General features: G+C 37.3%; 8 protein-coding genes across 9 annotated transcripts; 4 read left to right on the plus strand and 4 right to left on the minus strand.

Moving 5' to 3' along the window:
- Nucleotides 1-2147: 2147 nt before the first annotated feature.
- Nucleotides 2148-4581, plus strand: rgs1 (regulator of G protein signaling 1). Its single transcript, XM_058393817.1, has 4 exons — nucleotides 2148-2223; nucleotides 2446-2530; nucleotides 2997-3163; nucleotides 3332-4581. Exons 3-4 carry the CDS (start codon nucleotides 3002-3004, stop codon nucleotides 3494-3496), a joined length of 327 nt encoding a protein of 108 aa, XP_058249800.1. The 5' UTR covers nucleotides 2148-2223; nucleotides 2446-2530; nucleotides 2997-3001; the 3' UTR covers nucleotides 3497-4581.
- Nucleotides 4582-12734: 8153 nt separating this feature from the next.
- On the plus strand, nucleotides 12735-15170 carry rgs13 (regulator of G protein signaling 13). Its single transcript, XM_058393816.1, has 5 exons — nucleotides 12735-12892; nucleotides 12985-13044; nucleotides 13145-13206; nucleotides 13383-13549; nucleotides 13688-15170. Exons 1-5 carry the CDS (start codon nucleotides 12822-12824, stop codon nucleotides 13856-13858), a joined length of 531 nt encoding a protein of 176 aa, XP_058249799.1. The 5' UTR covers nucleotides 12735-12821; the 3' UTR covers nucleotides 13859-15170.
- A 5759-nt stretch (nucleotides 15171-20929) lies between these two features.
- Nucleotides 20930-26811, minus strand: LOC131355555 (cytochrome c oxidase assembly factor 1 homolog). Its single transcript, XM_058393904.1, has 5 exons — nucleotides 26586-26811; nucleotides 26093-26209; nucleotides 25549-25700; nucleotides 24037-24113; nucleotides 20930-22418 (listed from the first exon to the last, which is right to left on the minus strand). Exons 2-5 carry the CDS (start codon nucleotides 26184-26186, stop codon nucleotides 22340-22342), a joined length of 402 nt encoding a protein of 133 aa, XP_058249887.1. The 5' UTR covers nucleotides 26187-26209; nucleotides 26586-26811; the 3' UTR covers nucleotides 20930-22339.
- A 715-nt stretch (nucleotides 26812-27526) lies between these two features.
- On the plus strand, nucleotides 27527-32110 carry blvra (biliverdin reductase A). Its single transcript, XM_058395281.1, has 7 exons — nucleotides 27527-27656; nucleotides 29028-29151; nucleotides 29401-29520; nucleotides 29594-29691; nucleotides 29780-29887; nucleotides 29961-30129; nucleotides 31674-32110. The coding sequence occupies exons 2-7, from the start codon at nucleotides 29033-29035 to the stop codon at nucleotides 31936-31938; spliced, it is 879 nt and encodes a 292-aa protein (XP_058251264.1). The 5' UTR covers nucleotides 27527-27656; nucleotides 29028-29032; the 3' UTR covers nucleotides 31939-32110.
- A 239-nt stretch (nucleotides 32111-32349) lies between these two features.
- On the minus strand, nucleotides 32350-43068 carry wdr48b (WD repeat domain 48b). 2 transcript variants are annotated; one of them, XM_058395280.1, is made up of 19 exons: nucleotides 42986-43068; nucleotides 42128-42268; nucleotides 40209-40284; nucleotides 37792-37874; nucleotides 37512-37641; nucleotides 37331-37419; nucleotides 36996-37097; nucleotides 36684-36908; nucleotides 36287-36361; nucleotides 36093-36195; nucleotides 35846-35943; nucleotides 35654-35761; nucleotides 35481-35577; nucleotides 35296-35391; nucleotides 35109-35214; nucleotides 34715-34802; nucleotides 34426-34502; nucleotides 33551-33743; nucleotides 32350-33469 (listed from the first exon to the last, which is right to left on the minus strand). In XM_058395280.1, exons 1-19 carry the CDS (start codon nucleotides 43031-43033, stop codon nucleotides 33374-33376), a joined length of 2031 nt encoding a protein of 676 aa, XP_058251263.1. In that variant the 5' UTR covers nucleotides 43034-43068; the 3' UTR covers nucleotides 32350-33373. The 2 variants fall into 2 exon arrangements, with proteins under 2 accessions (XP_058251263.1, XP_058251261.1); XM_058395278.1 differs by having other exon boundaries at nucleotides 40209-40287.
- A 341-nt stretch (nucleotides 43069-43409) lies between these two features.
- LOC131356489 (uncharacterized) lies at nucleotides 43410-48879 on the minus strand. The gene is made up of 3 exons (XM_058395549.1): nucleotides 48739-48879; nucleotides 46285-46429; nucleotides 43410-45356 (listed from the first exon to the last, which is right to left on the minus strand). Exons 1-3 carry the CDS (start codon nucleotides 48805-48807, stop codon nucleotides 44086-44088), a joined length of 1485 nt encoding a protein of 494 aa, XP_058251532.1. The 5' UTR covers nucleotides 48808-48879; the 3' UTR covers nucleotides 43410-44085.
- Nucleotides 48880-51097: 2218 nt separating this feature from the next.
- Nucleotides 51098-53797, plus strand: ebi3 (Epstein-Barr virus induced 3). Its single transcript, XM_058394011.1, has 6 exons — nucleotides 51098-51258; nucleotides 51542-51733; nucleotides 52214-52331; nucleotides 52421-52587; nucleotides 52889-53046; nucleotides 53621-53797. Exons 1-6 carry the CDS (start codon nucleotides 51168-51170, stop codon nucleotides 53768-53770), a joined length of 876 nt encoding a protein of 291 aa, XP_058249994.1. The 5' UTR covers nucleotides 51098-51167; the 3' UTR covers nucleotides 53771-53797.
- odf3l2a (outer dense fiber of sperm tails 3-like 2a) lies at nucleotides 53661-59340 on the minus strand. Its single transcript, XM_058394012.1, has 4 exons — nucleotides 58668-59340; nucleotides 56428-56538; nucleotides 55117-55230; nucleotides 53661-54942 (listed from the first exon to the last, which is right to left on the minus strand). The coding sequence occupies exons 1-4, from the start codon at nucleotides 58717-58719 to the stop codon at nucleotides 54455-54457; spliced, it is 765 nt and encodes a 254-aa protein (XP_058249995.1). The 5' UTR covers nucleotides 58720-59340; the 3' UTR covers nucleotides 53661-54454.
- Between the last annotated feature and the right edge of the window lie 4688 nt (nucleotides 59341-64028).

Below are 64028 nucleotides of genomic sequence, written 5' to 3' on the forward strand. Positions count from 1 at the left end.
GCCAAAGAGAATCGTGTGAATCGTGACAGTTCGGTATTGTAAGGTTTTACCTAAAACGGATTTAACTGCAAAAGTCAGCATTAATCTGAATCTTGTGAATCATATGAATCATTATAAGAATCATGAAATAAAATGCATGACATACTGTCACTTTATTAACCAACAAACGTGCATATTTCTTCCCATACATGCATATCATGACCTTACTATTACACAGTCCTGAGCCAAACAAACTTGACCTAACACTAATGTGAATCATGAATCATTAATATGACTCATGTGAATCGTGTCATGGAAATCCTTGCATCATTTAATACAGTTTAATTCGAGCACATTGCAAGAAATATATACGAGAATCATATGAATCACTTGTCTGAATCATGAGTATCATTTGAGCAAAATTCATGCATCTTTTTGAAACAAACCAAATGTATTTATGCATATTGAAAGAAATACACAACAAATCATGACCAGAGTATTTCCAGTAAGGATATTTGCACTGTTTAAATTTATGTTAAGAAGCAGGTGAATGACAGAAAGTGGAAAATGTGACATCGGCGTCGGCTGCAGGTTTTACAACGAGCTGAGGCCCGTGTTGTACAATAGGCAAATCGGAGGAGACACGATGATTTCAACCACACTCCATTTGCCTACGACCAGATTTCCATTCAGCGATTTTAATGTCATGCTTTTTTTGATTCGATTGTTTGATCGATGACTTTCAATGGTACACTGACCAGCCAAATCTGACCAACACATTAGTTCGGTCAAAAATGCTTGTAGTTGTGCTTAAAAGAATCAAACCGTATGAACCTCAATGAGGAAGGGTTCATCTGAGGCCTTCTGAGACTTGAATTTAAAGCATACATGCGAAAGGACTATTGCTGAGATTTCCAAATCCATCATGGCTGACTGTATTACAACAAATCTTTATTTCCCAAATCAGTATAGATGAATGGATCCAAAAAAAAGTAAATAAATAAAAACTTTATGGTAAAATCTTTCGAGCAAGTAAAATAGTTGAGGAAAACAGTTAAATTCTTTGATTTGACAGATGATCGGGAACTGATTAATCCCCACAGACATCCCCATGCTCGAGGATCCACCTAACGGCAGGTGTGTGTACAGGTAGGAGTGTGTATCCGAGCTGTAGGGAGAGCTACAAGGATTCACATATATTAACTCACAATAATCTGAAACATTCTACTTCATTTACTATAAAATTATTAAAGTAAAAAAAGTTATATTTTCGTGTATTGTACACTGATTTGACAAAATTCGGTGCCCAAAACTGAGAATTGTAAAATAAAACAATTTTATTTTAAAATTTTAAAAGTTTCTCAAAGAATAAAGGTTTTTTATCATTCTTGTAGTTTATATACATATGTATATTAGTTAATAAAGTGTGTTTTTAGATCTGGAATAAAATAAGCAGACATAAAATACACATTTTTTAAAAAATAAATAAATAAACAATATAAAACATTTTATTCATCTTCCACCCCTTCAAGTATTTAACTTGAAGTTTGTTATTATTGATGCTTGATGTTTAATACAATTAATTCAAGAATTTGAATTATATTTCTTTTTATAAACAATATAAACATATCACATTTTTATTATTTTATATGTTATTATAAACAGATCCACAAATGTTGGATGTTACTGTAACTACAAATGTGTGTGTGTGTGTGTTTACGTCAGAAGGTTTGCATATTAGTGGCTTGCGTTCTTGCAGGTTGAAAAAATAATTCTTGAAATAAAATGAAGATGTAGAAAAGTCATAAAAAACTATATGTAAAAAAGAATCATGAAATTATGGAAAATCCAGAGCGGATGTTTTGTTTCAAACATGTAGGAAAATTTTTTTCAGACTTAATCTATCAAGTTGCTGCTTCCCCACATCACCCGCATTACCAAACACCAGTCATCATCCACCTACCCCCCCCCCAAACGCCCCCACCACCACCACCACCCTACTCGTGGTCTACATGGAAGTTCTCATGTTGGGCATGTCGTCATCTGGGCCTTAACTTAGATCGGAAGAGGCTTCCCCACAGGTCCTGCGGTGAGGTGACCCTCCCAAACGGAGCTTTGCATCTTCATTTCCATGCGTTCTATTCATGGAGGTAGTCCTGTTCAGACCCCCTCGACAGTCCCACACACTGGCAGAGTGCACACCAAGCAGATCCTGAGCACCGGAGTGGCAAAGATGGCCATAAAGTGAGTTCGTTTAGGATTCAATTTATACAAAATTTTTTATTTCTTTAATTTTTTTGTAGTACATTTCTTGCTAGTTCATTATAAAGTGTGTTGTTTGTATTCTTTTCTTAATCTGTTTATTATTTCAAGTAATGAATTTCATGCCAAATGTTTCGGGGTTGTAAGTTAATCCTGGTTTTGTAGCCTATGTGACTAGTGAAAGATCTAATTGTAATTTTGAAGGGTAGATTTTGTTGCTTTGCCAAGGAACCTGTTGAGGATGTTACAGTTTGGAGCGAGTCGATCGAAAAGCTGCTGGAGTCTCCAGGTAAGAAGCTTTGTTTCTGTGTGTTTTTGTTGCTGTTTTTTGGGGCGAATTAAAAAAATTTAAGAGCCAAAAAAAATTAAAAAATTTTTAAAAAAAAAACAGTGATAGCCATACAGTCGGGATGCAGCTTACTTTTTCAATGTTCTTTCAGTGTACTGATAAACAACCTGTGTCTATCAAACTCAGGGTTAGGTACATTCAAAAAATTGATAGAGATCAAGAGAATGCTTTTATTTAAAAAAAAATAATAATAAAAAAAGAAGAAAAAGTAAAAGTAAGAGTGAAGTACTTGAAGGGCTTTGTCTTTTAAGGTGCTTTGGATAATTCAAATCCGTGCGTCAGCATTCAAATTGGAGCTTTGCGTCTTCTCGACGACAAGCCAACACCCAAAATGAAGCTTTTTTTTATTCCATACGTCATGAATTCTTGTTGTTCTGGATATTTTTTTTTCCCCCACCCGTTGTAGCCGGCATGCATGCCTTTACCGAGTTCCTGAAGTCCGAGTACAGTGAGGAAAACATCCTGTTCTGGCTAGCTTGTCAGGAATATAAGAAGATCACGTGCAGGACAGAAATGACGTGTGAGGCCAATAGGATCTACTCGGAGTTTGTACAAACAGAGGCTCCTAGGCAGGTATGTTGGATCTTGGGTTGTTTGAGGTGATGAGGAAAAAAAAATAAAAAATACTTCATGCTTTTGTATGGAGGAATCCTTGTAGAATAATTCCATCACAGCTACGTCATTATTAAATGCCAGTTCAAACAATAATGTTCAAATAATAGCAATAGCGTTTGTTTCCAGATCAACATCGACTGTAAGACCCGAGCGACAATATCAAAAAACATCACCGACCCCGAACTGGTCATCTTCGACATGGCCCAAGCTCAGATCTACCGGCTCATGACGAGGGACTCTTACCCGCGGTTTTTAAAATCCGACATCTACCAAGCGTTGCTGCAGAAATGAAGCCACACCTGACTTTCTCTAGGATTAAAATGTCTTTCTTTAAGAGTGTGTGTTTGGTTCCCAGGTAAATGCACGTACATGTTCGTTCAGGCTTAAAACCGCTGAGTTCCCATGGAGTTCTACCATAAAAAAAGCCGCTCTCAATAGGCCATTTGGAACTGAGGAACTAAAAGGCTCTTCGTTAATAGATTCTAGCCATTTAACTTCAATATGACAGTATAATATATCTTCACCATAAGAAAACTTTCAGCATGCATATTAGAGACCAAGATAAGCAACTATTCATGTGATTCTTAAAGGTTTAAGATATTTTCATTCTCTGCTGGGGGAAAATGTTTCGGTTTTCCTTAATACATTATACTGTTTGGGAAAAGAAATATATAAAATAATAAAACTTTTCACCTGAGACTGTAATATACTGTGATTTGTACTTTCTTACAGCAAACTTTAACTCAACAAAAATTCAGAAAAACCAAGCAAAAGTAGCTAGCCTGTATAGAAAAGAGTAAGTAGCTGGCTTACTTATGATGATTTATTTGTCTAGAAAATTTGTCTAAAAGAAAGAAAAAAAAACGAGCTAGATCGAGTGAAGTTGTGGTAAAAATAGTTGAATCTAGCTAGGGGAAAAAAGGCTAGCTAGTTATCTTAACTAGCTGATTCACTTTCAGTGTCTTACTGATATTTTTTTTGGAATTACAAACCTACGTCACGCCATCTAGGTCTCTAATATGTGAGTCCGTGAATCCAACCTAAATTGATCCTATCAATAACAAGGTGCCAATGTTATTAACTCACCATCGATCTTAAACGATTACCTGGTAACTAGCGCACTTTAAGTAAATCTAATTGAGAGTGAACATATCAAGGCTGACAAACATCGTTCTATGGACCATGTTCTATTGTACAGAAAACTTGCAGGTTGCTGCACATTGTATTAGTTTGCAAAGTAAATTAAGGTTGTAGTCAGGTTTGTGGTGTGGTTATATTTTAAATGCAAGGGGATTTTTTTTTTAAGTGCTTTTCAACCTTTTTTTTCTAAGAAATATGTACATATGTGTGGCAGCCTGAGAAATATTATTTAAAAAATATATATATATATATATATATATATATATATTGGAAATTTAAAAAAAATTTTTGTAATTTTTAAAAAATTTGACTTATTTACCAGACTTGCATAAAAACTTTAAATGTCTAGCATTTTTGCCTTCAAATTTATGATATGAACTTTTTACGTTTTTGAATAAAACAAAATAGTTTGTAAATTTTTTTTGTGATTTTTATTTTTTTTTCACATAGTGAAACTTTCTTTAAATTTGTTTACAGGATTTGCCAAACTAAACTTTAATACAATCAGAAGAAACTTTCTAGCATTCAGCAATGCTGTTTAGGTAAAAATTAATTTATTGCGCCTTTAATTTGAGGTATCAAGTGATGGTACAAGTTTGGCTAAGACGATTTGTTTTCCCAGGCCGCCACACATATGGGCAATTTGCTTATTTTCATGGATACGGTACTCATATAAACGGTTATCTACATATCACATGTAAAATTATATAATTTCTTTTTTTAATGAAATAGCTGTAAAACATAAGGTTCTGTGTAAATTTATGCAATCAAATGTTGTCATGCCAGCAGTAGTAGTGCCGAATAATTTCGTCTCTGCAAAAGTTAAAAAATTTTAAAAATGAATTATTAAAATTAAAAATGCCCAAGGAAAGCTGGTACTTGTGTGATATGAGTTACTGGTAATATGATGTTTATAATTTTCTTTAACCTTGGGATAATTTTTTGGTGTTTTCTCAGAAGAGAATGAAAAGCTTTAATTTCTTGGAATTGCCTGTGCAAATAAAAGTACCGTGTATCTACAGTAAACCACATCCGGTTCGAGTGCAATGTTTTTCAGGTGTGTTGCTTTGGTGAAACTGTGTTTTCATTTACGCAGTTGGACGGACGGTAGGTGGCAACACCGTGCTGCAAAACGGCCTGGAAAGTTATTACCTCATCGCATTTGCATTTATTGCATTGGTTGACTTTTCACTCGGAGTGAATTGCGAGTCCAGAGTTAGGACACATCCATTTGAGGGTTATGGAGCTTGATCAGAAACCAAACTGTGGCTTCCTGTCAGGCCTCACATTCAAACTCGAGCTGTGTTTTCTAGCTTCTTCAAATATATTATATTCCTACAGTCCACATATAGAAGCATCACTTTACTCCATTTACAAACTGACAAAATACGTTTTACTAGATTTTATTTGAGTCAAAAATAAATTCTTACCAAATTCTTAACAAATTTAATTGAACATGCAGTTTGAAATTTAAAATTTGAATTTGATTTCAATTAAAACAACCTAGACACATGGGAAATTGTTAATTACTTAAATCATAAGTTGTTTGAACACCAATTAGATTTTTTTTTTTTTTTAAGGTGCATTTTATGTACTTTTTAAACATTACATCAAATCCATAATCTACCGAATTAAAAAGAAAATAATTTTTTCATTTAAATTTTTCAGCTAATTTTTCATTTATTTTTCTCAACTTTAAAATTTTTAACGAATTTTAATTCAAATTTACTTGTACTTTTTTTTTTTCCAACTTTGGAAAATTGAAGATTAGACACAAAATTTGTCCCATGACAAACTGTCCCAAGTTTGAAAGTTTTCAACAGGTTCAAGTTCAAGCACAGGTCAGGTAAAAAAAAAAAAAAAAGTTCAAGGTGAGTTAAACAAAAGAAATTCTAGATTTGATCCATCTTGAAATCGTACTGTGCACCAAAGTGTAACCTTATTTACTTCCCTGAATTTGATTTGGACACAATTTGTCAATCACAATTGGTCAATTAAGTTTCAATACTGTCTTCCCCACTCCTGTGTGTTTATTATGGTAAAATGCAGATCAGTAAAAGTAAAAAAGTGAATTCTGTGAAATGGGGATAAAAAGCCAAGCCTGTCAACCTTTCTGTTGAAGAGCAGAAATCATGGGTATCGCTAGGACATTTTTAGGGGGGCTTTAGCCTCCCTAACATTTCTACTCAGCCCACCTAAAAATTCTGCAATTCGCCATAAACTGTACACAAATTCGTGATCTCCTCAGTCCCCTTGTAATTTCATATGAAGACTTCGGCTCCTCCCCGTCGTTAGCGTTCTTCAATCTGCAGACTGCTGAGTGAGGATCAGAGGACAGGTGTGTGTGTGTGTGTGTGTGTGTGTGTGTGTGTGATCAGAAAGACTCGTATTTGGCTTGTTCAGTACTCAAATGTTATACACATCTATGCAATACAGTGAAATGCTGCAATAAGTTTACCATCATACCCTGTTAGTCAAACCTTTATTTTATTTTATCTATTTATTTTTATTTTTTACTATTATGTATTTTGTTTGTAACCCTAACCCCACCCCTGAATGAAAATCCTAGAATCGCCCCTGGCAGAAACATAACAAATGTTCTACACTATACCTGGAATGTTCTACATAGCAGGCTCTAAATTTCAGCTAAAACGTGATATTTCTGTTTCAACTCTGTCTTTTAATTCATTTTCTTACGTTTGATTATGACGATAAAGAATAAAACGCCAGCTTTAATTGAACTTTAAGTCAATTTTTACTTTCCTTTCTTTGTTTTAGACAGAATTCCCTCTATTCCATTCAACCCAATTTAAAATAAGATGAAAACAAGAGTTTGAGGTTTGTTGATTCACAAGTCTGCATTTTTTGTTTGCGAAGGAATCTAAAAATTAAAGCCTGTGAATACGTCTATATTTTTACTATCATAAAAAAAAGCTAGTTAGCAAAACTGGCAGCAAACTAGCATGAGCTAGTTTGCTGCCAGTTTTGCTAACTAGCTAGTTTTTCCACAAGTTACAAGTAGGAAATACAAGTAGGATTTCTGTACATGAGCTGAATGTTTTGAACAATGTTTTGTTCTTGGCTGACAGAAATTAAGAAAGATTTTGTGGTTTTTAAAAATAACTTAAAAACCCCAATCATGCACTTTAGACGTACCTCAAAGCTTTTCAGTTAAGTTTATACTTTATTTGTCACATATACATTACTGCACAGTGTATTCGCATATCCCATCCTTGGAGGTTTTGGGATCAGAACGCAGGGTCAGCCATGATACGGCGCCCCTGGAGCAGGGTGGGTTAAGGGCCGGGCTCAAGGTCCCAACAGTGGCAGCTTGGCGGTGCTGGGGCTTGAATCCTGATCTTCCGGTCAACTACCCAGAGCCTTATTCACTTGAGCTACCACTGATATCGATCACTGATAGCTATCACAGATTCAACATGGAATCTAAGAAAACAATTGTGCTTAACATTGTTTCTGCGCTCAAAACAAACATGGTTATTCATCTGAGAGCGAGAACATCATATTTTCACGAGAATATGTCATTTTTACAAGGTTTGAATGTAGTTGAGTAGAATCCATGCTAATAAATTACTAAAAAAAAAAAAAATCGTAATTACTCATGAAATTTAGAATTTAGTTTCAATATATAATTCATGTAACTTTCAAAAAGACCCTGTCACTCAAGATCACAATAGCAAAAGAAGAAGAATTTATTTATTTATTTATTTATTTATTTATTTAATAAATTCTTACAGTTGAAGGTAAATTTATTTAATGTTATCTTTTCATGTTGGTCAGGAAATTTGAATGATGCAGCTGCTGTGTGGAGTCAAATATGGAAAAGGACGGGCATTAGACATTGGATTAAGTGTGTTCCAGTAGGTGTTTATATTTCGAGGTACAGTGTCGGTAAAAACTGGTACAAATGATAATCAGTACGTATGAAAATAAAAAAACTTTCGTGAGGATCACAGCCTATTAAAAATAACACCTGAATGTTTCTTCCCATGTTTACTTGCACCAGCTTTTGAGATCATAAAAGTTCTTTTGTTATGTTCTAAGGATGCAAAGTTCTGTACCTGAATAAGCTTAATGGGAAAAACTAGTTTGCATGCACGTCTCACTACTCGGTAATCTGACTGATCAGAATTTCAATTACACGTTGCAGCGGAGGCTTAATATAGTTCTCACGTGGACGCATTAGATTTATATTATACTATATTAAAGGTCTATGCTGTTCATGCATTATTAAGAAAAATCCTCATTGCATTGCTTTGTGCTGATTAATTAAATCCCGTCCATGCAAATATGCAAATATTTAGAATACATCGTTGATTATGCACCAAAGTCAGTGGTATTTCGGTGTGAAGTTCTACAATAAGCAATGAACATACTGAAAGAAACTCAAAAGCAATCTTGTTGACACATCTGAATGGCATCGATGATAAACCAATGTTCTCTAATAAGCAACGAAAATACTGAAAGAAATTCAAAAGCAATCTTGTTGACATGCTTGAATGGTTTTTTTTTTTTCTTTTCTCACACTGTTCCCTATTTCTCGTCTGCACACGTTGTTCTCAACAGTCAGACACTGGTATGCCACGATATCAACAAGGGCGGCTTCCTCTTCCTCTTGAGGTGCTTTCATTTCTGCACATTCATATCCAAAGAGCGTAAGTCACATGTCCCCTCGGTCTGTTTTGTTTAATATTAGGGACTTCTCTGCGTGCTTTTATTTGACTGGGCTATGAATTTATGAGAAATGCTGTCATCATTGCAACAACATGCCAAATAGACAGAAAAGCAAAAAAAAAAAAAAGGGGGGGGAAAAACACAGGAAGTTGCAAATATAACGGAAGCCTTTGCATGCAAACATGACTTAACGTCTCAGAGAATAAGAGTTCCTCAGGGGTTCTGATGGATTAGATAGAAGATACTTGGGACTGAAGATACTTGGGAATCTGTTTGAAAGGAAAGAAAAATGGGGAACCAACATTGTTATGAACGTTATATGTAACTATAGATCTTCATCACTGGCAAACATCGGGTTCCATCACACCAACCCACCATGGATTATTTTCCAATAACATGACCCCCGAGTGTTTTTTTTGGTTGTTGTTGTTTTTGTTTTTATCCTTACTTATACTGCAGTGCTGTTACGTATATTCCCGACGGATCGTTTCCATAGTTACAATTCATTCGTTTGGCAGCCTAATAATCTCAGAATAATAATACACTAAAAAACGATTACAAGAAAATGAGTAAATGTCGATATAGTGAGGAGATTAAAGGAGTCACCAGTGTTAGCATGTTTCGCATCACAAAAAGAAGCGAGGGAAAAAAGAGGATGGTGAGAGAGTGGGCTGTGACAACAGGAAGTCATGTTTGTTGGACAGTTGGTAAATGGCTAAATGGTGTAAAAGTTATAATACTTCAGGACTTGCTTTTATTGAAAGACAGTCAACTTCAGGTCACTAGCACTGACTTCATGTCAGGCAACATCAACACCATCTTGCTCATTAGTTCCCTACAAACATGATTTGTTCCATCATTACACAACATGTCTAATGCAAGATGTCAAATATTACATGTGTAATCCGCTGGATCTCTGTTAATGCAACCATCCTGTCATACACCCCAGACGTCAGTGTGAAACCAAACAAGTGGGCTGAGGGTTTCCTGTCTGACACACATGTATCCTCATTCTTGACACATCCGTTTCATCATTCTTAAACATTTACTTGCAAACCACAGGCCCTTCGACCGACTTTACCTTTACATACATAACCCAACGGTTACTAAGCTGACAAGTCATTTGGTTATCTACATGGAGAAAATGTTTACTCAAGGGTTCTGGTATTGATCAATAAATCAAGATTTCTAAAGTTCTTTATCTCCAAAGTGCAAGAGTTCAAGAATTCTACTTGGAAGCAAGCTTTTATGAATGAAAGGCTTTCCCCAAAGGGGTTGACCAAGTGTGCTAATAGTTCTAGATAATCTTTAAAAGTCTGGAAAAAGTTCCTTGGATGTGCTGACACAGTCAATTTGCATAACACATTCTTTAACACACAAAATAGTTCTCTTTTGGAGGGTTGTATTGAAAACTATAGAAATTTTTTTAAGTAAACGACGACTTCATAAGTTTTAATTTAATGACCAAAGGGTATACCAAGAGAAAAACCTCATAGTTACTTAACTGGCAAAACCACAGAGGATAATGATTATGAACCTAGATAAAAACGACTCCTCAGCGGTTCTTTAGATGGTCAACAGTTCAAGATTTCGAACCGGTTACAGGCTTTTCTGAAACTCTCTATTTTTGGGGTCCTGCATGAAATCTAAGTGGGGGTCCAAAAAAGGTAGGGTACAGTATGCTGACGCTGCAACCTAATAATTGTTGTTTAATGTTTCTCTGAGCAAGAATGTTCCTAGAAACGGCTCTTTACCAGTGTATTTACCTGTATGAAAAAACTGACAGAATGTGCAACAGGAATCATACCTTATCATTTTAAATTAGCATTGAAAGGCCAATAGGTTCCCTTTTTTGGGATCAGAATAGAAAGTGAACTATTCCTGTCTTGCCTTTTTCAACCTCACATGCCCCAAAGAATGCTGACATCACATGCTTTCTACCACAGGTGTGTCTTGGTTCCCTAAATGCCAACACTGTCTGACTTCATATGACCTTTTCAGTACAAAAGCGTTTTAGATACCTGTTGTCATGTGCTGCGCTCAGTAGTATTCCACATGGACATAAAAGGTATGGTGGCATAGTAAGTAAAGATGCCAATTCTAAGGTCCTGGTTTTGATCCCGAACTTAGGTTACTGCCTTTTTGTCTGGAATATTTGATGTTCTCCAAGTTCCCACCCACCTCTCAAAAACAAACCAGTAGGTGGATTTCATCCTTATGTCCATCATGATGGATTGTAATCCTGTCTATGTTGTATGTCCTGACTCGCACCCAGTGACCCTGGATCCACTGCAACCAGGATAAAGTCGAAGGGTACAGGGCAGCGTAAAAGCTTATCCCCAGATATGAATATGAAAATATTTAGTTATTTTACATTTTGTAGAGGATAGATCATCTTTATATGCACAACTACATATTGATTACAGTGAAATACCTTACTTAGCAAGTCCTAGTTTGTTGAAAGCTTGTTGGGTCAAATCTCGGGATAGTTTGGCGGTTCTGTGGCTTGAAATGAGCCATATACGGATCAGTAGCCCAGAGCCCTAAAAACTGAGCCACCACTACCCCATCCAAGCCAACCAATCAAGCCAGGACTGCACTGGACTCAGGTACAAGGATAACAGGTTATCTTGTTTGTTTTCCAACAAACAGGCTTAAAATATAGACTTTACATAGTGTACATATAGGAGAAGTGAAACTTTCAACAAGAATGGGGCTTTCATAAAGCTGTCTGCTGACCTCTGACAGGACACAGTAGAAATCCTGTTTCCTCATACAGCGAAAGTCCTTGATCTTCTTGACTGTACCCAAACACAATGCTTGTGAAAACCCCCTTAGACTCCAGCGAATTTCTACTAATTCAGCTGTGGTTTAGTACCTCGCATGATTTCCCTCAAAGAACTGCTAAGCTTAGCATTTACCCTCCGGTGCAACAAGCTAGTTTTTTAGCCTTTCCTAAGTCAAATCATTTATGTAAAAAGCAAGGACACACTGTACAGTGTTGTGACCTTTCGGTACCTACATTCTAGGAGTTTTAACAAGTAAGACAGAGGAAAATGTATGAGCTGTGGGAATTGTTAGAAGTTTGCAAGCATCACAGCAAAACAAAACCAAAGGCTTTCTCTATTATACAGATACCATTCTTTACTCAAGTACTATTTTTTTTAAATGCATGCATTGGTTTATACATAAAATACAGTAGACCATTTGAGTACTATCATTCTTGTACTATGTGTCGGTTTACAATGGCAGGTATAAATACACGATGAGATGGAACAGAACATTCCAGAGTAAGCAAGCAGACAATTTCTGAATGTAGGTTTTATTTCAAAACCGATGCTTACATGTTGACAAACATTGTCTAGTCAAATAACTACTAAAAATACACAATTATAATTAGGTTTATGCTTGTGGCAGCACTTCTTTTTGTGCTCTGCTAGCACAGACAAAGAGCCCACTGAAAAGCTGTGAGGTAAAAGTCAGCATTTGCTTATCGGATGCTGAAGTTTCCACCGGCAAATTTGCATCTGTACATGTCAAAGAGAGAAACAAAGTGTGCAGCAAAATTCAGCAGGTCCTAAGCAGCCAACGAGCGTCAGTTCAAACTTCCTCTTGCTTTCTGTGGTTAGATGCATCTCACTTGATGACGTGCTACAGCAGTGTAATACTCAACCCTCTATAAAAACTGTTGTTTCAAATTCTGCTTTCAGATCCCGCGCTAACCAACTAACGGTAGAACCGCACACAACCACTCCTATATGCTAACAAAACATCAGAGCAAATAATGCCAAGCTTGCCACCAACTACAAACAAACTGGACAATATGACCAAAGAAGAAAGGCCACCACAATCTCAGTGAGTTTTTAGTCTATTTTTTTTAGTTAGAATTTTATATACTTTTAATGAAATCTATGAACGTGTACGTGAAACTCGTTTTTCCGTTACAGGAGGAAAGACTTCAAGATGCGGCTTCAGGATAAACTCATGAGAAGCCCAATGTCAGAGAAGTAAGTGTGATTTTTATTTTTATTTTTTTTATTCTATGGGATTTTTACCTGTGTACATCTGAGTGTATCATGTGGTATTAATATTCTTTCCTTCAACCAGACTTTTTCCTGGAGAGAGCCTGCTCTGGTCCCAATCTCTAGAGACTCTTCTTAGATCAAAAAGTAAGTAGCATAACTGCATAACACTACATTTATAAAATAGAATTATTCCACGTCCAGTATCTGCATCGTTGAAAGATAGTCATCTGCTAGTGTTTATGAGCAGACCTACATGGCACAAATTTGCATGATGGTACAAAAATCATACAAATGTTAAATGTCTCTTTTGTATCCTGCAGCTGGTAAAACAACTTTCCAAGCCTTTCTCAAGTCTGAGTTCAGTGATGAGAATATCGAATTCTGGATGATCTGCGAGGACTTCAAGAAAATCAAGCGCAACTCTACGCTGACCTCCAGAGCCAAGAAGATCTTTGAACGCTACATCCAGGCTGAAGCTCCAAGAGAGGTAACAAATTTCATTGATTGGCTGTAGATCATTGAAAAACCACTGAACCACTGATTAAAACTACAAATCCATGTAGGGTTTGAAAAAGCAGTATGCCATGCAAGATATTAAGATGATTTTTTTTGTAATGTCCAACAGATCAACATTGACCACAAAACCAGGGACCTCATCAAAGAGAACGTACAGACTCCAACGAGGTACTGCTTTGACGAGGCCCAGAGGATCGTTTTTAGCCTCATGGAAAAGGACTCGTACCCCAGGTTCCTCCGTTCTGACCTCTACAGAGCTCTTTTGGAATCAGTCTCATAAGGATGAAGGAACTACCGGAATCTCCTGGTGGCTCATGTTTAAGGACTATAGCAGAAGTGGCAGATAAGGACAATGGCAAGGGCTGACCCTGGGCTTGGACAGTTGGACTTATATGGATTAGCACAGATTTCTGCTAACTGACTGGCTATCATCTACCTACATCGTTTTGCCCTGCTGCCTTGCTGTTGATGCAACACTACATCAGTGGATGCCCATGAAGCTAAACGAGCTGTCATTGGTACTACAATTCCAAGTTCACGAGCTGGTACTTTTTCAAAAGATGAAGAAAATTCCCTCGGTTATCTTTTGTATACCACTTCCACCGATACCGATATCACAAAGTAGTTTAGATTATTATGTTGCACAGTATACAATGATCTAAGCAAATTGCATGCCGACATTCTCTAACAGACAGCATGATGACACGAACAGACGAGATCATACGATAAAGATACCTCTATGATGTTCTGCTTACATCATCAGTCAGCAGGTCATGGAGAAAGTGACCCTGTTTTGCTAATCTCTTGATACCAGCATCATCATAGCTGCACTCACACTCAATCAGAGATCAAGCAAAACTTTCAGACACTGCTTAGAATTTGTGATCGACCATCTTACAGGACTAAATCTTCCACATCGATTTATGCGGAGCAGAAGATCCAACAGTGTAAACTTGACTTAAGTTGCAGAACAAGCAGAGAAGGTTTTAAATTTGTTGACTTGTGATGTTATTACGGTTTCCTTTTTCAAATAGAAGCATGATCAGAACTCTAGACACAAGAATCAAAGTTAAGTTTTTGGAATCTCTGGACAATTGAAAGGACTGATCTCCACATGGACATGCTAAACAAGACATTCAATAGCTCCCTTATAGAGTTGAAGAAATATTTTGTATGGTGTAAATGGTGCCAAAGTATGACTTGTAAAGATTGTATATACGTATATGTTTTGAAAGGTTACGTCTTTTATGGATATGTTCGCTGTCTTTTATATTTTTGTTCACTGTTTTAAATTATGACTCCTTTCTGGACACTTTTTTACTGGTTAATGTAAGATCTCCAGAGAAAAGATCAAATAAACGGTCTTATCTCAGGAAAAAATGGACTAATTACATTCAAGAACCCATTTAGAAAGCTTAAAGAGTAAAAGATTTGACTTTTATACACACGTACTTATGTCTTTGTTCGTTGTTTTAAATTATGATTCCATTATAGACATTTATTAGGATTTTCACTAGTGAAATCCCCCAATATATGTTTAACTTCTCTAACTCATACTAAGACATATTTAATAAATATAAAACTTAAACCAAGGCTCGGGTTTCTTGTGCTCAATCAAAGATGACAAATGCTGTTGTGCACATTTAGTGTCTTTTCTGCCTCCTGTTTGATTTTGCACTGATAAAACATGACCTAAAATGCTACTGTAGGTCTTGGACATCCCCTAAAATTTCTCGACTGAGTAACTGAAAGTTTGACACCACATCACAGGATGAAAAGTGCGTTTATGTCACAACTTCCCTGTTAGCTTGGTTGTCATGCGCTTCAGTCAGGTGATGGCAGCTTGAGGTTGAATTAAACCTGTGAAAAAAAAAAAAAAAAAAAAAAACGCCTACACGGGTCATGTTCCTTATGTCGGATTCAAGGTAGAAAGCACAGATACGTCAATGCAGCATTGAAATACATCGACTAATACGTCTTCTATTGAAGAATCAGAAATAATCAGATTTATATCTATTTCTTTGATTATCGTTGGCATATATGAACCCAGGATTATTGTTAATACCACTTCTTATTCCAAATCTATAAAAACTTCATTAATTATCTTATCATTTCTAGTGCTCGATAATCATGTCGCTTCTCTGTCGGGCTACAAAGACTTGGCTTTTCCGGGAAATACCTGTATTACGACTTAAAATGGGCCATGTTTGGGTGATAAAGGTTTCTGTTATGATCTCGTGTGGTTTGTTTTGTCTTTTATGCATGTTAGAGATGCAGCACGAGGAACATCAACCTTAAAGTTCACGCTCGTGCACCTCGTCCTAATAACAGATTCACTTTCGTAACGGGGGGGTAAAAAAAACCCAAACCAATGGATGATGCCGCAGATAGAGTTGAAGAGAAAGAGTAAATCGGAGTTATTAGATATACATTTTGTCAAATGATCCTTCATTGCTGCATTCGAAATAAACTGCATAGAAGCATAGGGAAAGGCAAAGAGGTCAGAGGTCAAGTGTCAAATTTCCATCAGAATTTGGAAATGTCTCTGAATGATTCCATCATTCGGGTGTCTCTGAACCTGATTTACAGAGCAAACAGAAAGACAGCAGAACATTTTTACTGGTTTTACATGTTGAATTCTGCTAAACTTTCTTTAACTGCACCTCCACATACCCAACAATGTGTTTTTTGTTACATACATACCATTTATTTGTTGATATTGTGAACCTCCCTGAGGAGATCGGGGACATCAGTATCATTTGAGACATCGATATCAAGAACTAAATCATTTCACATAGCCAAAAATGGATAAAATATACCAACTGGCATTCAAAAGAAAAAAATATGCTAATCATTATGGATTTGGTTCTTTGGTTGATTATTTTCCTATAACGGCATGCATTGTCGTGCTTAGTTCCTTAAATACGTTAGTAACACGTTAACACAACAATTATTAATGCTGCACAACCTAGACAACCCTTATACATAATCAGTTATGACTGTATAATTACACAACTCGTTCCAGACCTTGAGCCTTGACACCAAGACCAAATTTGGATGTATTGAAAATCTAGTCATGTTTTTGGTCTGCAAAGATCAGAGCTCCAAATCAGCTCATGAATCCCTGAGGTTTGACAGTTGAAAGAACTTGTTGATGAAGAGACAGCAAACGGAAGTTACCGGGAAGCGATGACACCTCAGGTTTACGTGAGAACTTTCATTCCTGTGTCATTCTTCTGACTGTGTGAGTCATACCATCATTATACTTTCAGGATGAATACAGCGGTTGTCAGCGGACGACCTCAAGTATCTCAGACATATTTCACTTAAGACCAAAAGACTAGAATCATCAGCATCATCAGCAGCCTCGAATGTTCAGCAGCCTGTGGGTGGTTTATCTTTGCATGCTTTTTCTGGCCACTAGCGTCAGAATCTACAGTGTAATCTGTCTGGGTTTCCACACGCACTTTTGTAGTTAGTTGGTTCATCTGCCATTGAGTAAAAAACTATACCTTGAATAATTAGCTTCATAGATGCTATGACTAACTAATACAGTCGATCGATGGCAAAAACTACTTATCAAACAAAACCCTATACAAACCGCTTAGTTTGAATTGTAGATGGTTATCTTATCTGGTATGTCTATTAAATAATCTTTTAAATACACACACCACCTACATGGCAGATATGCAAATCATAGCCAACAGACATTTAAGGCCAGGCTGTCTAGGATAAAACAACCAGGTAAGGCCAAACATTCACTAGTGGCAAAAAAAAATTCAGAGTGTGTTTTATTGACAGAAATTCCAACAATCATAATCAGGAGAACATGCAGGAGTCAAGGATCTAGAAACCATGAAACATGGAAATACGGCTCAGACACGAAGCGTGGTAAACAGGGAAAAGTTGAACAAAATACAGCAACGAACCAATAACAGGGCGAGGGCAGTGGTCAAAAAAAATAGGCTTCACATTCTCATGACATAAAGGGGAATCTGTGACAGGTTAAATCTGATAACAGTGTATCAATTACTGTACTAATGCAGAAGTGCATAAAATACTCTAGCATAGGCTGGGAGAGACTAATATGCATGCATTTACATTAGACAGGTAATCTCATGATCTTACAATAAGTTAGATTAGCTAGAACTCCTTATCAAACCTGATGTTAATGGTTGGGAATTTCAGAGAATCCCACATTTTGAGAGGTTTTTTCACGTCGGAAATGATTAAAATACCTAAGAACTGCTGGATGAAGTGGTGTAACAAGTTACAAATGCAAAAGTGTGGCATTTGGGGCAAAGCTTTGCATCCCCAGTGAAGTAGTTTCTCACTATTAATATCTTAATATACTCTATAATAATGATGGAACATCTTTTAGACCTAACAAACTGTAGCTGGAATTAAAACATCATTCGTTTTCGTTATTACGTCCTCAAACGTTTACAGCCGACTGTACGACATCCTAACTAGTCCTCATCTCTCGCCTTGAATTAATCAGAAGTATTCTTCTTACATAAAATGAGTCTTGCAAGAGGTATATAATGTACAGTATATGTGGATAAACATCCATAACTTGATCATGGCAGCATGGAGAACAAGATTACGAACGCTTATCAAAAGGTTATTTGAAGGTATTTGAGCTTGATCTAACTATTTTTTGCGAGTTGTTTCAGCTCCACCGACTTCTTAAAAAGCTCAATGATGGAACAGGATTCTGCCTCGCTCTTCTAAGTCACTTTGGATGAAAGCCAAATAAATATATGTAAATGTAAATGTGAATGTAAATGTAAATCAATGCCAGACTATGCAAATGAGCCGTATGACATTAAAGAAAGACAGCAAAGGTTACAAGAAGGACTACTTTTATCATATGCATCCTGCCCAAAAATGCATCGACAGCTTAAGCTTTAGCCTTAATGAATAAACAATGCCTCGTTCCTGTGATTTTCTCCTTGAGTAATGAGCGAATTCTTCATTTTGAGCGCAAGACAACTCCAGGGCTTTGGGGAAAATCTAACGGTTAAAGACTTCGCATGCTAGTGACCTTGCTTTGCTGACTATTGAGGACAAATGCCATTGACTGATGGCCCCTTAGCAGCAGAGATCTGACAGAACAAAGAAAGAGACATGCGAAGACGTTTGTTTTCTTCGCTCTGGTACCTAAATTGCCTGGTTATTTAAGGGCAAAATTGAGTCGTACCAAAAAAAACATACCCCACAATCTCTAAGCCAAATTGGAATATTGCTTAATGGGGCAATGTCTTGAATTCCAAACTCATGCTAAGAATATTTACTGACAAAAAAATCCCCTCAAGCACTTTAATGAAATAGGGTTGGTCCTCTAATTGGATACAAAGGGTATATGTGTGTATATATATATATATATATATATATATATATATATATATATATATATATATATATATATATATATATATATATATATATATATATATATATAATTGGATATAAGGGTATAATACATATAATTCCATCAGGACACGTGACTGGCGGACACCATGAGTACGAGGCCACGTCTGATAAATGGACTTTGTCCTACCTAAACAAGGTATTGTGGGATATTTGAAACAAAAGATTAACAGCTCTGAAGACAGCGTCCTGATTGTTTCGCCTGTATTAAAGGAACACAAGTTCGAGGTCGTGGTCAAGTAGTGGTCAACTGCAGTTTCTTGGGCTTTCCTAACATTTACTGTAAGTTTACTGAGAGCCTGATTGCCGGGTCCATCCAGTTGACCTTAAAGTTCTATGGCCAAAAAAAAGAGGAAATGAAGTGGCTTCCGAAGAATTTTCTTAGTTAAATCTTAGTTCTCCAAAACTTCCATGCTTAGACACTCCCATTCATCATCAGATTAAAGACACTTCACCCAGTAACCATGGTAGTCCCTTACATCCTTTGAGAATGATTATGGATGCTTATTGAGTTACCACCCTGTTACCACCTGGATGTCCAAGTACTACAGCAATGTTATTTTTTTATTTATTGATTGATTTTTCATCACGTTTATAGCTACCTCTCCATGTAGGACAATAGTAGAAACACTGACAAACTCCCAGTAAAAAAAAAACAAAAAACTTGATCTTAGTGAAATTTTAAAGAAATTATCTACAGCTGTAGAGAATGGAAATCTATTCCGGCTTTGTTTCATGGTACCTTCTGACTTGTTTAGCCTGCCAAGGATACGCTATCAGTTCCTCATCGCAACTATGGGGAGATTTCAGTGGTCTTGATAACAGAAGTGTTCAACGTGCCTCTGGTTAAACCTCTCAATCTAAAGGTTAGAATCAAGAAAGTTTGTTTTGTTTAAAATGCTTGGGTTGCATTTATATCCAAAGATCTTGGGATTCAGTGGAGGATAATCAGAGGAAAGTAACTGAGGAGAAGCTTTATTGCTTACTCATTATTTCTTGGCTGCATGCTATAGACCTCGATAAAGAGAAACCTTTGGTCCTGAAGACTAAAGCTAAACATGGAACTATAACTCTAACATGGTTTCCGCGTACACGGTGCTAACAAACTCCAATTCACTCCTCACTCGAGCAGTCTACCGAGGCAAAAGCTTCGCCAAGGGTTGCTGAAAACTGCAAATTAAGCAAACTGGAATATTGGATGGAAGCATCCGATAATGCTTCCATCATAATATATTATGCAAACAACACTGAACCACTGTTCACTAGGGATGAGAACGTGCCCGGCATCCTGGAGTGTACAAACGTCAAAATTAAAATGTCACGTGAGACAATAACAATTAACATTGTGTCAAGATCATGCGTCTCTTACCATTTCAATGACGGCAATTTGTAAAGAAAAAAAATGGTGTGAACGATACGCTATAATGATAAGCTGACCAATTTGAAGAAGGATAACAATTGTTTATAGCTTCTAAAAAAAAATACAAAAAAAAAAAAAAATATATATATATATATATATATATATATATATATATATATATATATATATATTATAATAAAAAACATATTATATAATGTAATATATAATATAATAGCTATATTATTACATAATTGTACATAATAAATATTTTATTTAATATTTCAAGATGGTAATCTCGCACAACCATGAAATTGGCTAAAAGTTTAAAAGCAAGGAAGAGTTTTATTCTTGATTTAACATAAGTTAAATAACAAAAATCAACCACTTTGTCATATTTTCTTTATGTATTTTATTAAAAAGTTCTTGTTAGTGAACATTTTAGTAGGGCTCATCTGTAATTTTGTATGAAATCAATCAGACTTCATTATTCCGAGATCAAGCCAGTGTTTTTGTTGCGTCGTTTTGTTTCTTAGAAACGTCTAGACTAATTTGCTAACCTTTTAGGTCTTGAGATTCAAAAATGGAAAGGAAATTGTTGAGACGTAATTTCAGACAACATAAAGAAATTTTCCAATGCTTTCATGCAGACAAAGAAATGATCTGAGGCGCTCTGTTATTAGCAAAGCGTTTCGGCCTCTGACAGACAAAGAAAACACTCGCAGCGAGGAGGAGAAGCATTTTGAATATGGTAAAGAGGGTGCAGAAATGCACTTTTGTTCTCGCTGAACGAATGTTTGCTTATTCGAGATGGGGGATTTTTCTCAGTAGAGGCATTTTTACTCTGTTATACAAGCACGATTGATTTTTTTTTTTTTGGCCATTTGTGCAGAACCGCATTACATATTTCATGCACACGTCCATTTCTCTTTCTCTCTGGTTCAGAAAGATGTCGGATTAACGAGGAGCTTGTGTGTGCTTTCAGGGGATAAACAAGACAAACGCGTCGCTCCAGATCAACAGCGTCCTCTAGTGGAACTTTCAGTATACACCCTCACAGAGATGAGATGATCACAAATAAAATGTGTTTTATTTTTATTTCACATGTTGGTCCATTTTCCTTTTTTTCACCCATGAACCATTGGCTTGTCTCCATATCAAAATAAAATACATATACACTATATTGGCAAAAGTTCTGGGACGTCTGCCTTTACATGCACATGAATGTAATATGGAGTTGTCTCCCGCCCTTTGCAGCTATAACAGCTTCAACTCTTCTGGGAAGGCTTTCCACAAGGTTTAGGAGTGTGTTTATGGGAAATTTTTTGACCATTCCTCTTGAAGTGCATTTGTGAGGTCAGGCACTGATGTTGGACGAGAAGGTCTGGCTTGCAGTCTCCGCTCTAATTCATCCCCAAGGTGTTCTATCGGGTTGAGGTCAGGACTCTGTACAGGACAGTCAAGTTCCTCCACACCAAACTCACTCATCCATGTCTTTATGGACCTTGCTTTGTGCACTGGTTTGCAGTCATGTTGGAACAGGAAGGGGTCATCCCCAAACTGTTCCCACAAAGAGCATGAAATTGTCCAAAATGTCTCCGTATGAAGTAAATGAGTCTGGAAATCTGCTTGCAGACAATCAGCACAGGACAAATTGTCCTTTTTCTGCTAAAAACACAAACCCATTAGAGGAGAAACCAAACCAGATTATGTCAGAAATATAATCTTTTTCGAGCCAAATATATAATAAAATTTCAGCCTCATTTACATGAATTCTTAGCCTCTTGAATTTCAGGTCTGTCCCAAAAAAAAAAACATCTAGTCATTTGCATGGAATTTGCATAATTTACAATCGCACGCTTCGCAGAATATGGAGAATGTTCTTGATTTTTTAATGAAATCATTTGCATGTCTGTTTATCAATACTTGCAGTTCATAACCATCTCATCAAGCTTAAAAAGGTGTAAAAAGCTACTCGGATTCTGTCCTGGGGAAAATCTGGATGGTCTCGCCGGTCTTGAGCTGCAAAGCGACTCGCTGGAGCTGCCACCTGCAGAGAACAGAGAACGTTCCAGGTAAGTAAGTGAGTACATAAGTAAGTGAGAAAGAAAGAAAGAAAGAAAGAAAGAAAGAAAGAAAGAAAGAAAGAAAGAAAGAAAGAAAGAAAGAAAGAAAGAAAGAAAGAAAGAAAGAAAGAAAGAAAGAAAGAAAGAAAGAAAGAAAGAAAGAAAGAAAGAAAGAAAGAAAGAAAGAAATGATCCATGCAGATCGAGAGAACAGGTAGCTAAAGAGGCGGGATACAGAACTGAAGTGAGCAGGAATTTGAGGTATTTTCATAAAATGGGGTGAGATTATGGGATTCCTGGGATCAGGACTCTTAAATGTGTGTGTGTGTTATTTTGGAAAGAAAAAACCCCTGTTGAACAAAACTGAGACCAAAAAAACACTAAAAAAAAAACAAGTTTTGGTGAAAATTTAGAAACCATACATATTCAAGGTCAAGCTTTGATCAAGTGTAAGGTGAGAAAAAAACAAAACACAAGCCCAATCGATTCGGCTTGGAATCAGACACCGGCTCTCAGGAGGTCCTCATCATCACCATCTAAACAAGGAAGAGCATATGTATATGCTCTGTATGAAGGACAGTTTTCAAAGTGCTTGAGCAGCTCTGAAGGACACAAGGAATTTGATGAAATTTCCAGAAAGCTGTCAGTTCAGAGCGAAACACACTTCCCGTATCTCAAGCGGTCAGTTAATAATCTCTAATCCAGTACAACGTCCTGGACATTATGGGTCCAATTCTTCTTCTTTTGTAACATCATGGTTTGATGTTTTCTCTTGTAGCTGCCTGAGAATTTACCTACAAAGTCAGAGGGAGGAGGAGATGTTTGCATCGTGAAAGTTTGAATGGGGGGGGGGGAATGGAAATGGAATGTAAATTTCAAGATGTCAAACATGAAGTGTGGGTGTAGCCGGCAATGAGAGAACGATCCAAAACATAAGGCAAATGAACGGAAAAAGAAAAGGAGCTCAAACGAATATGTTGTTCTAGAGGTTAGAAAGAAGGGGGGGGGGAGGCGTGTCGAATTCAGCACCTGTGAACAAGCGTCTGAGGAACATAACACGTCAAATAATGGCTCAGTAGGAAGGATACGGTCCTGGGGGTGTACAAACTTTTACACTTCACTCAAACCTACAAGACGTTTCTACTGATTTCACCCCGATTTGCTCTCTTTAAATATTTCTAAAGCGTAGCCTAGACACGTGTGGAAGTGAGATGAGAAAGATTTCAGAAACGAGATGCTCTTGTTTCCATAGTAACACATTCAATAGCAGCGTAAACCATATGATATAATAAAATGTAGGCTAGATCATATCGCGAACTTTTCCAGTCAGAAGACGTTTATTTAGTGTTGAGCTTTCCGTAATGAAATGTTTTTTCTGTACAAGAACCTGCATGTGTTCAGAAACTTGTTCTGTCTCCTTCTAACCCAGAGTTTGTCAATATATTTGATTTGATGTCTTCTCAACCTTTGAGTTTTTTTTTCTGTATGTCGCGTCTACTTTTCTACACCTGCTGCCTTTCAACCCTCATTTTATAAACACCTCACGATATCGTCACGTTCCTGTAGCGGTCTTTGTTATTGAAGGACGTAGAAGTGGCGTACCTGTTCATAACAGCGTCTCTGCTGGATGCTGTGTACAGGTAGCCTCCGGTCTTCGGTCCAGTCACAGGGATTTTAAGCTTAAAAGAATAAAAAGCACAATATTCAATACGTTTTAAATTTAAAATGTAGTACCACAGTACCAATGTTTTCCAATAAATACAATGTTTTTATTCAGCTACAAACCTCTTAAGTCATATTTACGAGTCAGTAAGTCGTAATTACAACATCAGGTGCGTTCCAGATACTTTGTGCAAAGCAAATTACAAAAAAAATACAGCAAGTTTTTTTTTTTATTTTACTTTGGTAAATGAATACCAAAGAACAAGAATGTGGTTTGTGTTTTCAATATTTTTAATCATTTTACGACGCTTATTGTGGCGTCTTATATCGTATTTTGTGTTTTAATTAAAAAATTTTAATTAACTGTTACATTGTCATTACGTTTATTCCGCCATGTTTTCTTACAGACACACCCTCAACTCTGAAATCAAAGAAAATCCCGACTTTCATACTCGTAATTACGACATTGTGGTGGTGTTTCACTCGTAAACTCGTCTTTATTTCCTGCTTTTAGTCGTACAGCTTGTACGCTTGAAACAGCCTGTAAAAGCTTGTACAGCTTGAAAAAAGAAAACTGAAAGGTTATGGACTGTATCAATGGACCGGATACTGGAGACTCTTTCCAGCAAAAGAATATCTAATATAATAAATTATATTAGAACGCGTTAATTAATACACCTGTGTTCTAACCAATCGGAATCGAGAATTTAAAAGCACTTTGAGACAACGAGGGAAAAAAACCAAAAGCAAACTAGTGCACAAAGCAAGCTCCATAAAGACATGGATGAGTGAGTTTGGTGTGGAGGAACTTGACTGGCCTGCACAGAGAGAGTCCTGACCTCAACACCATAGAACACCTTTGGGATGAATTAGCACAGAGACTGTGAGCCAGGCCAAAACTGGGACGTCTGCCTTTACATGCACATGAATGTAATATGGGGTTTCCCGCCCTTTGCAGCTATAACAGCTTCAACTCTTCTGGGAAACCTTTCCACAAGGTTTAGGAGTGTGTTTATGGGAATTTTTGACCTTTCCACTAGAATCGCATTTGTGAGGTCAGGCACTGATGTTGGACGAGAAGGTCTGGCTCACAGTCTCCGCTCTAATTCATCCCAAAGGTGTTCTATGGGGTTGAGGTCAGGACTCTGTGCAGGCCAGTCAAGTTCCTCCACACCAAACACGCTCATCCATGTCTTTATGGACCTTGCTTTGTGCACTGGTGTGCAGTCATGTTGGAACAGGAAGGGGTCATCCCCAAACTTTTCCCACAAAGAGCATGAAATTGTCCAAAATGTCTTGGTATGAAGCTGAAGCATTAAGAGATTCTTTCACCGGAACTAAGGGTCCGAGCCCAACCCCTGAATTAAATGATTTAGAGGGGTGTTAAAATATTAGTTAAAACTCCTTTTTTAGTCAACTCCAAAACAGACACACAGAAAAAAAAAGACTGACCTGGGCGATGGCGTGATCGACGCGGTTGTACCGATCGGTGAGATGGATGTTGTGGATTTTTAAAGGCGGAGCTCCCAGGTTGGCCATCGCCGTGGAGTGATCGTTTAGCTGCTCGACTGCTGACTGATAGTACTCAGATTTGGCAAAGTTTTCTAAACAAAACAGATGGGACCTTTTTTTAGGCAACATTAAATTAATAACCCAGATTTGTTGATGCCATGCAATCGTGTATCAGCTCCATGCAAACATTAGCAAGCAAGTATATGAAACCCAAACCACAAATCTCATCATGTTCAGCTGTCTTTTATTTGCTTGCAATGACTCATGGGTAATGGGTTCTGATTCAGTCAGCTATTCTGTTTGGATTTGGAATGAAGAAAAAAGCCAGCAATGTTTCAGAATGTTTCTTTTCACTGATACTGGAGACTCCTTCCAAACCAACTCACAAAAAAAAACAAAAAACAAATTATAAACAAGTCGTATGTCGTCGTAACTGTTCTGGAAGTCTGAGCTGATGTGGGGAAAGCGGCTTTAAACCACTCACTCTGCATGAGGTAGTACATCATCCCGCAGCCTCCGCCAGTAACCACAGTGACAAAGATGGTCATCTGCTGCAGGAGATTAGTGGTGCGGCTCATCGTGTTGAAGTTCTCAGGCAGACCTGGTGCAGTGATAAGAAGAGGGCAAGAGACATAACATGATCTTCTAGAAGATCCTGAAACATTCATTTCTCTTTTCCCTGAGTGTTTATGTGTGTTCATTTGATCTAAATTCACTTGTTAGGGTGACATTGCTTTTTTACTGTATGCTATTCATCCTGCCAACTCAAACCACCCCTAGTGTTTTGTATATAAATGCATTTATGCCAGAAGAGATGTCACAATTATTTCCACTTAGCGCGTGCACATTTTCGTGCAACATTCATACAAAAAAACAGTATTTTTTGCTATTCTCTCATAATAACATATTTTTTAATTTCAGCAGTAAATGACCCTGACATTGAATTTAAAAAAAAAAAGGTATACATCAACACGAACCTTGTCTTACATGGGAGCGGACATCTTTGTTTTGAATCCACCAAACTTTATTTTAATCGGTCAAGAGCCACAAACGAAAAAACTATCATATTATCTTACCATTAAAATAGTTTTTAAAAAAGTTTTCCAAAAAAAAAAAACTTAGAATGAGCTCTTTATTAAAATGGCATAAACGCGAGATAAATCTGTAGTCAGTTAACAAGCATTCATCCAGCTAAACAGTAGACTTTGTATTAGCCGAGGTTGCTAACTTGTCCTGAGACGTCTACATGCCCGCCATATTGGTAAGGTCTAGTTTCGATTGTGAGGGAATGCAAGTCTATGGGGACGTCTGGGTCAATTCCGATTAAACCACATATTTGGTTCATTACAAACGCATCTACATTCTTATTTTATGTTAATATACGTTATTGTGGCTGTTTAGACTGAAAAAAAACTTATAAACCAAATCCTGCTAGTCGTGAGCAAAGCAGGATTCGCACTTCGGCTCGACTCGGTTTGGATCGGATCGGCTCGTTCTCTCATGAACACGTGACCGATCGCGTGCAAAACCGTCGTTTTTTGTCACCTACACGATTACTCTGAGAATTTATAACTTAACGATGAACAGTACATAATTAATGATAATATATAAGTAATAATAACAATGTATTTCTTAATCATGGCATTCCATTTACAGCGTAGACAACAATATATATAGTCAAAAAAGGTTAAATAATAAATTAAGTGTAGAAGGGTGTGTGTGTGTTATCAGGTCTTTTACAAACATCTGCCATTTATAACAGAAGGATGTTTTTTTATGCTTAAACTGCATTTTAATCAGATATGAATATTGCATTTAAAACAGTATTTCAAAAAAATAAATAAATAAACACAGCGTCCACCAGACGTATTTCATGAATAGTTGCATTTCTTTATGCCACCAGATGTCACTAGTGTGCAGAGCAGTGCCCTGCATCTGCGCATGCGTCAGTGTGAAGCGCTTCCATAATTTTGCAAGTGTTGTGTAAGTGAAAGTGTACTAAAGCGACCTTACAGATACCGTTCACGTTAAGACCAGACATTTCTGAGGTGAGTGATCATTACATTTCACACAAGAAGAGTTCATTTTTAATAACGAAAGTCTTCACACACACGGCTGTCCTGTGGGTTACTATACTGCACTATATTATGTCTCATACCGTTGTTATAAAATGATCATAGGCTTCAGAAGTATCCCTATTTGTCATTGGTCCACGCTTTTATACGCTAGCAATTGGAAACTAAAGCCAGAGTATGCGTCGTAAAATTTTTTTAATAAACCTGAACCTAAGATGAAGCGGACCTTCGTTGACTCGATGAATCAGTTCTGGAGATTCCTTAGTTTCTTGTTCAATGAATCAGTTGACTCAGTGAATCAGGTTCAGGAGATTCGCTCTTTTCGTGTTCAATGAATCATCTGACTTCATGAATCAAGTTCAAGTGATCCGTTCATCTCTCGTTCAGTGAAGCAGGTTCAGGAGATCCGTTCACCCCTTGTTCAATGAATCAGTTGACTCAGTGAATCAGGTCCAGGAGATTTGTTAATCACTCGTAAAGTGAATCAGGTTCTGGAGATTCCTTATTTTCTTGTTCAGTGAATCAGTTGACTCAGTGAATCAGGTCCAGGGGATTCGTTCATCTCTTGTTCAGTGAATCAGGTTCTGGAGATTCGCTCTTTTCGTGTTCAATGAATCATCTGACTTCATGAATCAAGTTCAAGTGATCCGTTCATCTCTCGTTCAGTGAAGCAGGTTCAGGAGATCCGTTCACCCCTTGTTCAATGAATCAGTTGACTCAGTGAATCAGGTCCAGGGGATTCGTTCATCTCTTGTTCAGTGAATCAGGTTCAGGAGATTCGTTCGTCACTTGTTCAGTGAATCAGGTTCAGGAGATTCGTTCATCACTCGGTCAGTGAAACTGCTGATTCAGTAAATCCTGGTCAGGCGATTTGCTAAATCAGCATTTTCTTCATGCGAGTCAGATCAGTATCACAAGATGCACATTGCATAACATATGTAAAAATGTTCCAGTGCATGCAGTAGTAGTCTTTGGGGTTGTAGTATATTAAAACGATTCTTCTAAACATGGGCATATGAGCAGATTATAAAACATTTACATAGCAAATAGCGTTTTATACGACTCACTGTGTCCGTTTGTTATTTGCACCACAGATCCACATGGATGGTGACTGATAGCGTCTTAGAGCTTATCAAGCGCACACACACACACGTCAGAAACCCAACCACCCTGGTGTCCAGACCCTATTTTAAAGTTTTGTTATTAGTTCCCAAAGACCCAATCTGTACTAACGTTAACAAAAAAAAAGTTCAGGGTTTCTTCACACATACAGGTGAAAATGTTATGAAGGACAGGTAGAAATGTTGAGAAATTAGTTTCAAGTTAGAATTTTTATTTCCTCAGGTACCATGCATGGTTGCGTGGTGGTCGGCGTTGGCATGGCGGGTCAGGCCAGGATCCGAGACCTTCTCACGCCTCTGGCCTCCAGCGCTGCGGAAATCTTCACCCTTAAGGGCTTGGTGTCTAGGTCAGTGTCATTCCATGAAACTCTCCATCCAGCTCAAAATGGTGGAATCTCGAGAAGAGATATAACCAATAAGAGTCATCATGTAAAAATACGTTGAATAAAAATAAATCTGGAATGATGGACAGGTGGTTACCTGGAAACCATGTAGCTGTCTGTATCTAAAGATGAAGGAGGTTTGCCCGACATTTTCAGTGCTCTGATCATGGGTCAGGTGTCACAGATTCTTTTTAACGGCTTTCCTGTGTGTAGGAGGACGCTGGAGAATGTGCAGGGAGTCCAACAGATCTCTCTGGACGAGGCGCTGAGCCGCAGCGACGTTCAGGTGGCCTTCTTGTGCACGGAAAACGCCAGCCATGAAGAGTACATCAGGTGAGACACAGCCTCAGAGGAATAAACCTCTAGCGGGAAGTTTAAATATCGACTTACTTTTATTTTCCCTCAGGAGGTTTCTCGAAGCAGGGAAACACGTGTGTGTGGAGTATCCCATGGTGCTCAGCTACAACGTTGCCACTGACCTCATGGACCAGGCGAAACAGAAGGGTGAGCGAATATTCAATTCTAAAATACGTAAAACGACCCAGCAGCAGAAGAAACAGCACTGAGCGTACGTGGTGTTTCCCGTCTCCAGGTTTGGTCCTGCACGAGGAACACATCGAGCTCCTCACTCCCTCCTTCAAGCAGCTGAAGAAAGATGTAGCCGGAAAGCAGCTGGAAGAAGGAAGCCTGCATTTCACAGGTACGATCACATCTGCACATCTGCAATCTCTCACCTCGGCAGAACCTGACCTCCGTATCGTGTCCCGGTGCAGGAGGTCCACTCAGGAGTGGGTCAGGGTTTCTGGCGTTCAGCGGCATCGCACGCCTCACCTGGCTGGTGGATCTTTTCGGAGAGCTCAGCGTTAAAGCAGCAACGATGGAGGAGGAGCCGGAGAAGAAGCGCTTGCAGATGACGGTCCAACTGCTAACCCAGGAGCAAAAGTGAGTCCACTTTTTGTATTTCAACCCAAACCTGTCTGGGGCTTTGGCTTTCATACCAGAGCCATGATGCTAGCTCATAGCCACCAGATTAGCATCAAGTTTGGTGAATCACACATCCATGACTCTTTTAAGTCAAGTGAATGATCGGTTACCATAGAAACAAATAACATACTGATTTAAAAAACATTTCTTGAAACAATGAGATAATTCAAAATAACATATGAACGAACAGATAAAAACTCAATAAGTGTCGAGTTATTTTGAAATCATGAGATCTCGTGAACGTCTTAAAATAATGATCAAAACAACATAATGTGTAGAAAAATGAGATAGCTCAGTGTTAAACCATCTTTAAATAATGATATAACTCAAAATGAAGTATCTTGAAATGACAGAATAACTAATATATTCTGAAATAACTAAATTTTAACTCAATAACTGTCTAGAAAAATGAGATAACTCACATGATGTTATTTTGAGCTATCTTGAAAGCTATCTTGAGATAACTCAAAATAAAATATCTTGCAATAACAAGATTAGAATTAACCTATTCAGAAATAACAAGAGGACTCAAGAGAACGTCTTGAAATGACAAGATAACCAACCTATCCTGAAGTAATGACATAATTGAATAACAATGAAAATGAGATAATGCCTTGAAATAACAGGATGTTATTTCCAGCTACCTTGAATTAACAAGATAACTCAAAATAGCAACATTTCCTGAAATAATGACATCGTAAGTCAAAAACAAAGCCTGGGGGGGGTGGGGAATGAGATCAGTGTCTTGACTTAACAAGATAACTTCTTGAAAAAACAAGATAACTAACAACGTCCTGAAATAACGATAGAATGGAACGTCTAATAAACAGGAACAGGAACGTCTGATCAACGCCCGATTATTTCGACCAATCAGATTTCACGAGCTCGTCAGCATCGAGGTATAATCTCCTGGAACACTGTCATTTGTACATTACCAGTGAAAAGTTTGGACACACCTTTTAATTCAGTGTTTTTTGTTTAGGGATTTATTTTCTACATTCTTGAACAAGACTGGAGATTTCAAAACTATGAAATAACACACATGGACTTAAGTAATCCATATGTAACGACAACAAAAAACAGTCAGTTGTTATGTTAAGACACGAAGGTCAGGGGTTCTGGAATAGTTCTTGCAAGAACAGTATTGTCAAGTGCATTTGCAAAACCCATCAAGCACCATGATGAAACTGGCTCACATGAAGACCATCCCAGTAAAGCAAGACCAAAACTGACCTCTGCTGCAGAGGAGAAGTTCATTTAGAGTTACCAGCCTCAGAAATCACCAATTAACAGCCCCTCAGATTAGAGGCGTTATGAAGGCTTTACAGAGCATCAGTATCAGACATATCTCAATATCAACTGTTCAAAGGACATTATTGTGGATTTCGGCCGCCTTCAGCATTGTTTTACACTGTAGAAAGAAATAAGCATCAGGAAAGACCATGGGATTAGAAGGTGTGTCCAAACTTTTGACTGGTAGTGTATATACTTGTTCTGCACAGACCCCTGACCTGGATAGAGGAGCACGCTGAAGGCCTGAGCCGCGGCAGAAGCATCCACCTGCGCTTCAGCACCTGCACCATGACTGAGCTGCCGGTCGGCGTCCAGGAGCCCGTGGGATTGTTCATGCAGGACATGGTGCTGTTCGGGAGCAAGCTGCAGGGCTCCATGCCACCAGAACAACTCCAATCCGAGACCAGGAGAATCCTTCACTGCCTCAAGCTGGCTGAGGAGATCCGGAAACTCTGCCAGGACACGACGGGCTGAAAGGAGAAGGCAAAGGGGGCGGGGCCAGAACTTTACACAAATCATTTGTGTAATTTTTTTTTTTGCTCTGGATCATCTATGATGACCTTTTATACACGCTTTGAATTCATGCTAAAGGTCAAAAAGTCACAGTATTAATAATGAGATTAAAAAAAAAAATAACGACAAAGTCTCTGAATGCTTGCTTCTTCTCAAAGACAGCAAAAAAATGTTACATTTGTTGGAGTTTTTTTATATTCCTGAAGCTCCGACACCAATTTAAAACAAGGTCCTGGTGGAAACACTGCATCCAAGTGACACGTCAGTTCAGATCCTAGCGTGGCTTATTATTATTATTATTATAAGGATATTAGCATAATGTTTAAAATCACACACACACACACACACACACAAGTGACACACAAGTCAGTGCACAGTATCATGATCCTGTATTTAGGTCACGTACATTACATATAACATAACATCTTTCTAGCTATAATACAAAATATACAATATTTATATCGTTTATATTTAGTCTCATTGGGTGATTTTCTACCTTGGTTTTTCCAATCAAGCAGATGAGTTTGATATATCGTCCAGTCTTCAGCAGGTAATAACACAGTGAAACGAAAAATGAAGACGAACGGACGAAAACAAACGGATAGAAACCTGCAGGATCCTGAAGCTTGTGGCCGGAAAAGTGTACACAGATGCTTCGTGATAACCTGTTGTTTTTTTCAAATCCAAACCAGGAAGTGAAATTTGAACCCTTTAAACCTCCCAAGAAGGCATCCTCACTGTACTTCCTGTTTAAGATGACTCGCTTTTAAGACGGATAATCAGCTAGGCCACCTTTTTTTTTTCGTCCATCTGCAAAAACACTGTTCGGAAATTATGGAAGAAATTACGAAAATGTTTTAAAACGAACAGACGGAGATTCGTAAAAGGGCGTCAGCCGTCTCTTTCGGTAGGGTTGCCAGATTTATTTCGGCTAAAGAAGAAGAAGGATGTGGATGGATGGCTTGGATGATTTATTTCCGTATTTAACGTCAAAGCTGTTATGAATGTTAGAGTTAATTAGAAGACTGTCGCTATCGCTAATCTCGGACACGATCGGTGGAAACGCACTTCCACGTGGCATTAACGTTTCAAAATATTTATTTTTTTCCCCCCAGGCGTGAAATTTTGGGCGGTTTGGAGATTCTTTAAGTGCCTTAAAGTCTCAGGAACGTACATCCCTGTGCATAATCAAGCAACTGGAAATCTTTAATGGAGAAAAAAAAAAAAGACAAAGTGAAACAAAAATAAAACAAAAAATGAGCCATGTCCCGGATTAGGATTAGTATACTGTACAAAGTCAGTTTTCCAGTCTCGCGGTGAGGGAAGAGGAATGGCGCTGAACGTTCTTCATAAGCGAGTTAAAAAAAAAAAAAAAAAACGTGTGATGCCATCACTCTCACGTGGACTTCTGTCTGTAGTGAAGAGTCAGATCTCCGCCGCTCTTCCAGATAAAATACTTCACTGTTCTCAAGTCCATGTTTGGATCCAGAACCTAAACAAGGTGGGAAATAAAATGGTTAAATAGAACAAATAGTGTGTGTGTGTGTGTGTGTGTGTGTGTGTGTGTAAAGACCTGATCCTGGCACATGAGCTCGATTTTCTCCTCAGCGAGCATGGCCATGTCTTCTTCCTTCTCCTGCTCTCCGGGCTTCTCCGTTCCCGACGAGCTCGTGGTCTGAGACTCCGTGTCCAGGTTGATGATCTTCTCGTAGACGTGCTCCATCACCTTCCTCACCTGCAGCATGTCGCTGGCCGACAGACGGTCCCTAAACATGCCGGGGGAGCGTTAAGGTGGAAAGGAAAATTCCTCTAGACAGTTTGAGGATATCGTGTGAAGCTTAGCTAGGTCTCTAGCGATGAAGTCAGTTTAGCTTCTCTCTTAGCTGTACTCTAATTCAACCTGACAAACCAAAAGTATTCGTTTACTGCTTTGTTATCTCAGAAGCCCAGATCTGACATAACATTAAAAAACGAGATAATGGCTCTTTTGAAATGAGATAAAATAAAATAACGAAAATAATGACATAACTCCAAGTACGACATCTTGAAATAACAAGATAACCACAACGTTTTGAAATAACGAGATAACTCAAAATAATAAGCTGATGTCTTGAAATAGCAAGAGTCAAAAATATCCTCTTGAAACAAGATAACTCAATAAAATGTCTTGAAATAACGGCATATGTTACTTTGGGTCATTGAAATAAATTATATATATATATATATATATATATATATCTCGAAATAACAAGATAACTCAAAATAATACCATGTCTAGAAAAAAATGAGATAACTCACAATATCCTGAAATAATGAGATAGATACTGAGATAGAGAGATGAACTGAAGTTAATATAACAGCAGCCTATCTCATTTTTTTTAAGACAGTTCCTAATATTACACACATTATAATAATAATAATAATAATAATAATAAAAAAATGTATTACTTCTTGAGTGTTTTTGCCCCGGAGGACGAGTGAGGCTGCAGGTAGAATGGGATCTTGTTGAATTTGGGCATGTTTTTCTAGAAAACGAGACAAAAACAATCAACTGGTCACTTCACGTGATAAAAGCAGCAGAAAGAGCATCTGATCGTAGAAACGAGTGGAGTTACACCCTGTGAATGAGCAAACTGGCGAATATTTAAAGGTTCAGTTCATGCTGGATTTCTGTAAATGAGCTCGCAGCAGTGAAAAGATCATCATTAACATTTAAATCCCAGAGCTCAACACTCACATCTACGGTAATGTCAATGACCCACTGAGGAACGGTTTCATTCAGCAACATGGACTCCGTTTCTCCGCCCGAGTCTCGACATAACAACCTACAGGGAAACAAAGACGAGCAGAAGTCGTTCGTTTCATTTCTTAGGCACGTCTATATTTACTCATGGAAAATTCACACGTATTCAGGAGGATTTTCTAGGTTTGCAAGTCATGTTTTACAAACCACCTGCACAACGGTTGCCAGATTTCTCTCAATTACAGGTGACAGAGGGAGGGCGTTTATTAGCACCTTTAAACACAAGCATAGAGCTTTAAACTCAGGGATAGAAAATGCTGACTGCGACAAGGAATTTGCAGCTAAACGTGATATGAAATGATTGTTTTCAGGCAAAATCCAGGCTTACCTAAACAGCGTCCTTCCGCCTGCCTCACCGAAGATCACCGGAGTGTGTGGAGGAACCTGGAAATAGCCGTTGCCTTTCTGAAGCCGGTTCTCCTGCTCGCCGTTTACTACAGAAGCAAAGAAACCAAACATGTTTACAGACGAAAAGCAATGAAGTTTAGACTTTTAATTGTGGAGTTTTTATTTACCGTGATTAACTTCTCCTTCTTCCTCTTCCATCGGATTGATGTGTGTTCGAGGCCAGAATTCCAGCAGAGCCTGGAGCAGCAGTCCTCCAAGATTCACTGGGTAAAAAAATAACAATAACATATCAGCTTAACTGCGATTAGAATAAAAGTGCCTTCAAAAAAGTTACTAAGCAAAGAGAACTTACGCTTCGGGTCCGATCCATCCGGACTTGTGAATCCGGCGTCTTTGGCGGACACCCAGGCAGCAAAGCAGTCGCTCTCGTCCAAGGTGATGGTCAGCATCTAAGAGGCGAAAAAATTACGTCATGTTTTTTTGCAATTCGCTTCTGGAGAACGTCACATTCAAGCGGACACTCACCCCAGTTTTAAGGTCCACGGAAAACCAGTTGGGCACGTAGACCATCTTGAAGCGCTTCTTGATCTCCTCGTCGAACTCCACTTTGCCGAGATCCTCCCCTTTACACGCCTAATCAAATAAAACAAATGCGTCAAGCCTTCAAAAACAAAAAACGATATGACATAATAATAAATCAGGAAGATCTGCGTCAACCTTGAGCACGTCCCAGAATGCCACGTTGTTGTTGGTGTCTTTGGTGAGGATGTGTCTCTTGTCGTTCAGGATGTGACACTGAATGATGCTGGCACCACCTACAAGCACACAAGCACAAAAGCCCCACAGTTAAAGCACCTCATTGTTTACACCACCACTTTGTTTGTTTTTAGCCTTAATATAAGAGCTCAGAAGAGACATGTCAGAGCTCTATCTAACAGGAAACGGGCTTGAGTCGCGAGTTTACCTTTAATGGCCTGCTCTGGTTGTGTACACAGTGGGGTCAGCGGGGCGCTGCAGTCGTTGTCGTAGTCTCCCGATGCTCTGAAGTTGTGCATTCCCTTCAGAGACTGGTGAAGAAAAAGTATAAAATACTTGAAGGTGTGCTGTTCTAATAAGTAATATTAGTCTTTAAATGTTAATAATGTGTCTTAGCAGTACCCATTTGTTCACACAGGATTTGGTTGTAGACACCCAGATGGCAGGAGGAGGGTCTGCTGACCGGTCCAGCTCCATCTGAACAAAGAGACGAGGCACAAAGACAGATTCGGCTTAAAAGCCAAAGATATGTGAAAACACTGTGACAAATTATCCTAAAGATGTACATCACATGCTTTCTGAGATATTTGGGATAAAACAGAGCCCACATTTTAATCTCCTTGTCTTCCTGGTCATTTTCTAATGTTTATATTACCATATAAATGACACGACAGACCTAAAGGACGATTAGGTAGAAAGAAATTTGAATCTTTTTTTTTGTGCCAACCTTCATGGATGGGTGATTTATTCATTTGGCCACCAGGTGGCACTAATGTATAACAAACAAAACAACACTCACTCTGAGAACAGGAGCCTTCTCCTCACAAATGAGCACGCGGATGTCTGGGTTGCGCAGGTCTGTGCAGTAGACCTTGCGGTCGCGACCTCCAGAGTAGACGTGTGTAAAGGCTTCGTTGGCCTGTAGCGCCCACACGCCCTCGTCGTGGACGCGGTAAGTAGCAATGCAGCGCTGCTGACCAAGAGACCACAGTCGTATCGTGCCGTCCGAGCTCCCGGACAGACACTGGACAACACAAAACAGGATGACGCTGTAAAAAAAAAAAAAGTTTCGTCCAACGGAACACAGATGGAGGTGAAGGTGAACGTTTACCTGAGTACCATCTCTGTTTAATAATAACGACTTCACGTTGTCTGTGTGTCCTTTCAGCTTCATGAGTTTAGCGCACGTCCGAGGATCCCAGACCCTCAGGACCTGCCAAAATAAATAAAGACAGTAAAAGACAGTAATGAAGATAAGCTGTTCCTGTTCCGGGCAAACCACCAGGCTTTGATGTGACAGATGCTGGTGTAGAAACTGTAAAATAGTGTAGACAGACACATTAAACCTAAAACGTTTACAAAGCTACTAATCAACGAAAGCAAGCTGCAAAATTACAGCGTCAGGACCCCTGAATGTTAATCTGCATTTTGGAAAACTTCTCAGACCTTTTCGGTTGATCCCGAGACGATGACGGTGCCCAACTGGTTCATAGCAAGGCTGTAGATCGAGTCTTTGTTCCCACTCAGAGAGGAAGCTGCCAAGAAAAACAGGTCATAAATGATCAGATCAGATTCGATTATATTATAACGTGTCAAATTCCCATGGAGTTGAGTGAAGTCGACTCACTGGTGACCGTATTATTGGAGGCGGTCAGAGCCGTGAGGGTGTTTACGTCCCACAGAAAGATCTGTCGGTCCAGCCCGGCGGACGCCACCAGCTCCTTGTCTTTCGCATAAGCCAGTGCTTTGACATAATCCTTGGGCACAAGACATCATCATATCAGAAATAATAGAACTTACTATATATATATATATATATATATATATATATATATATATATAACTGGCATATTAGTTATATACTGTTTATATAACTGAACAGTGTGTGATTTATATGAACTGGTTACCTTATGAGTTCGTAATGTGGACATGCAGAAGCCTTTATGTGCGTTCCACACTTTAACTGTAGTGTCTGATGATGCTGAAATCACTACGGAGGGAAGAAATGTAACCCACATCAGAGGACTTGACCAACTAAGTCTGTAAGTCAGTCAGTAAATCAATAAGTCTGTAAGTCAGTCAGTAAATCAGTAATAAGTCATTAAGTCAGTCAGAAAATCAGTAATAAGTCATTAAAACAGTCATTATATCAGTAATAAGTCATAAAGTCAGTCAGTAAATCAGTAATAAGTCATTAAGTCAGTCATTATATCAGTAATAAGTCATTAAGTCAGTCATTATATCAGTAATAAGTCATTAAGTCAGTCAGTAAATCAGTAATAAGTCATTAAGTCAGTCAGTAAATCAGTAATAAGTCATTAAGTCAGTCAGTAAATCAGTAATAAGTCATTAAGTCAGTCAGTAAATCAGTAATAAGTCATTAAGTCAGTCAGTAAATCAGTAATAAGTCATTAAGTCAGTCAGTAAATCAGTAATAAGTCATTAAGTCAGTCAGTAAATCAGTAATAAGTCATTAAGTCAGTCAGAAAATCAGTAATAAGTCATTAAGACAGTCAGTAAATCAGTAATAAGTCATTAAGTCAGTCAGTAAATCAGTAATAAGTCATTAAGACAGTCAGTAAATCAGTAATAAGTCATTAAGTCAGTCAGTAAATCAGTAATAAGTCATTAAGTCAGTCAGTAAATCAGTAATAAGTCATTAAGTCAGTCAGTAAATCAGTAATAAGTCATTAAGTCAGTCAGTAAATCAGTAATAAGTCATTAAGACAGTCAGTAAATCAGTAATAAGTCATTAAGTCAGTCAGTAAATCAGTAATAAGTCATTGTCAGTCAGAAAATCAGTAATAAGTCATTAAGTCAGTCAGTAAATCAGTAATAAGTCATTAAGTCAGTCAGTAAATCAGTAATAAGTCATTAAGACAGTCAGTAAATCAGTAATAAGTCATTAAGACAGTCATTATATCAGTAATAAGTCATTAAGTCAGTCATTATATCAGTAATAAGTCATTAAGTCAGTCATTATATCAGTAATAAGTCATTAAGTCAGTCATTATATCAGTAATAAGTCATTAAGACAGTCAGTAAATCAGTAATAAGTCATTAAGTCAGTCATTATATCAGTAATAAGTCATTAAGTCAGTCATTATATCAGTAATAAGTCATTAAGACAGTCAGTAAATCAGTAATAAGTCATTAAGTTAGTCATTATATCAGTAATAAGTCATTAAGTCAGTCATTATATCAGTAATAAGTCATTAAGACAGTCAGTACTCAGGTAATTAAATCAGTAGTAAGTCATTAAATCAGTACTTGGTCAGTAAATCAGCAATAAGTCAAGCAGGTAGATAAGTAGGTCAGTCATTAAGTCAGTTAGTGAGTAAATACTCGGTCAGTACATCAGTAATAACTCATTGGGTCAGTTAATACTCAGTTAGTAAATCAGTAATATGTCATTAAGTCAGTCAGTGAGTCAGGTATAAGTCATTAGGTTAGTCTGTACTCAGTCAAAAAGTTAAGTATAAGTCAATAAGTTAGTCTGTACTAAGTCAGTAAATCAGTATTAAATCAGTCAGTAAATCAGTAATAAGTCATTAAAACAGTCAGTACTCAGGTAATTAAATCAGTAGTAAGTCATTAAGTCAGTACTTGGTCAGTAAATAAGCAATAATTCAAGCAGGTAGATAAGTAGGTCAGTCATTAAGTCAGTAGTAAGTCAGTACGTTAGTCAGTACTCAGTCAGGAAATCAGTAATAAGCCATTAAGCAAGTCAGTTAATCAATAATAAGTGATTAAGTCAGTCTGTACTCAGTCAGTAAATCTGCATTAAGTCAGTCAGTAAATTAGTATTAAGGCATTAAGTCAGCTAGTACTCAGGTCATTAAATCAGTAGTACGTCATTAAGTCAGCCAGTACTCAGTACTCACTAAGTAACAGGTCATTAAGTAAGTAGATCAGTAAGTACTCAATCAGTAAATAAGTAATAAGTCATCAAGTCATCAGATAAGTACGTCAGTCACTATGTCATGAAGACAGTAAGTCAGTAGTAAGTCATTAAGTCTTTAAATCAGTCAGTAGGAACTCAGTGACTAAAACGGTCAGTAAGTCAATTAATTCAGTAGGTTAGGCAGTTATAGTAAGTACTCAGTTAGTAAATCAGTCAGTTAGTCAGCACATCAGTCAATAAGTCACTAAATAAATGTGTCAGTCAGTAAGTAAATCAGTCATTAACTAAATCAGTAAGTCTGCAAGTCAGTTAGTCAATCATCAAGTCAATCAGTAACTTAGTCAGTCAGCAAGTAGATCAGACACTCAGTCAGTAGTTCTGAACTAATTCACATATAAATCATTATCAGATCAGACTTACGAGTTTTTCCATTACAGCAGAGCACGATATCGTTCACCCAGTCAGTGTGGTGCTCCATCGAAGCTATATACGGATCCTGCTGCAATAAAACCCAGGGTTTACGTTATACAATGACGTTATAGCTCACAGTGTTTGTGAACTCTACTCTAATCTAATACAATTCTATTATGACAACACTCTGTTCTGACCATTTTTGTGTTCTATTCTGGTAAAACTCTATGGTAATCTAATTTACTTCAATTCTATTATGACAAAACTCTATGGTAATCTGATTTAACACAATTCTATTCTGATAAACGTCTACAGTGATCTAATTTGCTACAATTCTATTCAGGTAACACTATTCTACTCTGTTCTGTCAAACAATTTTCTGTACTATATTCTGGTAAAACTCTGTGATAATCTAATTTACTACAATTCCATTCCAATAAATTCAATAAGTTGAATTTAATGCAATTCTATTATGACAAAACTCTATTCTACTCTCTTCTGGCAATTTTTTTGTATTCTATACTGACAAAACTCCATGGTAAACTAATTTACTACAATTCTATTTTGGTAAACCTTTATGGTAATCTAATTCAACACAATTCTATTCCAATAAAATGCTATGGCCACCCAATTTACTACAATTCTATTCTGGTAAAACTCTACGGCAATCTAATTTACTACAATTCTGTTTAATCGAATGTAATACAATTCTATTATGACAAAACTCTGTTCTACTCTGTTCTGGCTATTTTTTTATATTCTATCCTGATAAAACTCTATGGTAATCTAATTTACAACAATTCTATTCTGATAAATCTCTATCCCGCTCTGTTCTGACAATTTGTATTCTATACAGGGGGGAAACTCTATGGTAATCTAATTCAACACAATTCTATTATGACAAAACTCTATGGTAATCTGATTTAACACAATTCTATTCTGATAAAAGTCTGCAGTGATCTAATTTGCTACAATTCTATTCAGGTAACACTCTATTCTACTCTGTTCTGTCAAACAATTTTCTGTACTATATTCTGGTAAAACTCTGTGATAATCTAATTTACTACAATTCCATTCCAATAAATTCAATAAGTTGAATTTAATGCAATTCTATTATGACAAAACTCTATTCTACTCTCTTCTGGCAATTTTTTTGTATTCTATACTGACAAAACTCCATGGTAAACTAATTTACTACAGTTCTATTCTGGTAAACCTTTATGGTAATCTCTAGAGTAATCGAATGTAATACAATTCTATTATGACAAAACTCTGTTCTACTCTGTTCTGGCTATTTTTTGTATTCTATCCTGATAAAACTCTATGGTAATCTAATTTACAACAATTCTATTCTGATAAATCTCTATCCCGCTCTGTTCTGACAATTTGTTTGTATTCTATACGGGGAAAAAACTCTATGGTAATCTAATTCAACACAATTCTACTCTGGCAAAACTCTATGGCCATCCAAATTACTACAATTCTATTCGGGTAAAGCTCTATGATAAGCTAATTTACTACAATTCTATTCGCGTAAAACTCTATGGTAATCTAATTTACAACAATTCTATTCTGATAAATCTCTATCCTGCTCTGTTCTGACAATTTGTTTGTATTCTATACGGAAAAAACTCTATGGTAATCTAATTCAACACAATTCTACTCTGGCAAAACTCTATGGCCATCCAATTTACTACAATTCTATTCTGGTAAAGCTCTACGATAAGCTAATTTACTACAATTCTATTTCAATAAAACGCTAGAGTAATCGAATGTAATACAATTCTATTACGAAAAAACTCTATTCTGGCTATTTTTTTGTATTCTATCCTGATAAAACTCTATGGTAATCTAATTCAACACGATTCTATTCTGGTAAAACTCTATTCTGAGGTCTACTCGGAGTGCAGTGTGTGAGTGTAGTGTACTTTGTGCTGATTGACGCTCCATATGCGGATGATGGAGTCTCTGCCCGCGGTGAAGAGGCGGTTCAGAGCGGGATCCAGCTGCAGGGCGTTCACCCCGTTACGGTTGTACTTCTCTACTTCATCTCTTATCACATAGGAAACCTGAAAGCGCACAGGAACACAACTTTACACGCTTCACATACACCCCTTATCCAACACAAACGCATCCATCTTTTCCTCTTACTTTCATCACAAGTTTCTCCCAATCAGATGTGTGCTTGAAATAAAAAGGTGCCATGAACACCCACATCCCCAACATGCTAGTTTGCTAACTAGCTGTGCGTAAATAGCAACAGCTTTATTGTAATTAAAACAAACCCACACACACTTAACATGGCGGCTAGAGATACAATATATCACGCTATATGTAAATAATGAACAAAGTAGTTTATTTTTTTTTTAAAAAATACATACAAAAACGCCTAGCTAATATATTAGCAAAACACAATATGCGGGGCGTGTTTTGTTTCCGACCCGTATTCCGACAAACTCCAATCACTGCGCGAGGATTGGGTGCGAGTGTCCCGCCTACTGCGACACCATTGGCCAAGAAAGTGATCAATCTACGGAAGGGCTTGGAAGAGTAACCAATCATCGTGCAGAAAACGGGATATGGCACAATACAGGTGCAGAAAAGGGAATATGCGGTGAATTAGCCCTGCATTACCCAACATGCACTTTGATTTGGTTTACGGAAGCGACCATGATTTTATGTAGACAAATACGAAAATAAATGTCTTTCTCAGGTCATCAAGCGCAGGCAACATATGATATAGTAAAATATTAAAACTAGTAAAATGCCTGTAAAAAAATTATCACCTGGACTTTCCTCCGACCAGCAGCGTTTTGCCTGTGATGCGTCGCCATCTTTCATGTTGACAGTCAACTAAGCAGCATCACATCCGGGACATAAAAACAACATCCGGGACACTGCACTCCATGCGTCAACGCGTCAGCCATATTGGTAGGGGCTATATTTCATTGTACGTTAATGTGGGTCCATAAACAATTCACACCTTATATGTCAGTTACTATGTTTTTTTTATTATTATTTACATTTCACAATTGCCACTACTGTATTTGTAGTTATCTTAGGAGTTTGGTGTAATCCTATACCATCCTCCTATTGGTGGATTTAAATCAGCAGAAATAAGAAAACATTGGCCTCTTAACATTTAACAGCATGCTGGTTTTTATTCTTCAGACAAGAACAAGAACACTTTATTTTTAATTTAATGACTTCAAACTGAAACCGATATGTTTTGTCACATTGCGCTCAAGCATTCGATGTATCCAGTTCAACGGAAGATGTATAAATGTAACGACAGAAAATCTGCCAATTCTTGTATTTTCTATCCAAACCATGTCTTCAAGGCAAAGTTTCACCTTCTATTAAACAATTTTGAACAATAAATAAACAGAAACAAAACAAAAACATTTAGCTGCAAACAACGGAACACAAAAAATAGAGGAATTCTTATCATCTGAAACATGTGAAATGTGCATGAACCTTGAAATCAACTCTGGAAGGTAGATGTGGATCTTCTAAGCAGGGAGTGTCCAATCGTAACCAATCAGGAGCCACACCTGGTACAGAACATCTGGAATGGCTGCTGGTTTTCATTCCAACCGATCCACACCGAAGGCTCTGCACCAGAGGTTCTGCGGCTCCTGATTGGTTGGAAAGAAAGCTGCTGCCGTCCACCCATTCGCGGATAAGACTGGACAACCCTGCTCTATACCATCTTGATGTAAACAGAGTCGTTGAAGAGATAACTGGTACCCTGTATCATACAGAACGTGGCAACATTTTTGGTAAAAGCGATCATCAAGGGCAACAAAACATGGAAATGCAAGGAAAGGCATAGAACTGCATTCTTCTCTGACATGGGGTCAGGAGGTGACCAGAACCTGCTGGTTCACTTCGTTGGTTGGCCAAACAAAGAAGAAGAGCTGGATGCATAGCTGCCAGTACACTTCACTGAGTTTTTAGGCTTCTGAATCCATTTATCATCAATCTTCTGATTTGAAGTTGCTTCCCACTTATTATCCCAAGGGTTGGTCTTTCCCTGGTTGGTACTCAATGCAGTTTGGGATGAGGAGAACATGTGTGTAGAAGCTGAACTGATCTGAGCTGTCGAGGGGTGAGTGAGGTTCGCCTGATGTTGCACTTCAACACTAAACTTTTCATCCATTGTAACAGGTCCCTTTTTTGCACTTGACCTTGAGCCTTGATTTCTTGCATTGCCTGAGACTGCTGACCAAGTTTTGGGCAAGTAGTGGATCGTGGGCTTGGACTTCCCAGAACCTGAGGTGTTGGTAGAAGATCCTGATGTTGCTGATGAAACATTAGGAGTTACCTTTTGCAAATTGCCATGTACGGTGTTCAACTCCTTTATGGTCATTTTGTATTTTTTGGCACTTTTCCTCTGCACATTTGGTGTCAGTAACTGAGTCTTTGGCAGGATCTGTTGCCTTGAAGGTGCATTTAGGGCAGCCATCTTCCCATTCTTCTCTTCTTTGGATTGTGACTTGTTCATCATCTTCCATTCTTCTATCTCTTTCTTCATTTCTTGCTCAACCTTGTCATCTTTAATTAAAGCCTTGGCAAGTGGAGTCTCCATCCTGTAAGATTTTGTAACCTTCTGAGAGATACATTGATTTGGATTTACCAGTGGAAAACCAGATGATGGAGAGGTCATGGATGATGAAGAAGAAGAGTTAAGATCTGAGGAAAAGGAGAGATATGACGGTGAAGAGCCATCACAAAGAGACGAACTACAGGAGGAGGACCACTGGAAAGAAGTATCAGAGAAAGATTCAGATGGGGAGGAGGAAAGATCTGAGTAAAGACAGGAGGAGCAATAGCAAGGTGAATCAGGGTGGAGCTTGGAGTTCTTGGCGACCTGCTGATCACACTGTTGTTGGATTGAATAAGAGGAATGTTGTAAAGGGAAGACAGCTTCCGGCTCATTCCACCCAGGCTGACTGGATGAGGCGAAAATGGAAGAGCTGCCAGAAACTGATCTGATAATGGTCTCTGGTGGTTCTCTGAAGACCCAGTGATCTTTCTTCCAACAGCACCGAAAACAAGAGTCACACAGGATGGAACTGTCCACATCACGTTTCCATGTACAGGAGACATCAGTGTTGCACTTTGCACAGGTGTATGGATAAGTGCGAAGATTCCCTAAATGGCAAATGTCCAAGAAAACCAAATATTATTAAAAAAGATAACACTATATGACCAAATGTTGAACACCTGACCATGACACCCATGTGCTTGTCAAACATCCCATTCCAGATGTTGTCCCCTCTAGTTCCTCTCCTCTGGGAAGGATTTCCACTAGATGTTGTGGGGATTTGTGTTCATTCCATTACAAGGGCATTAGTGAGATCAGGCACTGATTTTGGGGTTGAGGAGGTCTGGGATGCAGTCGAGGTTCCAGTTCATCCCAGTAGTATTTACTGGGGTTGAGTCAGAGTCAGGGCTCTGTGCTGGACACTTAAGTTCTTCCACTCCAACCTTTTCACACTATGTCTTCAGGGAGCTTGCTTTAAGGTACTGTCATGCTGGAAGTGGTCCAGTAAAAGGAAATTGTAAAGCTATGGCATATAAAAACTGTCTGCTTAGAACATTGTGGCACAGTTTGAGAAAGAATCACATATGGGTGTGATGGTCAGGTGTCCACAAAACTTCGACCAAACAATTGTCCCTGTGATTATTTAACAATCCTTTAAATTCTTGAATCTGATTGGTCAGTAGGCTGGAATTCAAATCCAAGGTTAACATTTATTTAACATTTTCAGAACAAGTCTCCAGTGTCAGCACTTTGTAACGGTCAGAGGTAAATTTCAGGTTTTCCACTACAGGAAAGTCTTCAGGACAGACGATTTGACCTTTTGCTATTTCAAGGTAACAAAAAAACAAGTGAGGTTATATCTGTTCATGGCTAGCAAAGTAACTATAGACGGCTAAAAATGTTGGCGTGTCCATCTTTCACAAATAAAAATTGCTAATCGCTGGCAAGTTACTGTGGTATATGAGAAACAAAACAATGTTTGTTTGGATGCTGACAATCATTAAATCAATATCTTATTTGAGGAAATATTCATACCGCTGGTTTTATGTTGGTTAGATGAAGAGTATGCAGTCTTGTCCAGCCATTCTAAGCGAAACTGGACCACATTTTCCAGACCAACCAGGCACACAAACTCTTTGTTCCATGATGGAATGATGCTGAAGTTATTTGTTGGATATTGCTGTAAAACAAGAAAAAGACACATCCAAACTTAGAGATATACACTATATTGATAAAAGTTTTGGGACACTGTCGGAGAAAATTATATACCTAGATTTAAATTAGCAATACTCTGCCTAAAAGTAGTGTTTATCTATCAAAATTATTTAGCTATTGATTAGTAGCTGGCTTTGATTAATGCAAATTTATAATAATCATCTATAACCTTTATAATAATCATGCAGAACCATTAATATTAGTGTACTAGTGTAATAACCACATTGAGACTGGAAGAAGGATCCAGAATAGGCACCAAGGTGAGAAACGACAGTGTGGGCGGTAAGCTAGACATAATAGTAGTAGGCTGTTAGGGCATCGTGACCTGGTCTATGGTAATCAACAGCATTGCAACATCAGTAACTAATGGCAATGAAGCACGGAGGATGTGAAACAGTATAATGTCAAGGCTTACTTAAAAATAGTAGCGCATCTAACTTAGATCAATCATTTAATGAAATGTCAATGTCAAGATGACAGAGAAAAAAGGTCAGGGTACTAATTAATCTAAAAATAAGGGGATCTTGAGAGGAGGAACATTGATTCATCAAGGCTCCAGGTATAAGTAGAGGAGAACTTTTGATGATTTTTAGACTAGAGGATTTTCAGAAATGCATGTGACTGACTGCATGGCTGAATAAAGAATCCTGCTTCTTCTCATCTGCTTACTGAGAACTCCATTATTTTGGCTAAGTTTTTGATAGTTTTTTGAGTTCATTGGGTAAGATTATGGAAATAATAGAAATAGACACAATCTAAAATTCCACCCTGTGATATGTCCACTTTGGATAATTTCATGCTTTGTGGGAACAGTTTGGGGGTGACCCCTTCCTGTTCCAACATGACTGTACACCAGGGCACAAAGCAAGGTCCATAAAAACATGGATGAGTGAGTTTGGTGTGGAGGAACATGCCTGGCCTGCACAGAGTCCTGACCTCAACCCCATAGAACACCTTTGGGATAAATTAAAGTGGAGACTGTGAGCCAGACCAAAACTGGGATGTCTGCCTTTACATGCACATGAATGTAATATGGAGTTGTCCCGCCCTTTGCAGCTATAACAGCTTCAATACTTCTGGGAAACCTTTCCGCGAGGTTTAGGAGTGTGTTTATGGGAATTTTTGACCATTCCTTCAGGCACTGATGTTGGACAAGAAGGTCTGGCTCACAGTCTCTGCTCTAATTCATCCCAAAGGTGTTCTATGGGGTTGAGGTCAGGACTATATGAAGTTCCTCCACACCAAACTCACTCATCCATGTCTTTACGGAGCTTGCTTTGGTCACTGGTATGCAATCATGTTGGAACAGGAAGGGGTCATCCCCTGTTCCCACAAAGCATGAAATTGTCCAAAATGTCTTGGTATGAAGCTGAAGCATTAAGAGATCCTTTCACTGGAACTAAGGGGCCGAGTCCAACCCCTGAAAAACAACACCTGAACTCAAAGATTTGGAGGGGTGTCCCAAAACTTGTGGCAATATAGTGTAGATCCCTGTGTAACATGTTCTAATAATCAAAAAGCCTATATACATAATATGACCATGGCCACAGACGACACTGCTGCATTGATGGGATAGATGAAGAACCACTAGAGTGTGTGGTTATGAGGATCCTGTATTTATTGCTGAAGAAGTAACACATCCCAAGCATCAGTGACAACAGAGAAAAGCACTAATTATTGATCTGGTGTTTCTCTCCTTTCTCTTGTCTTATTGAACGTAACTATAAAGGGATAAAAAAGTATGTCGTGATGTTAAACACATTGGCTACATGATAAACAAGATGAATGAAACACCACAGGAGTTGCTGTTTTTGTAAAACTTCATGCTAATCATCGTTGATTATTTTTCCAAAAGCAGCACAACCTTCAGTGTTTTTTCTCGTACCTTTCCTTCCCTTACCGTCTCCATTCCAAATAGCGCCCTGCTCCCTATCTAAGTGCACTACGTGCATTGTAAAATAAACCCCTCGCGCCCTACTTAGTGCACTAGAACTTTAACCGGACGTTAATTTGGAAGTTGGAATGAAATAAAGTGAATTCTTATACGGTTTATTAAATGTAAGAATATGTTAAGAAAAAAAAACATCTAAAAGTCAAACCAATTTGTTGTTAAATTGTTAAATCATTAAATTATTTTTTATTAGCTAATAAGGCGCCATAAAGTCCAATTTTATGTTAACATTTAAAAAAAAAAATCGCGAAATAGCATCTTTTTGCTAAGTCATGCTCCAGTAAGAAATCATTTTAAACAAAATAAAACAAAATGACCCTTACCGACACTTTATTTTTGTTTTTGCGTCGAATATAGTCTTCTAAAGTAACCTTAGACCTCTTAGCCAACATTTTGACTAATCTAAATTAACAAAAAAATAAAATAAAATAAAAAAACTATTTAAGGTAATGATCTGAGGTTGCCAGCGTGGTGAAATTCACTTCCTGGCGGAGGTGCATTTTGGGTATTCCTTGTAGTTTCAGTTTAAATAAACAAATTTAAGCGAAAATGCGACTTTTGTACATGTTTTAAAAATATTTTACGTAGAATGACCACATACACCCACTGGTCACTTGATTAGGAACACACACTGATCAGGTATAACATTATGAGCACTGCCAGGTGAAGTGAATAAGACTGATTATCTCCTCATCATGGCACCTGTTAGTGGGTGGGATATATTAGGCAGCAAGTGAACATTTTGTCCTCAAAGTTGATGTGTTAGAAGCAGGAAAAATGGACAAGCGTAAGGATTTGAGCGAGTTCGACAAGGACCAAACTGTGATGGCTAGACCACTGGATCAGAGTATCTCCAAAACTGCAGCTCTTGTGGGGTGTTCCCGGTCTGCAGTGGTCAGTATCTATCAAAAGTGGTCCAAGGAAGGAACAGTGGTGAACCGGTGACAGGGTCATGGGCGGCCAAGGCTCATTGATGCACGTGGGGAGAGAAGGCTGGCCCGTGTGATCCGATCCAACAGACGAGCTACTGTTGCTCAAACTGCTGAAGAAGTTAATGCTGGTTCTGGTGTCCGAATAAACAGTTCAGGATGGCTCAGGGCTGTTTTGGCAGCACCAACGCAATATTAGGCAGGTGTATACGCCTGGTCAATGTATTCATTGTATTTATGCTCATTTCTGCAGTTATTAGTAGATCAGCCAATCATGTGGCAGCAGTAGAACGCATAAAGCCAAGGCCAAGGCACCAAAAAGTAGGTTCTTTATGACTTGTTAAAACACTGAAGGGAGAGAAGATCTGCAAGCATAACCACAAACTAACCACTAAGATAAGATAAGATAAGATGAGATAAGACCTATAGCTGACTTGTAGCTACCTCTGAACTTTTACAGGTCACCTAGGGTTCGAACATCTGAGCTGTGCTTAAAGAACGAGGTGAAGATGGATGTAAGTACATACCGCTATCTTGTGGCCATAACAGGCACGACACCTAGAAGTATACACGTGCAGAAATAAAAATACCTTCATTATTTAAAGTAAAATCAAAAACAGAGACGTGTGTTTAACTAAACAGCATTCATTCTCAATTTGGAACATGTAAAAATATCTCAGGACTGCTTTAAAAATTCCCCCAAAGAATCTTGTCTGCTTATTGCCAGCCCTCTGGGAATACAGATCTGCCTATTCCTATTTTTTGCTGTTGCTATAGGAATAGTTTTAATTTTGTCTGTGGAAACTGCTGCACAACTTGGATGTTAAATTGGAAATCATAAGACTTCATCAGGAGCCAGTCTTGTGAGAGATATAAAAAAAATATATTTGTTTTACACTTGTTAGAACATAAGTGCTAATAGGAACTTATGTAGTTAAATGTAACTATAAATGGACATAAAGTATTAAAAAAGATAGATCTTTCTTTAATCCATCTGCAAAAAATCAGCACTTTCTTTGTATTATATTTTTAATTAAATAGTTATAACATTATTCAGGGTTGCCAGAGTGGTTTAATTCACTTTGTGGTGGATTCTTATTTCAGCAAGTTTTATTTCTTAAATTGAATCACAGAATGTGTCCACTTTGGATTTTCTATCCATAATTGTGCTAGATAAAAAAAAGAAGGAGCTTGAACTTTAGGATAAATGACTTCTCTCTTTCCATAAGAAGGATCAATACATGAGGGAGGTCTAAGCCATTATTTATTAGCAATGACATTATTTATAAGCAATTCAAACTTGAGAACTCAGATCATCATTGACATCTGTTATCGGGTTCTTTGCACTTTGGGGCTTTATTGTTAGCAATCGAAGCTCCGTAGCAGATTTGTTGGTGGCAGGGACACCACATTGTTGACCCGAAATCACACAACCCACACCTTTAAAGAATTAACTCTGCTCCACAATCCCAGTGTGGTTGTTTTTATGTTCGCCCTGTGTGATCTAGCTGTATTTGGCCAAGGTTTGGACATGCTGAGGCATCCCAAGTTGTTGAATACTAATTTGCAAATTCAACCAGCAACATGTGCTAAGAAGGTTTATCTCTCCAAGGATCCCATCCACCCCATCTCCAAGGATCCCATCCACTAGTGATATACTGTATATCCCATGTCAAGCCTGGATTTCTGATGGATTCGGTTGCTTTCACTCTTTGGTGCCTTTGCAAAGTGTGTTTACTAACTAATCATTAACAAAGAGAGAGAGAGAGAGATATGATCTATGTGAACTGACCCGAATTTCGAAATCATTCTTCTGCATTAAAATGCGCCGCAAATGGTTTCACGCAATTTTTGTATTATTTCTAAATTTCTTTCCTCAAATCCGGAGTCAAGATAAATCTTCTGAACCAAAGGGTAAGGAGAAAAGCAGAAGATTGTCAGCTATTATTATTATTATTATTATTATTATTATTACAACTATATTTTGATTTTTAAGACATTTTGAAGATCTTGACATTATATGTATTAAAATATTACCAAAAGTATGACGGACATGTCATGTAGATTATATAAGTGTATTTATTAAAGTTGTGAACATCATCACGCATTGTTACCAGAAAACAACAACAACAACTTCATGGCTTTATTTACTTATTTATTTATTAATTTGTCCTTGCTCTCTCTTCTCGTCTATCAGATCTTTACGAGGCTCTGGGGTCATCAGTTGAGTTGTCCTGCGAGAACGGATCAGAATGGAGATTTAACGGATCGTCCGTGGTCTCAAGCCACGTTCTCCGGTTACACAACACCAGCCTTAACGATCAGGGCTTCTACACATGCCACGACTTGAAAGGAGGAACCATCGAAACGATACGACTACAGCTGGGCTGTGAGCAGATAAACCTTAAATAAATGCTGATTAAACTCCTTACAGAAAATGTCAACACGTCATACTCGGTTTATTATTAAGCTTTGATTAGACTGTAAGTCGAGCGCATGCCATAGCAAATCCTTTTGAATTAGTCGTTACTATGGAAACGATAGTGTAACACGCTAATATAATATAATATAATTATTATATAGTATAATATAATATAACATAATATAATACAAACATGTTATTTGGAACATCTATAATTAATCAACCCCTTCTGACCAATCAGATTTGAGAATTCAAAAAACCGTTTTTAATGGATTTTTTTTTTAAAATATATAGTGACCTTGGATATAAACTCCAAGACTCCATGACTATAGCTAGTCTAGCTAGTCTGTAGTCTATAACTAGTCTATAGCTCACTTTTTTAGTCCTTTAATCTTTGGTAATAATTCAATTCTGGTCAATGTTACTATGGATTAAATGACTCTGCAGATCCTCCACCCATACCAGACGTCCACTGCTGGTCTCCGAGTTATCCCCTACAAGCCCTGTGCTCATGGACTCTGCCGCAAGACCCGATACTACCAACTTATTACATCTCAACCTACAGGTAGCAAATCCACACAACCTTACACAGCTATCTACGTACTAAGTGTTGGTCTATCCAGTTATGTTTAAAGTATTGTGATTTTTGGTCAGGCATCTTGAAGAGATCTATTCGTGCCAGAGAGTGAGCGAACAGGACAGGCAATGTGTTCTCGAGGAACTGGACCTCTTGTCGAACGTTCCGTACCTGGTTAACATCACAGCTGTCAACGCTCTTGGGAGCGCAAGCCGAATCTTGTCTGTCATCATCGAGGACATTGGTAATGTTTGACTTAATCTTAATCTGGTCCTAATCTCACACAGTGAGATTTTCTTTGCAAATGTACAATACACACACCAGCCACTTTATTAGGAACCTGCTCCTTCACGTCTTTACACCCTTATTGTGCAGTAAAGCATTTCATAATATGTTGAACCGTATGAGCTCCAAGAGCAGGTTCCGCTCATATCAACCAGGAACAGGTATCTGAGATCTTGACGGTTGGAAATCGTCTGGTGTACCTATTAAAGTGTCCATTGCTGACTGCTTTAGTATTTTCTGGTTTATTTATCCCTCCGCAGTGAAGCCTGACCCCCCTGTGAACGTGAAGGTAGTGGCTTTACCAGGAAAGAAGCTCCACGTCCAGTGGGCTCCTCCACCGACATGGCCGGACCCTGTGACCTTCCCCCTGAAATACAAAGTGCAGTTCCAGTGGGGAAACACTAACACAGCTAACGTTGTGAGTCACACGCTGCTACACATGCTAACATCTCCACACAAAAAGATAAAGCCTTGTAGATTTATACTAGTGCTAACTAGCCTTTAATCACTGTTAGCATTTACGAGGGTGATGTTGTTTCTTCCGAGCATGTTTTACCAGTACACTTCAGCCAAAATGCTAATAATGCCAATAAATAAAAGAGGTAAATATTTTAGTATAAATGCATCGGTGCTAATGAACCCATATCCGTAATAGTATCGGACTCCTGTCTGATAAAATATTCACATTTCTGACAGAAAGGGAGTCAGCATTTTTAACATAAGCACGATAAGTGACTTACAAAAATAACAAACAAAACAAGGTAAACAAAACAAGTGTAGCTTTTTTTTCTCCTCAAGCTTAGTGCTAAAAATGCTACTAAAGGCTAGCAGAAGTAAACAGTGCAAGCAGAAGTACCCTTTTTTGTTGAGACTGTGTGCAGTCTTACATTGCTAAATATAAACTAGCATTCCTGTACACTACCATTGTTAGCATATTTGGATGAGGTGTACTTCACAAACAGGATAAAATACACCAATGTTTTTAATTCCAGATGGGTCCCTACGAGTCAGAAAGCATGGTCCGGAGCGGAGTGATGCCTGGACGGATGTATCATATCCGTGTATCTGTTATGGATCTCTTGGGTCACGGTCAGAGCAGCGAGTGGAGCGATACCGTCAACATAACTTTACCCAAGAGCTAACAAGAAGCTACTAAGAGACAAAACACATCAACAAAGCAAAGTAATTTAGGATGTTTTTATGCCATAACTTTGAATGAACCCGAACAAACCTGAAAAATCTACAGTACCATGAGGTTTCATCAAATTGGCAAATCTAACAATAAATAAAATGAAATGAAAAAAAAAAAAAGATTTTGCTCCACTTACTCATCAGTCAATCAAGCCGAAAAATAAAACAGAAAGCTGTAGAGTCAAACCCCAAAAGTATAGGCACCCTTTAAAGGAAATGCTTATATACACTACACATTACACGCAATTAACTTTACACTCAAAGGTGAAAAAAAATAATTAATTAAAAAATATGTAATTATAAATTCATAAAATATTTAGATAAATATTATTTTAATTATTTATTGCTTAGACATGTAATAATAATAAAATAATAATAATTATAATAATAAGAAGAAGAAAGTTCTCATAATATCTATGCAGCAAAATTATTTGTACCCCTAAATACCCTTATTCATTAAAAAATTATGCATGCAAGTTTGAGATATTATATAGTTATAGGGTGCCAATAGTTTACAAGAACAGTCGGCTGGTTTCATGTTTTAGCTAAAGTTTAAAAGATGTAAACAATTTACATGTAAAAAAATACAAATAACAATGTCACATGCAGTTGTAGATTTCAGTAAGTAGCTTTTTTTAGTCAGTTAAGTCGATGACTAAAGGTGTAACAAACTCAGAATGCCGCACCCCCATGGTGAAAGACGGCGGCCTGGGCAGGTGGGCCATCACTTTCTCCGGGTAGTGAGTCCCCGGTCCTGGCTTGCAAGTGGCATCACTGGGGATGTTGTGGCGGCTCTGGATGGAGAAAGATGGCTGCCTGTTCATGTAGATGCTTGGGTCCGTTCTGTTGTAGTGAGCCGGCCCTGGAGTTGTTGCCAGGTCTTCGGAGGGCGCCCCGGGTTTTGTTCGGCGGGACATGGAGTAGCTGGCACTAGAAGGCTTGTTAGGAATACGTGAGCCTAACAGATTGGGTAGGGTGTAGCGGTTGGGGGCAGGTACGGCGTCCGTGCCCCTGTAGCGCGTCCGGAGGCCCATGGTGTAGGATGGTGGGCGGCGATGCCAGTTTAGAGGAGGCGCCTTCTCCGGACTATAAAATCCTGGACCAGGGGTTTGGAACGTATCCGCTAGGAAGAGACAGGTTTGTTCTTATGTTTGGGATACTGTCTCTAATGATCAGGATAAAAACAGACACATATTCTTTATGGCTAGATTTCAAAAATGTCCTAGCCGTGACTTCCTGTCAGAAAGCAAACGGATACGTAGTTGAGTTACTCATCAAACCAGAGCATCACTCTCACCTCCGACCTTCTTTCTACCCAGCATCGAGTATGACGGAGTTCCATCTCTTCCAAAGCGAGTGATCTTGCCATCCACGTGGTAGCGAGGCCCAGGACTGGAATCCTCAAACAGCACTACCCAAAATGCATTGAGAGAATGTGTCATTAAAAAATGAAAAAGTAAACACAATTTTTATAAGAGTTGAATGAAGCTGAACAAACCCCCAAACCAAGCTAAAATGCCTGAATGCTAATGCGAGAGGCGGTGCTACCCGATGACATGCCTTAATCTTGTGTTAGGATTGATGCTGGAAGTCCACATCATTTGCTGTTTTCAGTTGTTCATTTGGACTTGATTATTTTATTGAAAAAGAATGAGATTTTTTACAAAGGAAAAAAGAAAAGAAAAAAAGGAATGACTTAAAAATCCCTGACTGCACCGTTAATGAAAACTTAATAAAAACGTTTTTGTAAACTGATTTTAAAAATACTGTTTATAATATTTAAATTTAAAAAAGTAGTTATATGGCTTCCATTTTTACAATAAATTTATAATAGGATTTTTAATGTTATCTTTTTATATAAATAAAAATATAAATATAATTTTTTTCAGTAATTTCTTTTTTTTAAAGTTGTACCCATACGTATAATTTTAAACTTAATATGGAAAACTTTTAATAGTGTAAATACCAAATATCCAAAAAAAAAAAAAAAAAAAAAAAAATCTGTACATTTCAAAAAGTAATAAAATAAAATACTAAAATTAAAATATAAATATATTAATATAGATATTCAAATCAATACTAATTTGCATTTTTTTTCTTTTTTCTCTACTTCACACTGGCAGTTAGTATAACGTTGAAAAGACACAAGCCCGAGCTAGCTTTATTACATTTCATTATTCCGGGCAGTGCAACAAGAATATTGTGATAGTATTTTACAACAGTCTAAAAATCCTGTTTTTTTAAAAAAAACAAAACAAACAGAATTACCGAGTTTCACAGTTGTAAAAATTTTTGTTCCTGTTTGGGCGCCCCATTGCAAGCTGATATTACAATCAGCGTCATTGTGTGATTATTGGATTACACCATACAACATAAACATATCAGTATGATGTGCACTGTTTAATTTGCAGCTCCCCCCCTCTATTATAAGCAAGGTTGTAACGACAGTTTAGATATCGGATGCCGCGATGGTGTAGTAATCCATCTCCATAGTTTACGCAGGGGAAGTCCAAGCATGCCTGGCGGTTATGATGAGCAGGAAGCTCTTAGCTCAGCCTCATATAAATAGCAGTGTGATGGCAATGACGTGACGTCTGATTCCACTTACTTTTGCTGCTCATGCGGCGGTGGAACGAATATGCCGGACTGCTGGGCTTGGTGTAGTCGTGGTTTATGTAGCCGATGGTTGGGGGGAGAGCGTAGTGCCCAGGTCCGGGTCCTGAATAAAAATAACAATAAAAAGAGTTAGCATTTACTCATTAGTGGCTCTACAGTGTTCATGGGAAGCCACAAACCTTATCCCTAGAAACAGAAACCTTTAATAAATATCAGTTTAAGAAAAACTCATTTGTTTTGCACCAAATCCACAAACAAAATCTCCCAGTTCCTCATTTATTTGTGTTTACTGAGGAAGATAATCTGATGATTCAAGCAAAAAAAAAAAAAAAACCCACCAGGAACCTTTCCTACCACTGACAGTCTAATTTCACTTGTTTGTTGTTAGCAAACTTTCATGCTAATCTCTCTTTAAACATTTCTGTGAAAAAAAAAGGTATGTTAAGAAAAGGAAAAGCTTTGTTTTTAGGGGCTAGTAGTAAACCGGCTACGTTTGAGATTGTAACCGTGCTAGGATTAGCTAATGTTGTCCTGTTTGTGGTGTTAGCACACGGCGCACAGCCTCTCACAAGTTCTCACAGGAGTTACTGGTTAAAACACAACAACAAATTAACACCAGAATCGCTAAAGACCGGAGAAACAGTTCAAGAATGTGTTTCAGGGTGAAGTTTGTGAGTGTTCTGTGGAAAGATAAAAGAAAAGAGGAGGCAATACTTTAAAAATTAAATATCAGGCAAAGATTTTGAAGTTTGAGAGACATAACCTGAGGTAAATGTAAAAGATGCTAAACTGTTAGCTACATTAACCTAGCATCTTCGGGCCACAGCACAAGTGTATAACGTTCATTTGTGGCCAGGATTTTAAAATGAAATCAAATGAAACGCACTATAAATTCACCAGCAGACTGTATACTCACTGAAGCACAAAAACCTAGCTTTGTTTTCTGTTTTTTCTTACTACTGGAACACTATCCTTCCATTTCAAGGACACATGAGAGTAAATGTATTTTTAGCCGGAAAAAAAAAAAAAAAAATTCAGCCACATGTGCAGAACACATTGCTGGAGTCCTGAAGCACATCTGTAAAAAGCTTCGTTTAAATCCTCGCTTCTAGCAGGCTGTGAAATTTCATACCGCTCTAAAGTCAGCCTAAGGGACACGCAGGTGTCCCAGCGGACTCGTTTCGACGCTGCTTCGGTTTCTTATGAGTTTCCTGCGTCTTAAATTTGGAGTTTCTCAAATGAAGTACGCTCTGAAGAACAATCTAGCACTTTTTTTTTTTTTGCTTAAATAAATAAATCCACACAGAATCATTATTTATTATTATTTATACAGAACCCGTATTTTAAGAACAAATGCTTATCTGAAAAGGCGCAATTTGTACACTGATGTTTTGTTTTGTTGTTACCGTTTTTTTAGATTTTAGAATTAGCATCATCGTAGCTAGACTTGGAAAAGGTTTACCATTAAACTTATACAATAACTTCATTTAACCCCAGCACTTTTGAGTTCCCGAGTTCTGATTTGTCGGCAGATTTCTATTCATTTACAAAACAATGCGCTCCTGTTTCTATGGCAACACAAATACTTGTATGGTGTTAAATCCACACATGAATGAATTGTTTTCTGGAAGGAGTCTCCAGTCTCAGTTTTTTGGAACAGTTACATCATCTACCTAAAGCTGGAGGAAGATATAATCCCAAGCATAAGTATTTTTTGCTAGACATTCACTACCTTAACATCAGTAAAGATAGTCGGCCTTTATTTGAAAGCGGATGTTGAGGCTCACCACAGCCTGAAGTGTCCAGACCACTAAACTTGGGTGGTTTCTTCAGAAACCGGAGGTCCGGACAACAGGGTGCTCGTAACGAGACCCCTTCTTTCTTATTATTCTATCGTTTAGACCTAATGTGGGCTCAGGATTAAACCCTGATGCATACCACAAGTCCACGACTCCGAGCCTTTGATTTTTGTTACTCCGACCCAGCTAAGGTTTCGCCTCGGAATCGCAACACATGTCGAGAGCCAACTTTATGGTCCGCATGATTAGTTTAGAAAAAAAAAAAACAATTAAACAAACTAACTAATAAATAACTATATACATGATTTTTGCAACAAATGGACTATATATTAAATTTATATCTTCTACTATGCTGACTAACAGTCTGGAACAGTTTATTGCCCTGCATAAAATAAGGACATGGAAATTTTTCCAGAAGATTCCGAGCACTCACCCCTCTCCCGGGCAGCAATGAGAGGACGTCGTCTTGTTACTTCTTCTGCCATGAAGCGCTCGGACTCGGGCTCACGCAGATCGTCCTCGCATCCAGGTCCGGCACAGGCTCAGAATTCAGTCTCACACACACACACACACACACACAAAGAGGAGGGCAAACTGTGACCTGAATAATAGATGATCATTACAAGGGTGAGAAACCTTATCCATGTCTGACCGATACACACATCCAAGAGAAAATGAGCAAGCATTCAGGGAAAAGAAAACCAGCTTCTTCTTCTTTCTTTTTTTTTTTTCTAAATTGTAAATAATTTATCTCATATTTTCACATCACTTTAATATTTTATCTCTAATGTAGATTTATATATTCAATATCCAATGATATTAAAGAAATTTAAAATACCGACTACAATTAAAATATTCTTACCTCTTACTTTTTTTTTTTTTTACTATTTTCTTGTTGCTTTTTCCCCCCGCTTACTTTGTGGACACACACTTCGTCGCTATGGATTCGGATTGCAGCTCGCTGGTATCTCTCAGATCGAGTGTCGCCAAAGAAGCACTTCGTTCATGGCTCGGGGTTACTTCGTGGGATTAAAAACATGGATTTCATTTAGCAAGAGTGGTCTCTTTAAAGAGAAGAAAAATGCCTCTAGGAAAAATAAAGAATTTGAAAAGATAAACTGCATTAAGTGAATATACTGAATTATTTTCTTTCTACACTCAGATTGATCAGATTCATTTTTTAAATTTCTATTTTTATTTTTTATTATATGCCGGAACTTACAATTGATGGTTATTTTGTCTATAACTAAATTTTTTAATAAAAATCTAAAAAATAAATATATTAATAATCAAAATATTACATTTAATAAACCCATTTATTCTCCTAAATTTGGTAACAGTTTGTAAAGTAAATTTTTATTTATTTATTTGTTTGTTTGTTTGTTTGTTGTGACTCCTGTGACTATTAAAATAATTATTATATATAAAAAATATGATAAAAAACAGAATTATCTAAGAATCTCAATTATCTGCAGTTGGCCAAACTATTAATACAAATTATTATTTACTATTACTATACTTTTTTTTTTTTTTTACTTTTCATAATTTATTCCTTATTTCATTTATGGAAATAAAACGTACAGGAATTATTCGTAACAAATAAGCAGGTCAAGATTCATACACTCAATATTTATAATAAATGAAGTGCAAACTCCATAAGTGATAATAACCTGAGTGTTATTCTAAAGCTTTATTAACAATTATAAACATAATTTAATTTAAAAAAAGCGAAGAAGTGAATTTATTATTCCTTATGATCAGGATTCCTCATTAATGTTTTTAAACTGATTTTTTTTTCCAGAAATTCCATCCAAAATTAATTAATCATTAATGGGTATTTAATTTGCTTTATAGCAATTCGTTGGTTATTATTAGTTATACAGGTTTTATGACACGAAATATGAAGAAATTGCTGGAGAGATGCAGTTTCGGTGCTGGGCCCCCTAATGATTTACGAATACAGGCTTCATACACAGGGTTATTCAGTACTACATGGGCAATACTGTGGCGTATGTCATTTCATAGACGAGGCACTGAGCGTGTTTCGTGGTGGTTGGAACAACAGGACGGACCCCAGCAGTGCATTAAACATTAAAAAGCCACTCCAAAGTGAGACTCGTTCCATTGAAATGGTGGGTTTCCTTTACACAAAATGGAAACAGGGATGACATACAAGCTAAAAACTCACCCAGATAGCAGATGAGTGATGGCACAGCACCCGGTCGGCGTAAATTATTGCTTTCGTCTGGCCATACCTCTGTGGAACCCTGATGCAACCACATCTCAGGCTTGAGACAGACCACAGCTTAACGGTTCGGCCACAATGTATTTGCAGTCACCATCACGACTGGCCTTCATCTGCATAAACTCAACCAGATCTGGTCCGAAAAATGGGCTGCTTTCAAGGCTGGAATAGAATTATAGTGAAAAAATACATGTTGCTCTTACAGAGTGTATAGACTAGAAGCTTTAGCTGAGAACGTTTTCTTGAATTCAGAGTTAAAAAATTATTTTTCAAAAAAAATCTTTAGAATTTTAAATTGAAGGATGCCACAATCATAGGATCAATCACCCAATTATTCACCAGTTTGTCTGTAGAGACACTTAAAAATGCAACAAAAATTCTGTGCTAATGTAAAAGGTGTTTCATTTTAAGTAAAAAACAAAACAAAACAGAAAATTCTTGATTTCTTATCCATTATCAGTTGCTTTAAAATGTTAACAAAGAATCTGAAGAGTTTCATAGTTTTGTAGTTTTAAATTTCATCGTGTGTCTAGGGCCGAGAGGAAATTTTGTTTATTTTGTTAGTGTCCGTTTTGTGCCCTACATAAAATATAAATTATTGGTTTAATGAACACTGAATTTACGATTATTCTGTTAAACCAGAAGCAAGTTAAGGTTTCTAAATTAGCTAGCTAGCTAATGTTTTTTAAATGAGTTTCTTAAATTAGCTAGCTAGTTTAGTTTAGTAATTTAGTTTCTTAAATTAGCTAGCTAGATTAGTTTTGTACATTAGTTTGTTACGTTATAAAACTATCATGAATATAAGCAACTTCAACTACAATTTTTTCTTAAAATGTAAGTTTGTTATTTAATATGTTTACTCAGTTCAGGCTTGAAACTGCTTCAATTGCCAGATCATTTTGCTCATTTGAAGCATTTATTACTAGAAAGAATTCGGCATTAGAATGAAACTTATTATGTCTAGAAATAGGCTCATAAACTGAAGATTTTTTTTATAGAATAATTTTACAAGTGTAACAATTCCTTAGTTTAAACTGTAGATGTAGAAATAAAGATATAGCTTGAGCAAAGGAAAAAATTTTTGGATATTTCCAAAAATGATCATAGCAAATCATAACAAATACAAAATTTGTTTCTAGACATATTTACAAATTTCAGGCTTCATTCTTTTTATTTTAACAAAAGCTAGAAGTGACTAAATATATCTTTTTTGGGGTGTAGTTAGGGTTATTTTCCTAATTTTTCTTGTTTAGTTAGCTAGCTGGTTATTTGTGTAACTTTGTTAACTAGTTCATTTTAATAAGTTGGGTTTTTTTTGTAGCTAATCTTCAAAATCAGTGCAAACAAATGTAAATTGTTTTGTTTTATTTTTGTCATTATTATACGTGAGAATAACATCTACTTTTGTACAAATACTTTTGTAAATGTTATCAATAACTTGCACTGTAAGTTATAATTACTATGTGTAACTAAATTATATGTGTGTATAATGCTTTGCTTTCGAATGGAATCCCATCCATGGTGTATTCCTGCTCAGTATTCCCGCTCAGTATTCCAGATCCAACAGAAACCCGACCAGGATAAAGCTCTTACTGAAGAGCTGAATAACTTTAATCTAAAGTGGCTGGAAAAAGGAGCTTTAGATTTTGGTTTTTGAGGTTTTTATTTTGGTGGAACGGCTTCCCTTTGCAATCCAACCTCAAATCAAAGCCTACATTGCACCAGCGTGTGTCTAGAACCAGACTCTTTCCACTTCTGTGATAGAGGAATGAGTTCGCCGATTTCAGATTCCCTTCTCAAGACAAACGTCTTCTCGAAAAGACCATCGAAGCAGAAGGACCACCACACTGCGTGTCTCTGGGTTTCTCGTTTATTTCTAATTCCGTTAGTCGCCTTGTATAGCTTCGCTATCTCTCGTTTATTCCTCCATCTTTCTCTCGCTTGTCTCTCCACGCTATTTTGCAGGACTTCACCTAGCATCTCAATACTAAGCTTGGATTCACTTGTAAGTCTGAGTTCTTCACATAAATATGAATTTTATTTCACATTCTTTTTAAATCACCTTTTTATACATTTAACACAGATATTTTTTTTTTTTTTACAAAACTTCTATCTACGAAATGCTAAGTCTCTGCCACAAAATTTTGCTAACCAGTTGACTACTAAGCAAATTTTTTTTCATTACAAGTACAAGTTAAATTAAACTAAACTTAAACATGCAAAATATCTAAAATCTGATGGACAACCACTGATCTTAGCGATTCTGAAATCATTTACAGTTTTATTACTAGAAACACAATACACTAAATCTGCCTTTTAGTCACACTAATGGCTATGCCAAGTATTTTTTAATGAAATTTTGAATTTTTACAATTAAATAATGCATGTGATTCAAAATTACACACCTGATATACATACAAGGATGTATAGGATGAATGAACTGACTAGAAGATGTAGAATAGAAAGATTTTAGAATAGTAAAGAAGAAATCAATTTTAAGCTCATTTCAACAAAAACTTAATGCATTATAAATTATTCAACTTTAATAAAACGTCCATGAGCTGGGCTAATGTAAGAGTTGGTTATGTGAAATATTGTGATATTTGAAACAACACTGATATCACAAACACAGCAAAGGATTGCTATTTCTATGTTTAATTCAGCTTTTTATTAAAATCATTTTTAAAGTAACAATTCTGGTGTGTTATGCAAAGTTGTGTGTGATTTTAAAAAATAATAAAATGTTTAAAAAATTAATTTCTTTGATCAATTCATTTAACTCTTTATATATTTTATTTATTTATTTTATCTTAAATGTCTTTTAATTTCTTTTTAATCTTTTATTTGCATTAATTTGGAAATATTTCTAAAATAATCAGTGTTTCTCAAGGGTATGTTCATGTTTTAATGATATTTATATTTTTATCTAAATATTTTCTTTATTTCTAGTCATTTCTAGAATTTTAAAAAGTATAGCTTCTAGTGAAATGTTTATCTTATGCTTTATTTTTTACTATATCCACTATATACAGTTGATTATAAATGTCTAAATGTTGCATTATTTTCTAACTGAATACAATTTCTTTCATTAGAAATGATATTACCAGCTATAACTGGAGTGAAATGTAGAATCTTAGAATATGAATTTAAGAAATTCAGAGTGACATCATGCACCTGAGGCAATCGTTGTTAGATCAGACGTGGTCCAAATATGAGCTATGATGGTCGTAAACAGGAAGATTCTCAAGAAAAAGAAATCTTTTGGTAAAAAGAAGTTAACATAAAAAATGCAGAAACTTCAACATAGAAAACTGCCTAGTAATAGTAACCTAGAAATAGTGAGGAATATTGAATATTTATTTAATAATTATATTTTCATGCATGTTTTCATGCAACAAGTGAACATTTCATTTCTTTGTACTTCATTACTTTTTTTAAGTTTTTAATTTTTTATTTACATTTTAAACTAACTTTTACTTTTTTAAACCTTATTTTCAGGTTGTAAATAAAGATTTTCAGAATTTCAAAATCGTCTCAGACTTTTGCACC

The sequence above is a fragment of the Hemibagrus wyckioides genome, linkage group LG07 (genome assembly GCF_019097595.1).
Source record: "Hemibagrus wyckioides isolate EC202008001 linkage group LG07, SWU_Hwy_1.0, whole genome shotgun sequence".
Lineage (NCBI taxonomy): Eukaryota > Metazoa > Chordata > Actinopteri > Siluriformes > Bagridae > Hemibagrus > Hemibagrus wyckioides.

What these genes read in the sequence shown, in the direction of transcription:
- rgs1 (XM_058393817.1), top strand. Translation starts at nt 3,002, where the DNA reads ATGCATGCCTTTACCGAGTTCCTGAAGTCCGAGTACAGTGAGGAAAAC. An exon ending in AAACAGAGGCTCCTAGGCAG is followed by an intron (nt 3,164 to 3,331) that starts GTATGTTGGATC and finishes GTTTGTTTCCAG; the next exon opens with ATCAACATCGACTGTAAGAC.
- rgs13 (XM_058393816.1), top strand. Translation starts at nt 12,822, where the DNA reads ATGCCAAGCTTGCCACCAACTACAAACAAACTGGACAATATGACCAAA. An exon ending in GAAAGGCCACCACAATCTCA is followed by an intron (nt 12,893 to 12,984) that starts GTGAGTTTTTAG and finishes TTTCCGTTACAG; the next exon opens with GAGGAAAGACTTCAAGATGC. An exon ending in AGAAGCCCAATGTCAGAGAA is followed by an intron (nt 13,045 to 13,144) that starts GTAAGTGTGATT and finishes TCCTTCAACCAG; the next exon opens with ACTTTTTCCTGGAGAGAGCC.
- LOC131355555 (XM_058393904.1), bottom strand. Translation starts at nt 26,186, where the DNA reads ATGAGCCGCACCACTAATCTCCTGCAGCAGATGACCATCTTTGTCACT. An exon ending in GATGTACTACCTCATGCAGA is followed by an intron (nt 25,701 to 26,092) that starts GTGAGTGGTTTA and finishes TGTTTTGTTTAG; the next exon opens with AAAACTTTGCCAAATCTGAG. An exon ending in AGAGACGCTGTTATGAACAG is followed by an intron (nt 22,419 to 24,036) that starts GTACGCCACTTC and finishes TGTTCTCTGCAG; the next exon opens with GTGGCAGCTCCAGCGAGTCG.
- blvra (XM_058395281.1), top strand. Translation starts at nt 29,033, where the DNA reads ATGCATGGTTGCGTGGTGGTCGGCGTTGGCATGGCGGGTCAGGCCAGG. An exon ending in AGCCATGAAGAGTACATCAG is followed by an intron (nt 29,521 to 29,593) that starts GTGAGACACAGC and finishes ATTTTCCCTCAG; the next exon opens with GAGGTTTCTCGAAGCAGGGA. An exon ending in AGGAAGCCTGCATTTCACAG is followed by an intron (nt 29,888 to 29,960) that starts GTACGATCACAT and finishes GTCCCGGTGCAG; the next exon opens with GAGGTCCACTCAGGAGTGGG.
- wdr48b (XM_058395278.1), bottom strand. Translation starts at nt 43,033, where the DNA reads ATGGCGACGCATCACAGGCAAAACGCTGCTGGTCGGAGGAAAGTCCAG. An exon ending in AGAAGGCTCCTGTTCTCAGA is followed by an intron (nt 36,362 to 36,683) that starts GTGAGTGTTGTT and finishes CTCTTTGTTCAG; the next exon opens with ATGGAGCTGGACCGGTCAGC. An exon ending in TCATTGACATTACCGTAGAT is followed by an intron (nt 34,503 to 34,714) that starts GTGAGTGTTGAG and finishes CTCGTTTTCTAG; the next exon opens with AAAAACATGCCCAAATTCAA.
- LOC131356489 (XM_058395549.1), bottom strand. Translation starts at nt 48,807, where the DNA reads ATGTTGGCTAAGAGGTCTAAGGTTACTTTAGAAGACTATATTCGACGC. An exon ending in AAAACAAAAATAAAGTGTCG is followed by an intron (nt 46,430 to 48,738) that starts GTAAGGGTCATT and finishes CTTGTTTTACAG; the next exon opens with CAATATCCAACAAATAACTT. An exon ending in TAACCAACATAAAACCAGCG is followed by an intron (nt 45,357 to 46,284) that starts GTATGAATATTT and finishes TTTGCCATTTAG; the next exon opens with GGAATCTTCGCACTTATCCA.
- ebi3 (XM_058394011.1), top strand. Translation starts at nt 51,168, where the DNA reads ATGCGCCGCAAATGGTTTCACGCAATTTTTGTATTATTTCTAAATTTC. An exon ending in TAAATCTTCTGAACCAAAGG is followed by an intron (nt 51,259 to 51,541) that starts GTAAGGAGAAAA and finishes CTCGTCTATCAG; the next exon opens with ATCTTTACGAGGCTCTGGGG. An exon ending in ACACTAACACAGCTAACGTT is followed by an intron (nt 53,047 to 53,620) that starts GTGAGTCACACG and finishes TTTTAATTCCAG; the next exon opens with ATGGGTCCCTACGAGTCAGA.
- odf3l2a (XM_058394012.1), bottom strand. Translation starts at nt 58,719, where the DNA reads ATGGCAGAAGAAGTAACAAGACGACGTCCTCTCATTGCTGCCCGGGAG. An exon ending in CATTGCTGCCCGGGAGAGGG is followed by an intron (nt 56,539 to 58,667) that starts GTGAGTGCTCGG and finishes ATTTTTATTCAG; the next exon opens with GACCCGGACCTGGGCACTAC. An exon ending in GGGTAGAAAGAAGGTCGGAG is followed by an intron (nt 54,943 to 55,116) that starts GTGAGAGTGATG and finishes GTCTCTTCCTAG; the next exon opens with CGGATACGTTCCAAACCCCT.